This window comes from Diadema antillarum, unplaced genomic scaffold, assembly GCF_040938485.1.
Source record: "Diadema antillarum isolate AM-2024a unplaced genomic scaffold, OU_Dant_1.0 seq00003210_RagTag, whole genome shotgun sequence".
Lineage (NCBI taxonomy): Eukaryota > Metazoa > Echinodermata > Echinoidea > Diadematoida > Diadematidae > Diadema > Diadema antillarum.
Genome location: NW_027273795.1, coordinates 1 through 51253, shown reverse-complemented (window position 1 = coordinate 51253; position 51253 = coordinate 1). Strand labels below are relative to the sequence as shown.

General features: G+C 39.5%; 3 protein-coding genes across 3 annotated transcripts; all 3 read right to left on the bottom strand.

Annotated features, from left to right (window-relative positions):
• Positions 1-1615: 1615 nt before the first annotated feature.
• Positions 1616-10388, bottom strand: LOC139715241 (sushi, von Willebrand factor type A, EGF and pentraxin domain-containing protein 1-like). The gene is made up of 7 exons (XM_071626826.1): positions 10265-10388; positions 9427-9642; positions 6575-6820; positions 6026-6226; positions 4852-5448; positions 4243-4398; positions 1616-3111 (listed from the first exon to the last, which is right to left on the bottom strand). The coding sequence occupies exons 1-7, from the start codon at positions 10386-10388 to the stop codon at positions 2945-2947; spliced, it is 1707 nt and encodes a 568-aa protein (XP_071482927.1). The 3' UTR covers positions 1616-2944.
• A 1411-nt stretch (positions 10389-11799) lies between these two features.
• Positions 11800-13838, bottom strand: LOC139715240 (sushi repeat-containing protein SRPX2-like). The gene is made up of 3 exons (XM_071626825.1): positions 13670-13838; positions 12521-12769; positions 11800-12008 (listed from the first exon to the last, which is right to left on the bottom strand). The coding sequence occupies exons 1-3, from the start codon at positions 13836-13838 to the stop codon at positions 11800-11802; spliced, it is 627 nt and encodes a 208-aa protein (XP_071482926.1).
• Positions 13839-14113: 275 nt separating this feature from the next.
• On the bottom strand, positions 14114-48214 carry LOC139715239 (scavenger receptor cysteine-rich domain-containing protein DMBT1-like). The gene is made up of 24 exons (XM_071626824.1): positions 48048-48214; positions 47069-47142; positions 41319-41654; positions 40170-40490; positions 39473-39790; positions 38216-38530; positions 36936-37271; positions 35769-36104; positions 35072-35257; positions 34140-34271; positions 33006-33320; positions 31377-31496; positions 26290-26344; positions 25272-25402; positions 24056-24238; positions 23016-23198; positions 21602-21787; positions 20492-20668; positions 19690-19866; positions 18557-18739; positions 17179-17430; positions 15269-15457; positions 14440-14691; positions 14114-14133 (listed from the first exon to the last, which is right to left on the bottom strand). Exons 1-24 carry the CDS (start codon positions 48056-48058, stop codon positions 14114-14116), a joined length of 4788 nt encoding a protein of 1595 aa, XP_071482925.1. The 5' UTR covers positions 48059-48214.
• Positions 48215-51253: the final 3039 nt, after the last annotated feature.

Here is a 51253-nt window from a genome sequence, read left to right as displayed (position 1 = left end):
TAATAAGAAAGATCTCGTGTTCATATGTTTTACATGATAATCCGGTTCTAATACCTGTATGTTGACTCTTGAATGTTAGGTATTGCAATATATGAATGTATCCTCCGTTCTCGAGCAGAAATACCGAGGTTCGGCATTTCCTGCAAGAACAAAACTTAAGCTATATATTTTAGCCAGTTTAGTTTATGGCTAAATGTACGGGAACCAAGATAATGCACCATTATTTTTCATTTCAATCGTTGCAATAAAGTTTTTAATCTATTTTTTTATTCTAAGGCAACTTGATTTGTAAGTTAAAAATCACACATTCTTCGATTCGTTCCTCTTTCTTTAATATGGTGCTTAAGTGCACAAGGAAAAAGCTGCAAAAAATGTTGCTTGCAGTAGCCCATATTCATCCCACGACATATGCACGATCGCAATTAAACACAATCATTCTGAATTCAAAATTTGCTGACTTAAATGACTACGTAGCTGAAAATACATCAAGAGACAGTACATATATTTTCAAAAACAATGAGGTTTCTATTGCATAGGAAAGTCACCAAAGCACAGCTGATCACATACATTATAAAATTAGCAATTTGTCGTTGTTGTTTACGGTTCGGTTGATTTTTTTTTTTTCGTGTAAATCTATTTGGTGCATACCATATAGAGACGCAGCCTTCATCTTATATCTAAATGGGGTATATGAATATACAGTTTCTTCTACTACCACTCTCTACCGGCCCCCATCTCGGCTCGCATAATGTGGAGGTAGAGTCTTCAATTGTTTGACACAACGATAATTCATGACACTTGATTTCCTTTACATCTTATATTTAAAAAAATAGATTAAAAATTACATTTAAACGACACTCAACAGACTTTCTACAAGAGGAAGCAGAATTTAAGACGAAGACAGGCAAGACTGCAGCATGTTCCTTGGAGACATTTACGCGTGATTAAGGCAGACTCTAACCGAGTTGCAACAAACATTGACTCTTTCATGCTAAAGACTATGAGGATCTCTGCATTCCTAATTGTCCTCATTTCTGAATATGTTGCATTTCCTCTAGCAATTAATTCATAGTTTAAGTACATGTCCACAACCACTTTGATCTTCTAGATAATGGCCTGCTAAGAAGCCCAAATTACAGGTCCTTCAATTATAGTCAATATATCTCGTAATAGACTTCAGAATGAAAGAACAGGTACTCAGAGCCGCATTCGTATCAATTCTGTAAGTCTGAAGATCAATAGCCAGGTGTGCAATAAGTTATTCTTTTCTTTAATTAATATTAAAACTGATCCAGATAACTCCACATCATGTTATCCAAAATGTTGCCACTGTGGATTTTTTTAACAGAAAATGCACAGAAACCAAACAGCATTTCAGATTTCTAAACATCTTAAGCCATCATTAAGCCATTATTAATGTGTTGAATCTTACAGGCTCTCATGCGCCGAGAGTATCAGTAATGATAGATACGGCCCATTATAAATGTACTTTATTATTATTATTTTTATAATTATGAGTATGATTATGATGATTATGATTATGATTATGATTATGATGATGATGATGATTATTTTTATTATTATCGTTATTATCATTGTTTTTATTATCATCCTTTATCACATTATGGAAATCAAATTAACGTCGAACAGGACCCCAAGAGGTACCCATAAGAAAGTACAGAACTACTCGTTCCTTTCAGTAGCTGTGATCACACAGAGAAAAGATCGCAAAGTTTAAGAAGGCGATCTCAAAGTTTTGCCAGTGTGACCGCGGCTAATGAGTGTAAGCACAACTGGCACCTGCTGATTACCCGATCACACCTTAATTAACTGCATGTCTAAATGAGATCATTTTAGAAGAAGAAAAGCTGAGACAAAGGTATGAGTTTTTGTAAAGAAAACTTTTGTATTTTGATTTGTTTGCATTGTCGTTTTTTCACAGTTTCCCTCTAGTACTGACCAAGTTTGATTCGTACACAGAATGCCCAGTCATTTGCCAGTACATACTCGTTCCTTCTGGTTGCAGCCACTTACATTTACACCCTTCTACATTTAAGAAAAAATTGTCAAAATTGTTGATATTCCATTTCATAACTGATTTTCTTTATTTCACCAAAGCATGGAACATATTAAAAAACAATGCATACATCAATATTCGGATACGACTACGAACATATCATACAGTGAAAAGGGAAAAAAAAAGAAATAGATTGACAATAACACATATATGAATAGGTTTAACAGATATGCTATGGAAGGTAGCAGCCAGAAAGGAAATGTCCCTTATTTTTAGCTGACCTAAAATCATTCATTCATTTTAAAAGGATAAATGTAAGTAAGAATTTTCGGCCTACTGATCTAAAGTCAATTATGACTACTTATCCGTGACAATCAATATTCGGATACGACTACGAACATATCATACAGTGAAAAGGGAAAAAAAACAGAAATAGATTGACAATAACACATATATGAATAGGTTTAACAGATATGCTATGGAAGGTAGCAGCCAGAAAGGAAATGTCCCTTATTTTTAGCTGACCTAAAATCATTCATTCATTTTAAAAGGATAAATGTAAGTAAGAATTTTCGGCCTACTGATCTAAAGTCAATTATGACTACTTATCCGTGACAAAAAGAAAATGGGAATTATAAAGTCTTGTCACAGACTAACTAATTTCGCAGCACATACTCAAATGAAACATAATAGTTTTCACTCTTACAAAAGGCATTCAACTAATCACACACAGGAATCATTAACTGTTAATAAATCATAACTATTTCAGCTTTCTAGAAATATGGCAAGAAAATGAAGCAAACCAGAAATATAATCCTTTACTAAATTGAGCGAGTCGATATGTCACAACAGAGTATGAACATAATCGGTAGATAGATAACTATATAGGAGACAAGCCCAGTGTTCATCCATGCATAGCGGCTGGTGCTACGGCCTACACTCCTTCACAGAAACAGCTCCGTGGCTATTAGTCAAATGGTGGGCGGGACAAGGATCACATGACCTCTGGCCCTCTCGTGATTGGTAGGATAACCGGCTACATGGGAAGCAGGGGACCAATCCAGTTGGGGAGAAGTGGCCAGGGGGGCATTTGTCTGAAGAAAATCCAAAGGAAAGCTCTTATGTTACAGTATCAGATTATACAATATTAAATGCATAAATTATACATTTCAATAAATCATATTCTTTTATCATAACATATGATATGTTTTATTATGATGATGATATATATCTATATATATATATATATATATATATATATATATATATATATCCATATAATGGGACATTGTCATGTGATATGATGTCATACCCGAAAAAAATAATATACACACGTGTATTGACAGGAAAAGATGCATATTCAAGTATCAGACCCTAAAAATATTCGACCAAAAAGGCTGATTTTCTGTCTCTGAATGACTATTGTAACACTTCTTCTATCTAATAGGATTTGTTTTTGATGGTAACACAAAATTGGATTGGCAGTTAAGAGTGGCACTGGCAGAAGATAGTAGTCCCTTAAACCAATTTTCTTCCTCAGTGATGAACAATTTTGTACAGTACCAATTTACAAAGACATTTAATTGGAGCTGAAGCAGATGTCAGTTATCTAATTTTGCAATATTAGTATTATCTGTTCTCTTTAGGAAGTTTTTCTACTTGAATCTCCATGATATTGAAGTCATATGTACAGCTTTTGAATTACTTTTGGCTTGATACATTGTATGATATTATTGGCAAGTAGGAAATTACAGGATAAGCCATTTATATTTTGGTCTTTTAATCTACATTCCTAAAAGAAGTAGATTAACTAAAACAACGCTAAGGAACAATATTTGACACCAGATGCAATGGGCGTTCTGAAAACAAACGAACAACAAACTGCAAAACATTTGTATAGCGGTCTTCCGAACTATTCAGTTGTTTCTCAGCAGTGCTTTACCAGTTTACATCACATCATCGCCTGTAGCTCAAATGGACACATGTTCTGTATGTCAACTTAATTTATCTTCAATTTGTACATACACAAAATGCTAAAACCAGAAACAAATTATCAGATTTAACACATCATTGCAAAAACATATAGACTCCACAAAAGAGACAAAGGACACATGAACCCCTTTCAAAACCAGTACTGCAGTTCGGGGGTTTCACACAAATTGAAGCAAAAACCCTATGATATCAATTATTGATGTCCAATGTTGTAAATCTTCAGCATATCATACCAGTGCAGGAATCCATTGTTTTGCTGCCCGTTCTTGACGTGCTCTGCCCCGGTGGACACGGCTCGCATGATGTCTGGGCAGGCTTGTCTTGGTAGAATCCTTGGGCACAAGGCATGCACTCACTTCCCGCGGAGTAAAAGCCTCTTGGACATGCCACTGAATAAAAACAAACAAACAAAGTGTCAAAAGAAAACCATGTCCTGCGTTTAAGCTAACGAACAAAACCTTAGTTGTGTATAAGTCACTCAGTGTTAATCTATTTATACAGACCAACTACCATGGCTACTGAAGGATTTAACATGCACCATGGCATACAAGGTACAAACGAGAACATTTTGATCACAAGGCAAAGTCCTCGACCTTTAGGATCTTGACCCAAATCTTGTTAGTGCATGCATCTGCACTTTTTGGAGGGATATAGTGAGATTCAGGGTACATGGACAGCGTGACGACTTGGAAACGTGAAATGCCAATATGCCGAAAACTTTTTTCTTTATCAAATCATTTATAATGAAATTTATAAGTCACCGTCACATGTTTCACCTGATCCACGCTGGTGTCCAGGCATGACAGGACGCAATGACAGTTTATTTGATATGGAATACTCACCACATTTCAATGATGATGTCGCCTGGCGGACGAAGCCATCGTCGCATTCGATTTCCACTTCACCAAACTGCACGACGGGTTCGCAGAGCCATTCCATCAACCGTGAGTCGATGTCACGGCTCCCTGTGAGAAGATCTTCCAACGTGCTGGAGAGAACGTCGACAAATCGGGACGCCATGTTCTGGGCAGCGCTGTCCAACTGTTCACGCAGCTCAGAGAGATCGACGTCACCGTTTGCAGCAGCTGACATCCCGTCTTCCAAACCGATGTTGAAGGAAATACGGGTAACGTTCTTCCGCGTCATCTCCCCCCGCTGACTAGGCGGACACATGGATGCGAGCCTTCCGGATGTAAACGCGCTGCGTTTGTTCAGACGCGTCGGGGGAAGTTCCCGAAATGCATCCTGCGAGCCGCATGTGACGGATACATGATTGATGGAGCATTCCGCATCATTCTCCTCACAGATGGACCCGGAGTCGGACGACCTGAAGATGGTCATGAGAGCCAGGGCAATCTGCTCCTGGGTTGACACATCAGCACAATCTCCAGTGTGGTACATCTCTGCTGGAAGGTTGCTCCTTCTACGATTCCGCTCCTCTGGGGAAAAAGCGAGGAAATACAGTAAAATTTAATGGTAGCACGTCGCGGGGTTTATCAGGAATATTGCACCATGGAAAACAACATTGGCATCTTGAATCTTGAATCTCGATTTCAAGATACACTGTACGTCCTATCAAACCTAACATAGCGAACGGAAAAAAGTAATGTCGTTACAAAGTTCACGCTTCCACGTGACTAAGCATCTATATGAAATGGAAATAAAGTCACTGTTAACTACGATCAAATGAGTTTCGATATTTTACCCCCAGCCAGCTGTGTGTTTCGGGATTTTCAATTTTGAAATAAAACACACAAACAAACAAACAAAAATGCCATGCCAGATCGCCTATCCAATCAAGCCAAGATCGTTTTGTCGGTAGGCAGGTTATGATATGCTTCAATTATGAGTGAAGTTTCTCCACAAAAATGACTATTGTCGTAAAATTTTAAGGGCAACTAAATTCTTGCATTTTCGTCATTATCCCTATTATACAAGTACAAATTTGCAATGTTCCACTTTACTCATATTTGGTGGTCTACTTTGAAAGAAGTTTAAGGTCACGTGGTATAATACCTGAGCAGTCTGGGACATTTGAATGTGGTTGCCACTCCTTGGAGTTCATGCACGAATACATGGAAGGCGGAGCTTCCTCCGAAGGCAGCCGCGGCACGTCGTAGCCATCGTCACATGAGAGGCTGCAGAATTCTCCCCTGGGCCATCGGCGACAAGAGAGGGCGCCGTTGTGTGGCGGTTCCAGCGTGGGACAATGCGGCGCTGTGAATAGAACAACATTATGGTTGATGTGTGACGAGTTTGATTGCAAAACTAATTAAGCGTCATTTTTTAACCTTAAATGAAGTCCGCTATCAAATAAAGCAGTATGCAGTTTGACACTTCCTATGATACCTCGCTTGTCACATGAAATGAAATATGCTTGAAGTTATGATTGAAAATATTTCATATTTCTTATCATTTTCTTTCCTCTTTAAAGAGCAGGTTTAATCGTAAATATATACAATTTGCGAGAAAACATTTGAAACCTTAACCGACCCTTAACAAGAACAAAATACATCAGGGAATCAAGCAACTCATAACAATGCCTTCGTGAAGTGAAATACTCACGTTCCAGAGTGATGTTAAAGCTGCACACCGTCTCTTCCCCGCTGTGAGTGTTGACCGCGATGTACTCTATGACGTGAGTGCCAAGCTGTAGCACCTTCCACGTGGTATTGACATTGGCGGACACCACGATGTTTTCGCGATCCTCCCCCTCAAACAGCGGCCTTTCCCAAGACACATTTAGGGTCGACTCCAAGGTCTCAATGACGGTGTCATTAGGACAGAGAAGAATATCCGCTGGCAGTTCATCTTCAATAACAGCAAGAAGAAATATTGCATGGGATTAATTTCTCTTATAGCAGCTAACGACTTCAAAACCAAATCAATAGATCAATAGATCAACACAAGAACAAGAGATAAAACATCGTAAACACAAAACACTTGGCATGAAATTTATTAATATAGCAGATTTATTTATTGATGCAACAGATAACTGATAACTTTCAAATCACACGTCGGAAATACAAATTTGATATTAACGAAGCATCGTGTGAAATTTGGTTGCTATACGCAAGCAAGAAATCGAATCATTCAAAGGCATAAACATATGAGATTAATGTGTGTTTGTAATTCTTATCTTGATAGGATGGATAAAAGTTGATATCTTCACCTAATTGCCAATTCTACAAGTCTACATATATTTCTTTACCATATCGATCTGTTAACATTGATTAGAAAGTATTTTGAGGAAAAGAAAAGAAGAGAATACTTCGGTACCTTGTTCAAATTCAAACCTTCGATATGATTTTAATAGAATCACTGTATCCCTCCCTTCTCCTTCCTATTGGCAAAGGGTTTAGTCTCAAAACACCACATGTAATGCTCACATTTTTGCGAAACACGTCCAAATCGGCACTCTGCGCTGTTTGTTTGGCCCTCATCATAAAAAAGTGAATGAAGAAAACTGCGTGTCCTGGGTAAATGTTTGTTACGGTGTAGCCCACGTCCCGGCGGCGGAGGTTTTACCATTACGCAGGTCGCCTTGGACTGTTTGTCCCCGGGCAATAGTGTTGGGCGGAAAGGGTCACCTCCCACTCCCCCACTTCTCGGTGATTGAGGACGGTGGTGGGACGCTGGGACAAATATTCAATCACCGGTGCAGCCCACAATCTAGGGTTTTGAGAGGGACATCACAAATTCATCATTTTCCGAGGTCTTGTGAGGTCTAATTTACGATTGTCCATTACACTTGTAAAATTTTTCATTACCCACATGAAACATCAATAAAATTGTTTTATTTGTAATAGTAGATATTTGGTGCCCCCATTTACCGAAATGTCCCTTATAAAATCAAATTAAGCATAATATTCCTTGACTTGCTATCTCTGTATTTCGTCGGTTGTCCTTAGGATATATCATTATCATTGTCCAACTTCATCTTCAAAAACATATCACACAAAAATGAAAATTAGCCCCACTTATGAAAAAAAAACTGGCTCCAAAAAATGAATGAATGAAATGGACAGGGACATGATATGTCGGTTTGTCCTTAGGATAATATTCATTATCATTGTCCCAACTTCATCTTCAAAAACATAATCACACAAATGAAAATTAGCCCCACTTATGAACAAAAACTGGCTCCAAAAAATGAATGAAATGAATGACAGGGACATGATATGAATGAAGTTTTAAAATTGCAAACTGAGTTACGTATTCCCCCCATACCAAATATAATCACAAACAGTTTACATTATGCATGTACCGTAGCATAAAGCAGTGCGACTTCAGATTGCTGCAGAGTGGTTTTATAACATCTACGACCCTCTGAAGTGCATTATGCCACTGAAATTCCTGAAATGGTTTGATGATATTATTCTGGTATTGAAAAGCAAGAAAATATGAAAAAATACTCATATACAATTTTTAAAACCGAGAAAACTCAGAAATCAGTAGAAACAAAATACCACCACCACCAAAAAAAATAAAAAAATACAAACGCCCCCTCCGATCTTCATTGTCTTGTATGATAAAGGATTGTCCTTTTTTTTTTATTTTATAGTGGCAGTACTGAAAAACATTTTCACTTTTTTTGTTTTCTCTTATGGAAATGGGACTAATTTTTTATATTTTCAAAAGATGAAAAGAGAATGTAAAATGTTAGATTTTCATTCAGCTTAAATGTCAGCAAACAGAATTTTTGCAACTCCTTACGCTAAACGTTTAAAGGAGATTAAACTCGTTGGAAAACATAGTGGAATGGACCTCCAGTATGGAATACCTAAAACATACTACAATGTAAGCTTGAGATGTTTGCATTTGCACCTCTAGTTTTCATGAAACATATTAAAAACTTTTTAATTTTGTGGGGGACAAAAACGGACAAAGGTTTCCCTTTTTGTTCTATATTTTCGGCAATCAGTAGTTTTTTTGTTTTTCGATTGTTTTGTTTTAGGGATATTTTGGGGTCAAGGGAAATTGTAAGTTTACGTTTCTGACGGTGGACGAAAGATAAGCTACAAAATGTAAAATTCGAGGATAAGGCTCTATGGGGGCGCCCAAAACGTCCGCACAATTGATTTCGCAAACGAAAATTGACCGTGCGGACATTTTGGGCGTCCCATAGAGCTTATCCTAAGTTAGCTTATTCTCAAGGTTGAGTATCGCCCGCCCTGAAACGAAAACTAATGTAGGAAGTTTTTCCAGGCAAGGGCCTGGGATATCAATAGCCCTTTTGTAGCATTGGTGGGATAGTTTTTTACCGTTGTTTTGTTTGTTTGTTGTTTTTTTAAACGTATTTTCATGTATGGTAATGCATTGACAGGGGCCACAGGGAGGTCTAACTTCATTGAAACTTAGCTGAGGAAGAAAAACTCGGTGAAAGATGAAAAAATATGTAGTCCACCATGACAAACTGAAACTCCTCAAGGGACTGTGCTCCCCCACGTGGCCCGTCCCGCCGTGCAGCGAGTCCTCCGTCAGGTCTTCACGCAGAAGGACTAAAAGCCAGACCTCCTGCACTGCACGCCCAACAAACCCGTACCGTACACTGGGCCGCCGTCCACACAAATCATCCGGGAAAAAATGATCAGACCTGCCAGTCTGTTTTGCAGTGGCATACATGGTAGCCCCTGGGCGTTTTGAAAAAAAAAAAAACACAAAAACAAAAAACAGGTTTGGGGGCAAAATTTGATGGAAAAATTTTTCAGTAGGAAAAAAAAAACAACAACAAAACATACCAAGCTCTTAATGGAAACAAACACAAATAAACTGAATATAAACACAGGCACCCCGTGTCTTCTTAAAAAAAAAGTAATGTCACCCAAGTACAGTTATAAAACAAGCTTCCCAATTTACGTGCTCGTTTGCAACCAGTCCAAAATCGGCATTCAAAGCAAAATTGCGGCAAAAAACAAAAGTAAAGGTGGGAAAAAAAATGCAAACTCTCCCCCTCCTCCCCCCCCCCCCCAAAATAAAAAAAAAAAAAATGTATCGAAAATGTGCTGTGGATTGTATAAAAAGCAGATAAGAAAAAATTTTTAAAATTCCCTACGCTCTCGCTTTTGCCCACGATCAAACATTCTATTTACATTACACTTGTCCATACTTAGTGGGGACTAAAAGACTGCGAAAGTATTGCGATTGTTTTCTAGAAGTGTTTGGAAAAACGCTGTGGGGACTAAAAGACTGCGAAGTAACAAACGATGTTTTCTAGAAGTGTTGGAAAAACGCTAAAGCAGGGGGCACTCTCACTCTGACACCGGAAGTCCTGTGCTTGGACCACCCCGTCAGCCCCGGCAACACTTTCCTCGGCTCGCCCCACGCCGAAAGTATCCCTCGAGGCAGGTGAAACTTTGCAGCTGATCCCAAAATTCATGGGGACTCCCACCCTCGCCGGCAGGGCAACTCAACTCATCGTGGGCAAAATGGCGGGGACAATCCAGGGCTGGGACACGTCCTGAAACTGATGGGTCGAAATATTATATAAAAAAAGAATGGAAAAAAATGGATAAAAATATATCAAACAAAAATAATGTTTTGAAGGATTGAATAATGCAAATCCAATGCATTCATTTTGCACAGATTTGTAAATGATTTTACATCATGCATCACATCATTTCCCCACTATGTGCGTTGGACAAACACTTTTTATCAGAATTGAAACTTCATTCTTTGATATTAATATTATTTGATTTTGATTTTGATTTGATTCAATTTATCTTTTACTCCGTTTTTTTTTACAAAAATTATATGATTGTTTTTTGCAATGATCGGAAATTGAGTGAGTAGGTTAGGTGTAGGAAAAACTAGAGAAAGATGATCAGAGCCGTGTGCACATTGACAGATTTTTCTTTCTTTGAAAAGGTTTAGTAGAAAACAAGTGATTTTTAGCCAAAAAAATATGTGACATAAACTTCCATAATTATGAAAACACGACCGCCTTTTTTTGTTTCTGTCAAGTAGATTACAAAATATTGCAATCTCTGCAAGCACTTTTCGAATATCAAAAATGCAAAGAGATAGTGTTTTTGGAAGTCTCCAGGATGTGAAATTGTTCATCCCATTGCCCCTCTCATGTCCACATATACATCAGCACGTTTTTACCAACAGATGATTTTATGACCAGTTTTTGGGACTAAAAGTACTCATTTTTTATCCGCATTACAATCTCGTCCACCATTTGACGTCCAATATATCACACTCAGATGGCTGGACAGTGGGAATGTAAGACAAGGTTACATTAACAGTATTTTTCTTTTTGATCTTCTTATTTACTGACTTAAAGGGGAGTTTTTTTACTTTCATGTTTTCTAGCATTTCTTTGGTGAGATAAACGAGAAAACCTCTTATGTGATATGAAAAGAGCATGTGATTTCCAAAAAGGGAATTCATCGTTTTATTTGATGAAAAATTGGTTTTGAAAAACAGCTGAGATAATCCAAAAATAGAGTGATCCTAATAAAAAGGTGGGGGACCCACTTTTTTTATTACGGTCTCTTTTGTCCCTATTTTTGTTTTTTGGATGTCCTCAGGCCATTCAAAAAAAACCGATGAATGACATGCCTCTGTACTATTTTCATGAGTGATTTTCTTGATGCTTAGCAGAAAGTTTACAAGCCCAATGCTCATCTCCACCAAACACTATAACCATCTCCTTAACCCTGGCAAATTTACTCAGGTTTTCTTCTTTTGCAAACTGACATGATTGACGGACAAAATTTACCCGGTACATTGGCGTATTAAAATAAGAAGGGTTTTTTTCTTTTCGTCGTGATATTACTATAAACTCACTTTGGACAAGATGGGAAGAGAAGCACTCCAACTTCCCCACCTCCGTCCCTCCCCGTCCTGAGAGGACATTCGAGAAACCGAGGATCCCAACCAGGTTTTGAAAAAATAGAGGACAAATCAGCAGAGCAGGAGGAGCCAAGGAGGTTACCATGGCTACAGTCTACCCTGGGATTACCGGTTACTTCCAGTTCGGGGCAGCGGACCACTGTTGTAAATATCAAAGCCAGTGGGTTAATATTTCCACGGACATAAATATAGAATTACTGAATATTAATCACGATGTTTCCTCTTAAAGTGACCCTATTCTTCAAGTAAGTTTGCGATTGTATTTTATTCTATCATCTGTAAGACAAAGAATTCATTGTTATAAACTTTTCATCATATCTTGAAATATTTGTTAAAAATGTTATAAATGTAATAATGATAATGACGATGATGATAAGGATGATGATGGTGATGATGATAACTAGGTGATATTACTACCATAACTTCTATTACTACTATGAATCTTAAAAGATAACAGAATCATATATTATGGATGTATTATTATTATTATAATTATTTTTTTTATTGTTATCATTATTATTATCATTATTACTATTATTGTTGTTACTACCATTATTATCTATAACCCCTCTGTTTTAACTACTAATACTACTAATAGGCCCTACTACTGCTAAGAACAAAAACAGAGCGAAAGCCATCTAAATTCAGTACCTATCACTGTGATATTGAAAGTATGCTTGGCAACGTTCCCTGCGCTGTCTTCTGCATAGTACGATACCCAGTGGACTCCTTCCTCTAAGTCGCTGTTTGGAGCGGGCCCCGCCTCGTGCACCACGGTAATCTCCTCCGTCTCGCCCTCCACCCGAGGGGGCTCCCAGTCAACGGTGACGCTCGTTTGGAGAGGCTCGGCGAAGACTCGTCTTGACGGTGGCAGGGGAGTCAGAATCGGTGGACTGTCATCTGAGAAAGGCAGACAGAGAGTGATGGATTGATACATATTGATAGATAGATAGATAGATAGATAGATAGATAGATAGATAATTCGATAGATAGAAAGATAGATATATAGATAATAGATAGACGGATAATTGGATAGATGGATATAGATACATAGATGGATGGATAGATAGATGGATAAATTAATATAATAAAGGAATAGACAGATGGATGGATGGATAGATAGATAGATAGATAGATAGATAAATAGATAGATGGATGGATAGATGATTGGATAGCATAGATGAATAGATAGATGGATAGATAGATAGATTATATGTAGGTAGGTAGATGCATAGATACATAGATACATGGATAGATGCAAAGATAGATGGTTTGATGGATAGAACAATGAAAGGATTAATATGGATAGATGATTTGATGGATAGGTGGATATATGGATATAAAGGTGGATGGATGGATTCATAGACAAAAAGAGAAATGAAGTGAGGAGAACATAAATAATTGTCTAACCCACCACTATGACAAATTGATAAAGTCACACAAAATTTGAGTAGAATTTTTTTTTTTTCCAAAAACATTGTACCAATTGAGTATAAAGAGGAATATATATTACTTCAAGTTACTGACGGTTTTCTGGATTCCTTTGTGGGAACCGTGGACTACTGTTTTTTGGGGGTTTTTTTGACCTGATAGAAAACAGTTAACCGTCACCATCGATCAAGAACAAAATATCAAAAATGTCTATTTGTGTGTGTGTGTGTGTGTGTGTGTGTGTGTGTGTGTGTGTGTGTGTGTGTATGGGTGTGTTGGGGGGGGGGGAGTGGCATTATGGGGGCGCACTTCTTAATCAGGTTGTATTTGTGTTATGCCGACTGTCATGCCAGTTTCCAGAGGACTTACCAACGCAGTCTGGAAGCTGGTTTGACCACATGCCCATATCTTCGTTCCTGAGACATTCAACGGTCGATGGTCCAGAAAGGAGTCCGTACCTGTCCGGACACACCTTGGTGCACACTGACCCAAGAACTTGACCCGTACACTCTATTGCTCCAACATCAGGCTGAGGCATCACGAACACAACCAAACAAAAGAAAAAAGAATAAATAAATGAATAAAAATTTTCAGCGTTCTCTTGTAGGAAGCAAAGTTTGTTGCTTCCGACCACCAACCGAAGTTTATCGAATCGCGGTCTGATGAATCCGCCTTGTGTTGGTTGACTGTCGAGTCAATTGTTGATTATCGGAAGCGACAAACTTTGCTTTCGACAAGAGACCAATGACAAAACGACAAGTGACCGATGAGGAAAAAAAACAATCTCTGTGGAATAGAAGTATTAGTTTACAGTCACATTCTGAAGAGGAGATCTTCAGTTTTAAAAAGATATGTAATATGATATAGAAACTGGCTTTTCCGAACCTATCAGAATAAATGACAGTAAGATGATATAAGACACGTAGGCTTTGTTGTGTGGGAGAAAGGGAAAATGGAGAGGGTGTTTTCCTTTGTTTTATTTTCTTTTTACATTTTCATTCTCACGTCGTATGCTGCGAAACCGGTCTAAGTTACTCTTGGCTTGTAAGGTGTGAATTAGAATGTGAGCCTTTACCAAGGGGCGGGGAGGGGGTGGGGGTGGGAATCAAACATTATTTTGTTAATGATAAATCGCTTACCTTGCACTGTGATGGTAAAGTTACACCAGGCAAGATTTTCGGAAGCGTCTCTGGCCTTGTACACCACAATGTGCAGTCCTTCGTCAAACTCGCTCTCGGGTCCCTGTCCGATGACGAGGACAGCCGGGATAACGTTAAGGGTGTTGTCCGTTGCTATGGGCGGGGCCCAAGTCACTACGGCTGACTCGCTATTGTTACTGGCTACGACCACCTGTGACATCGGACAATCCCTGAAGACAGGACGCTGAAGACCTGTAAATGTACATAATTTATCATGATGATAAAGGCTCCTTATACTGCATTTAAGTAAAAACAACACAAAGTAAAAATGATTCCTAAGTGTGCTAAAAGTCAAATTAAGTATCTCGTAGCTATGAATGGAAACGATCACACTCCTGTTTGTGACCGACACGTATTCATGGAAACAAGTAATTGTAGTAAAAAAAAAAATATCATGGGCAAGGTTCTGCGTTGAGTTGTACACCCTGTAATGTAGGGAGATGTTGGCTCGAATGGATGTGCAACAAATGTGACGTGCTTCAAAGCGTACGCTCACCGGCGGGTAACGGTCGACTTCAGTCGAAATTCTCCAGCGGTGTGTGTTCCTTACATATAATCATAATAACGATGTTAGAACAATTCATTACGGGGGATTCTTGAATATATCCGAACCGGATCAGCATTCAAACTCTATGATACCCCTGCGTATACCGTGTCTTCCAGATTCAAGAATCATTACGTTCGAATTCAGGGAGAAAAAAAAAATTACAGAGACAAGGTTTGAGGTTCAAACTTCCTGAACCACGTCTACGGTTGGGTGAGTGCTCACCTGTGCAAGAGGGCAGTGGGTTGCTCCATCGAGTATTCTCGTTCTCGTAGACACACTGCACCGACTCTACTCCAACCAGAGAACTTCCGGGTCTCTCGCACGAGAAGGTACAGACAGAATCCAGCAGGTTACCATGGGAACAGCTGATAGACATGCTATCGCTACTCGACAGCTCGGCACATCGGATGACTGGTCATCATTGTTATTGTGTGGTGTTTTTTTTTTTTAAATCAAAGAAAGAAAACATTCTTTATGATTCAATTGCTAGTATTGTTTAATGATTCAAGAAGCAAAGTTGACGATTTCTCTGCATGGAGACCATCTACATTACGATGTGTTCTTGGAGGCCATTTTTTTACCTCTTTCGTTGACTATGTGACTAGCGAAATTTGTGGTAATCAGACAAAAACCAGAGTATGGTATGCACAATATTTTGAAGAACATTTATAATTTTATTCCCCCAAAAGCTGATGAAAACAGCATTCAGAAACTACATATGCGTGCGAGGTCTATATCAAGCTATCACCATTGTCTTTCCTCTTTACGACTGGAACAATTACATTGTACCAGAAAGAATCTGTGACCAGATATCAAGTTGACTCAAACACAAAACGTTGTTAGGCTTGCAGAGTGTGAAAATTAGATACAATCGTTGATTCAGGAAGCAAGGATAGGATGGAACTCTGCCATTGCTTTGTATAAAAAAAAAAATTGTTACGATAATCATTTTTGGTAATCAATTTTGCAGTTTATATAATTCTCACTTTACAAAGTCGTTATAGCTACACTCTCGGCTCTCAAGGAAATCGATAAGAAATATGTTTTCTTGTAATTGATTTTATAAAAAAGAAACAACAATTTAGATGCAGCAGACACATGTGGAGTGATATTATCATTACCTCATTCAATTTGTACATTCCAATATGACCAAAAATGATCGTTTCAAGGCACTGTCTTTTGACTCGAACAATGTTTCCCTGTTCTGCTTGTTTCGCTTTGTTCTGTTCATCGAAGCTGAGTATGAACACAGATCGATGTTGCCACCTAATTCTCGCTATCGCCAATGACGTAAAAAACTCCTGCGCACGCTGAAGAGCTCTGTCACAGGTGCACTGTGGGATTCCTCGGTCCCTTGTTCGCTTCCGGTTGTCTCACGCGAGTCGCAGTACCCATACGATTCAATGGAGTTTTTTTTGTCTGCTTTTCAGTTGCTAGCCCTTTTTTCTTGGCTATAATTCAGCTTAAAGGGATGGTACAGTATTGGTGGAGATGAGAATTGGGCTTTTAACTTTTTGCGAGATACGAAGAAAACACTTATGATATAGTACAGAACATACAATTTTAAGAGGAATTCAAAGTTTATTTGATGAAAATCGGGTTTGGAATGACTGAAACATCCAAAAACAAAGTAAAACAAAGCGATCGTAATAAAGTGTGGGTCCCACACTTTATTAGAATCACTCTTTTTTGGATATCTCAGCCATTTCAAAACCAATTTTCATCAAATGAACGTTGAATTCCTCATAGAATTACATGCTCTTCCATATTTTATAAGAGGTTTCTCATTATCTCACCAAAAATGTTAGAAACCTGAAATAAGGTCTCAACCAAAACTATACAATCCCTTTAAAAGAGTTGAAAGTGTCTAAGCTTTACTGATTTGCGGTCACTAGAGTCATGGCTCACTACTGCAAGGCTTCATTGTGCTGGTCACATGATGGAAAGCGAAGAAATCTTCAACAAAAAATACCTCTTTATAAAGACAGAGCGTGATATAAGTGCATGCGCAGCCAAAACCGGGGCAAGTTTGTCCCATGTGCTATCCCATAATGCATCTAAAACGCTGCTCTGTGCACGGCACCTACGTATTGGTGATACCCTCACTTAAAAAAATGCAATTCCCATCTTACCTCTGACAAATATGGTGAAGTTGCAGAAAGCAGTATTCCCGGAAGAATCTTTGGCCTCGTAGTCCACGACGTGCGAACCGCCAGCAAGGGAGTCACCGGGGAGAGGTCCAGCGACGTGTTCTACCCTGATGGTCTCTCCGGAGTTATCGGTTGCCACAGGATTCTGCCAGAAGGCAACAGCGGTCTCCTGCAGCTTGTCCGAAACGTAGAACAAGGCGACCGGACAGGACGGGAAGACGGGCTTCATGGTATCTACGGGGAGAGTGGTAGGGCACAAACGGACCCGAGAATGGTTTATAACATGGTTAGGGGTGTAAAAAACATTTAGAAAGGATGGGGACGAAGTATTAAAAGAACTATACCATGTAATGCCAAGCATGTTGACATGTGTTTGTTTATGATACCCTCAACATCACGCATGTGGCAAACGAATATACAACTACGTGTCACTTGTTTCATAGTACTTTCTACACTATCTTGTCTGCAAACTACTTTGACACGATCGCAAAAAGGGTTACAAACAAAGATTCTGCACTTGACTTCATCTGTCGATTATTGCTTAATTACTAATAACTTTAACGAAAGACATGCGAATGCACCTTTCCCTATGCTGATATGTTTCCATGTCACTAACATGATTAACAGAATACGTCGCAGGAAAAATGCGAGTTTTGCTCGCCATCTCGTCTTCTCGTCTTCGCGGGTCGGAAAAGCAAGATGGAAGATATTGTCATCTCGCCTTTTTGAGTCCGTAAGAAGATAAGATGAAAGGTATAAAAAAGAGGACACCTCATTATTCGTCTTCTTACCTACTCTGACATAAACAGAGAGCAGACGAGATCTCGTCTTTCGCTTTCTTGGACAAGAAAAAAGTCAAGAAGGCAAGGTAAAATTATCTCATCTTCTTGGTGGCACTTCACAAGCTTCCGTAATCAACCCTCTCAAGATCAGCCAGCTAAAATCATATTTAATTTGAATTATAAACCCGGTTCCGTTTCGTGAAGTTATCACATAAGAGTCTTGCATACATCTCAAAATGGCCAAACTTTCAAAGAGAAGTGAATTCATTTTATGAAGTCTCTAATAAGACTTTCATGAAACGGACCCAAGGTGTAGGTGGTGCCTAGGGGACTGAAGAACTTGATGACGTGTATTCCGAGATGACCCCTGTAATCCTCGTTGTTATCTGCGACACCTGTACTTCATTATGGAGGCATACCGGGAAAGCGGAAGTTACATCCCTCTCAATATACACACATATCTCTTTACCACGTCCTTTTTATTTCTCTGAAGAGAGTAACGTGAAAATAAAGTAGGCTGGTACTTATTTTCGGTAAGCATTGATATTGGGCTGGACGCCTAGACAGCTCCCGCCTACCTCGACACTCTGGCACTTCTCCGGTCCAGCCGTCTGCCAAACACTGACGAAGCGATGCTGCTGGAGGGTGGACGGTAAAGCCACGGTCACAGGTGTACTTACAGAGGCTGCCATACAGCCCGCCCATTGTGCAGGCAAGTTGTCCATTGGTTGGAATCTCTTCCAGCGGTGGACAAGTAATAACTTGAGAACATTCGGGGAGAAATTGTGAGGAGGAAGAGTTGACATTAAGATTCTACACTTTCAAATACTTTATTATTTAAGGTGCCGTATCACTGCTTACTCTGGCAACCGGTCATCTGTGAGTACCAGAGAGTAAAAATATCATACATGGCATCTGGATTGGAATCTCTAGGCTGGGTCAAGCAAAGCAACTTCTTATGTCAAGGAGGAGGAATAGGTGTGACATAATGATCAGCATTCCATTTCATAAAGCGCAGGCTGAGCATGACCCGCGCGCTTCACGTATGGTGACATTTTTAGAATATGACCTTCAGCTCCACCACACTGACTTTTTCATCACATTTTGTTCAATAACTTCTCACTCAACTGCTTTCTCACACTTCACCTAGATCATCAATATACATGTAATTTCTCAATTCTGACTAGGCTGTTGATAGATGGAAACGAAATCAAGACAGGTGGGCAGACAGACAGACAGATTGTTGTATGGCCTGACAGGTGAACAATTGACCTCGAGAACACAATGGATCTACCACTCCTACTGTCAAGGTATCGAAGAACAAAATGAAGTATAGAATGATACAGACATGCTGCCCAATTGATATCTAAGCTGGATAATGATGACACACGGAGAGCTGACCTTCTGGACTGATGTGGATGCATTGCATATTCTTTTTTGTTTTGTCAGGTACATTATGTCTTCACACAAATGATCATGATGATGTCACCATGGCCAAGTCCCGTTTATCGCGTGCATATCTGATTAAGTCTTAAAAAAAAAAAGATTGTGCCCAGCAAGTTTTACGAAATGGAATAATGCTATATTGTAAGAGCTAATGAACGCACATTGTGCCACAGACAGTATACAATGCAGTATTACAAATACGAAACATTTCAAGTTTTGGCAGTTTGTGACATAAAAAGAGACAGTCCTCTCCCCTTGTTCTTACCGGTACAATTGGGCAGGTCATTTGTCCATCTGCCTTCGGCCACACACTCTGTCACGTTGGTTCCGATGAGTCGGTGCCCAAAGCCGCACCTGGAGGTACACACCGAGCCAAGGCCTGCGCCATTCGTACAGGTCATCATCCCGAAGCTGGGTGGGAGTACCGGAGGACAGCGAACAGCTAACGAGGGAAAGCAAAGAACAGAGCAAGTCGTTGCTGTACTGAGTGTCATAAACATAAAACAGCTTATGACTGAGAATAATGCTTCTCTCTAAACTGAAATGGGCTTGCATCATCAGGAGGATGGGAGAGGGGCAGATGATGAATAAAGGCGAAGAGGGTCACCTTCGAAGACGTGTGAAGGGGGAAGGGAAGAAAGGGGAAAGTAGTAGTAGAAATAGTACTAGTAGTCGTAGTAGTAGAAGTAGTAACGTTAGCAGGAGGAGTACTAGTAGTTGTAGTAGTAGTAATAGTAGTCGTCGTCGTCGTAGTAGTAGTAGTAGTAGCAGTAGTAGTAGTAGTAGTAGTCATGGTAGTAGTATAGTAGTAAGTAGTAAGTAAGTAGTAGTAGTAGTAGTAGTAGTAGTAGTTGTTGTTGTTGTTGTTGTTGTAATAGCAGTACAAGTAGTGGTAATAATAATAGAAGAAGAATGAGGTGAAGGAAGTGGTGGTAGTGCTTGTTGTCTGACGAGGAAGACACGTGTAGGGGGCCTAGATAGAGAGAATGATAGTAAAGGGATGGAGAGGGGAGGGGGAGGAGGAGAGGATGAATTAGCCAGAATGTCAAGCCTTATTATAGTCTGACCTTCGCACACTGGCTGGTACTGCGACCAGGAGCCAAACGCATCACACTCCCTGGAAGAAGGTCCATTCAGTTGGAAACCATCGTCACACGCAAAGACGCAAGTGGAACCAAAAACGTTATCTTGGGTGCACTTCATGCTGCCGAGGGGAAGTGGAGGTAGAACGTCACAACGCTCAACTACCAGACAAAAACAAAAGGACAGCTTCAATGAAACACTATCTGATTACCCGAGAACAAAAAAGCGCCGATATACTAAAGTGATGCTAGTAATGTTTGAAAGTGTTTTTTGTTCATCTTTACTGTTTTCTTCTGTCACAAGTTGTTCAGTCGCATCAAGTTTCTTTCAAATTAAGTTTGAACAAAATCTTATTATCTACTTGGAAGACGATGGACTGGATAATAATTTTTCTTTCGTGCCTCCTTTTCTCAACTTCAATCTCTCTCATGACATCAAAAAAGCCCAATAAGGTCACCAAACAGTAATTTCAGCTTTTGTTATTCTAATTTTCCAAGCTTTGCAATGATAAATTGCTGTCTCAATTTCTACACGAGATGTTAGTACAGGACGTGTTTAGAAAACAGACTTGGAGGATATGATACTGTCGATCACGTTACTCTCTCATTAACTTCCGATCAAAACTTCTGATGTGTACCAAAACGACATATGTACACACATATTGCAAAATGTTTCAGACCTCACTATATGAACAGTGGGAAGACAAAAAAATCTTTTGATTTTAATCAAAACTCAATTTTTACTCTAAATCTAAATCATCTTTTCTTCGAGAATTCATAGATCTTGGACATTCCGGTTACGCGTCAAAAGACCACTTAAATGTGACCGTCTCCCAAATTAATTACTCCGATAGCATCACAGACATGTGACTCTTCACTAGTCTTAATCCGATAACGTTGGAGAAAGTCAGACCATCAAAATTCTGGTAATGATAACTTATGACTTTGTTGGAGGAGAGGAGCCCTAATTTTAAAGGAAAACCATAACTTAGCCATTATTAGTACCTCCTGCCTGAATCGTAAAATCTTGATGTTGAGATCAATGATGAACGTAAACATTTTAGAAAAGTTAAGATTCAAACTTTTCAAGCTCACTCTCGCATTCCACCGTGGAGTCCCACTGGCCCGTCTCAAGACAACGGACGGAGTTTCTCTGGCCCTGCCTGGTATAGCCCTCGTCACACACGACAGTACAGACGGCATCGAAAACATTTCTCATGTTTCCCGATGGACACATCAGTTCTCCGTGGGCTGGCTGCTCCAATGGAGGGCACCGGATCCCTACAGGGCGGAAATCGACAGATGCATGTGCATGACCTAAGATGTATTTAATCGTATGCCATCAAATACAGCAGTAAAACCTTGATAATGACAAGGCGATTTGGGTTTTATTGGGGGTGTTTTTTTACGTTAGTTTTCTCACTAAAACAAATCATGTTATTAACCAATTTTACAAATAGGTCCGGAAGAAGACCTTGAATAATTCAAACACTTCTAAGAATTTTATGTTGTTTTTACCCCTTCTTGATGGTTGACTAGATGGTGATTGGATAGGTGCTTGACTCTTGTCCAGACACACGCAACTTTAGAATCAGTACGGAAGCTTATAGGTGCCTCTGAGAAGAATGGATAGTTTCTCGCCTTCCTGACTTTTAAACTCTGAATGCCACCTTCATTACCTAGGTTTGTGTGCAAAATTTGTGCACATTTGACTCATTGGCAAAGAAAGGGTTACGGGTTCGAAAAGTCGAGAGGGTTAGATGTCATAGCCATAGCATCTTGCCTTCTCATCATTTCACCACCGGAAATATTAAAGGGGATGGCTATAGTAATTGATCAGTGGGAATCAGTGGGAATGTTGGGGGATGATTGTTAAAATCCTTGTGAGATTCATTTAGGAGTACTTGTGTGAAAATTATTTGCTTCAGAAAGGTCTCATATTCAAGTAATGTGCAGCTTAATGTTTCCAGGTTATCAGGCCTGCACAGTGACGGGGCATTAAACTGCACATTACTTGAATATGAGACCGTTCTGAAGCAAATAATTTTCACACAACAATAGATATGCTGTATAATCTAATCTTAAGTGAATCCCACAAGAATTGGAACAATCATCCCCCAGCATTCCCACTGATTCCCACTAATCAGTTACTAGCCATCCCCTTTTCTCAGTCCAAAAGACAAAATCTAACATTTCGTTTTATGCTTTCGTTGTCGGCCCCGAAAAGCTCGAGAAGTAGAAAAAAAAAACCTTCTCTGTGGCACTACTGAGCTTCCGCATTAATATGATGATAAGCTGTTGAATATTATTCTCTGAATGCAAAATCAATGTGAAGGCTTAATTTATGGACGACGCAAAGAATGGAGACATGGTATTTGAAAACTTCTATCTCTATAAATCTTGTAAAATGCTTTAGCCTCACATATTGATTTTCTCGAGGTGATAATATGTGATACCACCTTCATTAGAATTTTCATCCACCGCACAGTTGTTAGTGGGCCGCACTTACGATTACAGTGGGGAAGCATCGTGTCCCATTGGCCTGTCTCTAGGCAGAAGATGTTTGACGGTCCCCGGACTCTGTACCCCTGTTCGCACTGTAGTGTGCACACAGACCCGATGACCCTATCCTCCGTGCAAGTCAAATTTCCACGAAGCGGGGCATTCACAGCTGGACACCTCCTAACGAGCTCTTTCCGAGACAAATACGAAAAAAAAAAGAAATGCTGACAGTGTTGTTCTAATGATAGATATAATGATGATGATAATGATGATAATGATAAAAAAGTAATACACTACTGCTACTACTATTACTACTACTACTACTACTACTACTACTACTACTACTACTACCACTACCACTACCACTACTACTACTACTACTACTACTACTACTACTCCTACTCCTCCTACTACTACTATCACTATTACCACTACCACTACGACTACTACTACTACTACTACTACTACTACTACTCCTACTACTACTACTACTACTACTACTACTACTACTACTACTCCTACTACTACTACTATTACTATTACCACTACCACTACGACTACTACTACTACTACTACTACTACTACTACTACTACTACTACTACTATAACAACAATAGGGCCTAATAGTATACGGGATGAATGAACGGTTTACAATTTTTTCAATGATTGCTTTCGTCAGGACCAAGCTGCGAAACGTAAAATCAATATGCCTGCAATACGTGGATACGTGTATGGCTATATATTATGCAGTCGTCACACTGTCCCGAAATCGAGCAAAGAAAGATTGACACACAATAAAAAGAAAGTGTTCGGAATTGGTTCTGATCGTGTAAACATCGGGTCATTCATGAGGGTACTTGATCGTATGACCGTCCGTGGAGTTTCACAAACTCCGGCAACTTTATGCACAGTGGTTAAATAAATTTTGGCAAGCCAAAACCTTGCCCAAAGACCTTGTGAAGGTATGGCCATCTTGTGTCAGCTTCGACACAATGTGACGTCACATCGTATCTCTCATTCGCTACACTCGACAGGGACTGCACTTACGCTCGCACTGTGGGGGCAAAGTGTCCCACTCGCCTGTCTCCAGGCAAGAAATGTCCGATGGTCCCTGGACCCTGTACCCCTCCTCGCACTGAAGTGTGCACACCGAACCGATGACCCTATCCTCCGTGCAGGTCAAGTTCCCATGAGGAGGGGCTACAACAACCGGACATCTTCTTACGAGGTCTTCACGAGAAAAATACGAACAATAAATCAATGATTATTGTCATATCAACAGTACCGAATTTGCAATTGAAAATACATATAAATATATTTTCTGAATTACACACCTGTTTTGATTTTTTTGTATTTTTGTATTATCTTTTATTAAATCTTAATTTTCTGGTAAACTGAGTGCTTTGAAAAATCCTTATTAAGCGCCTAATAAATGTATTGTATTATCATTATTGCTAATAATGATAACAATATTAACAATAACAATAACAGTGATTACGATTATTAGGGTCCTATAACAAAAGCATTATTACTTAGGTGATAGTAACAATGGTAATGACAATAATAGTATGATAATAGTAATAATAAGAAAAATATTGAAATGAGATGATAATAATGATAGAGATTGTTAGGTGATCGGTGTACGGTTTACCAATTTTCAACTCTTTGTTCACTTAATTGCTTTTGTCAAAACTGAAGTCTGTGAAACAATGTCATAGCAGGTGCATAATGCACGGTTTTTACATCATACTCGTGACTCGAAGAAAATAGTGAATGATGTGAATACCCAACTCTGCTTTTAAAATTCGTCATTGCTTTCGGAGGCCTGAATTTTGGGAAAAAGCGATGTCTACCAAAGATTTTCTCATGTAATTATATGCAGGTAGATTACGCATTTCTATACTCCACATCCGAGTCGTTGTCCACGGGCTTCTGCCTGCACAAGCGTATTTTTTTTTTACTAAAGATTCTCTTTGCTCTAAATTGTGAGGTATGGGTTGTTGTTGTGGTTGTTGCTGCTGCTGTCGCTACGGCTACTTGATTGATGTTGTTGATGTTGATATTGGTGTTGATGTTGATGACAATTGCTGTTGTTGCTTCTATTGTTGTTGCTGTTGTTGTTGCTGTTCCTGTTTTTGCTGCTGATTCTGTTGTTGCTGTTGCTGCTGCTGCTGGTGTTATATTTGTTGTTGTTGTTGTTGTTGTTGTTGTTGTTGTTGTTGTTGTTGTTGTTGTTGTTATAAATTATGAGGATTTGTTCTACCTGTGTCACAGAAGAGGCCACCCCAGCCCGGCAGGCAGATACAATCACCAGGGTTCTCACAGGTTCCATGGACACATCCTTCGAACGGCACGCAATCCTCACACGAGGGGCCCTGGTAGCCATCTTCACAGCTGTAGACAGTAAGAGGAGAGAAACATACTACACTGTATTTCGATGCAAATATCGTCTTCAAATTAATTCTTCTTCAACTCACTCTCACATAACGAGAGGAAAGTCTCACATTCATGATATCATCAATCCATGTTCAGAAATGTAGAAATATCCTAGCGTAATCATCTACAGTGAAACCTACCTTAGTCAAACCTTAGTCAAACCTGTCTATAGCGGTCACCTATGCGGCCACTGACCCCCCCCCCCCCCCCCCCTTTAAGAGAAAATCCACGTTAAAGGCCCTGTAGATTTTAACCTGTAGATAGCGGCCGCAGAGCTATACGGATCCGCAGCCGAACGAATAATAGTGCGTTTGCTGCTTTGCAGCCGTGCCGATAATTCATTGCTAACAGTTCAGTGATCGCCACCGCTGCATTCTCCCTCCATTCAGTTATAATGATGCCCGCATCAATGTTAAGCTTCAACTCGATAGTTAAACACCAGCATTGTTCTATGCATGAAACACGTGCTAACATACACATAATGTACATGCAGGGAGGTATATGAACCTCCTTGGTACAATGTAAGTACTCAGATGAATACAATAACAATACATTTAGATGCGAGTATATACTAGTACGCCTACACGCACAAAATGTCGGATAATCATTCTATAGCCACCTGTCTATAACGATCGCTCGTTTCATCTTCGTGGGTGGCCGCTGTAGACAGGTTTGACTGTATTCCGGCATGACGACATTACACAAGGAGTGTAGTTTAATCACTAGCTGAGATAATGTTCGCAATGAAAATTTGCTCACGAAAGGAATAAAATAAACATAACAGTGATTTGTGCGACTGCAGTAGCTTTATATCTTTCCTACAAAAATGATATCAAAAATTTTACCTGCACATATCAGGGCCAACGCACGCACCATGTACACAGCCATTTGTACAGTTACCTATCATGGAGAAATAGAGTAGAAGATTTTGGTAGACAGATAGATAGAAAGATAAATAGACAGACAGACAAATAGTTAGATAGATAGATAGATAGATAGATGGATAGATAGATAAATGAATAAATAAATAAGTAGACAGACAGATAGATGTATAGATGTATACATCGATGGATAGATCGATGTATAGATAGATAGAGATAGACAGATAGATATCAAATACATGAGAAATAGAGAGGAGACAGACAGACAGAGAAAGAGAAACAGATAAAGTAAGAAAAAGATATACAGAGTGAAAGAGGAATAGGGAGGGAGAGGAAGAGATAAATGAATAGCGAGAGAGAAATAAGTAGAGAAATAACATGAGCTAGACTTATATACATCTGACCAGGTTAGCAAGAGAAGTTGTCTCCATTGTGACAAAGTGTACACTGTTAGTAATATGGCAGCTTCACTTGGGTTGGACATAGTACTGATACATCAATGAACACCTGACTTCTCCACAAAGAGGCAATTTTCATGAATGCTAACTACCCCTAACCACAGCTGTGGTATAGTTGATAAACTTTAAAGAGAACGCAAGGCATCCTCGTAGACTCACTGATGACAAGATGCATTGTAATGATCTGTGATTACAAAATCTTATGATACGACGTGACAGCATAGTCAGTGGCAAGCTTTCTCACTAACTTGTAAGTCTGCTGTTCTAAAATTAAGTCAGAAAAAGTGGGTACACCATCTATCAGGGTTTCATGATGACGGGTCACATAATTATATTTCATGTTTATGTATCTATATCATACACTAGCTGTAGCCCATACTCATAATAAAACATGTCTACTTGCTGTCTATGAAAGATCGTTTCACGAACCGTAAAGCAAGAAATGAGAAGTGCACAAAAACTATCCCAAACCCAATTATTTTCCACAGCAAATCAAGGGTAAAGCGTGATCATAAGAGTTACCACATGCTATTCCTGAGAAAAAATGTTTTAGTGTGTGTTATTAACTTAGATATTGGAAGAGATTAGATATACGAGACACTAATCATGCTGCATGTGAGATGAAAAAGATCGATGACAATTCATTGTACCAAAAATAGGAGTACAATAAGGCAGAAACCGAAGAGGACGAGGAGGGAGAATGTTTAATGGTCAAAAGAAAATAACAGAATTGATATAATGTCACACGTGATGATTTCATGACAAAGTACATGTATCTTTTCTTTTGGATTTGAATCCAAAGAAGTGGAGTTCAGTTCAAGGTACCATTGACCACATACGCTAGCAAGAAAAATGGAGAACCGGATCTTCTTAAGAAACAAACATTTGTCACCACTAACTTGGTGGATGGCAAACGACTCCAACATCTTCAAAATGACCACAATCGTGACTGCTGGCTCTTGGGCAACCAACGAGCATCTCCTCAGACCCAGTGCACGCCACCTCATCGAGATGTATGGGACCGGTCCCGGGGCCGAAGCCGCCAGCCAACACGTATCTCGAGGCGGATCCGAGGCCGAGCTGCCTGCAGACTACATTGGCATCGGCCATGTCCCAGTCATCATCACACACTGTGCCCCACTGGTTGTTATGAAAGATCTCGACCCGGCCTTCCAGAGCGGACGATCCTCCAGCCAGACGGATGGGGTAGGGAGGCGGTTCTACGGAACCTAACATACATGATTACCGGCATTATCCACTGATGACTACTCCGTCTCACGAGCAAAGGTTTGTTCAATATTTCCACGAATCTCTAAGCACTAAAACAGAAAGCGTGTTTTGTTTTGTTTTGTTTTGTTTCGTTTTGTTTTGTTTTTTAATCTGGACGCGATCCAAACTGCCTTTTTGCTTCAGATACAAACAAAACAAAAAATAAGGAGAAAAAGAGAGTATACGTCATGCATGCATGGCAGTTAGTCATGATAAATAACATGCGCATCCAGTTAGCAACAAGAGACCGTTAGCCTCTGAATGACGCAGGATGATACAGAATATGCTTCTGATGTCTGTGTGTTGTCAGTGGTTGTAGTGGCATCTGGTTGCGTGTGACACTAACCCGGCTGCCTGCAGGCCACTGCTGCATCTTCATCGTGATGGCAGTCATGATACAGTGCCTGGGGACAAGACACCAGCGACTCTTCATCCCCATGGCATCGCAAGTTATCCAGGTGGATAGGACCGTGCCCGCTGCCATAGGCCGCTGATCCCATGACCTCAAACGGCTGCCCGAATCCCAGTTGGCGACAAGCCACTGTGGCATCGTTCCAGTCCCAGGCATCGTCGCACACCGTGCCCCATGTGGCCTCGACGAGGACCTCGACGCGACCTTCGTACGGTGAAGGTCCTCCAACCAGGCGAATCATCTCTACACTAGCACATACGAACAGGGTGTCAACTTCGTCAGCCTGAGGTTTCCTTATGATTCACACTCACTGTAGCTAGCTAGAAATAACTGGTCCTAATTTTCATTCAAAGATGGAACGTTGACATAAAGTATGGTGCACATCTTTTATGTAACTTTTCTTTGAAGGGCTGAAGTTTACGTCTCCCGCCCCTCCCTTTAGCATCAGCATGCTGAATACTGACAGAAGACGAGTGTTCAGCACATTAATCACTCGATGAATTAATCAACTATCGATCTATCATCTGATTAGCTACACAGTCAGCAGACAGTCAAGGAATCAGCCTGTTAATTCATCAGCTCATCGGTTTGTTGGTTAATTTATTCTGGTAGCCATTAATCTGTCAAAATAATGCTTGCTAACTAATTCATTTTGTGAACTGTCAACTACCTAAAAACGTTAGAAGAGTGCGATGAAATAATGAGATTTGAATAATAAGGTCAAAAATGTAACATACGAGCATGTGTTGACATCTGCTTATAGAAACTGCACGTAAGGACCCATGATATCACAGCGTGGAGAAAAGACGTATGTATCCGGGGTTTGTTAGTGGAGGCAGGGGTTCGAATATTGGTAAAGTTTAGATACGTCATATCCGCTGTTTCTTGTAAATCTATCTGTCGATCATGGCGTACAGTGCGTCGTCACACTTTGAAAAATTTGGATTTGTTAAAGCATTTAGCGCCCCAAAATACATCTAGGAGCCTCGAAGAACCGCAAAAGAATATGCCTTACGTATATAAGACGTGTCATGAACGATTGACAATAATAACATGTCAATATGGTCAACGTATTGTACATCCAAATTTGCCAAAACATCGGGTACACATTAGCTCTCTACGCTGTAGTGTAAAACGCCATTGAAGCAGAGAATCAAGTTAATATGAAATCGATAGATAACAAGAGTCAAATTGTTTTTCAGTGGTAAATAAAAGCTGGACACTAGTGTTATCACTTGTTTTGCATCCTGGCAGGCATTGGATTAGTGCGAGCTTTTTTAAAATGCATGCTGCAGTTATTACAAACTTGCTTTTATGATAATTTTAGCTGCAAATAGCCGCGTTTGAAAATAGTACATGTATAAGAGTTTATGCTTATGAATAACGATGGCTCCCACAAACAAGCTGCATTAGTTTTTGTTTGTTTTTTTTGGTTCTTTTTATAATAAGTGACATACCAAAGAATAAAACATCGGAAAGTAGATCCAATAAAGACATCTTGTGTTATGATTACATAGCAATTTTGAAATACAATGAATATATATATGTATATATGTATATATATATATATATATATATATATATATATATATATATATACTATATGTATATATTTTGTTTTACATTTCCTTTCTGACATGTGTTTCTAGCTCTTCCTTCCTTGAAATTGATTATCATTACACTGACTACTCTACAAGTGGCGTAGAGTTGGGCAAATCATAGAGCCTCTTACAAACTGAAAATAAACCCAATCTTTATCTGGTAAATTTTCACGAAGCACTTTTTCGGACTTGGGTCCTGTTTCATAAAGCTGTTCGTAAAGTTAGGTAAGACTTTCAAAACGACTTATGTATGGCAAGCCAAGTGAGTTTCCTAATCATTGTTAATTTCGACAGCTAAAGTTGAAATTTGCAGATGATAATGATTATTCTTACATGTTAACACACGTTTCTAGATGACAGTGTACTTCTGCCCCAATGTTAGATGGTTGATATTGACATACAGTCGTACTTTGTTAAAACGTTAGGAAAAAATTGGGCTTAACTGGCACTCAATTCATATTCTAGAAGTTTGTAAAGTCATGCGTAACTTTACAAACAGCTTTATGAAACAGGGCCCGGGTAACGTGGGGATTCTTGGGTGGCCCTTTGAGTTGATCTTCATTCGCTTGCCTGGCTGACGCAGTCTTCCACGATATTGAGATATTTTGGAGTACTTTGAGATCAAAGGTGAAACGTTACGTAAAATATGATCGACCGTGCTCTAGCAATCGTATTCTCCAATAAGCTTCATACGATTCACTATAGCACGGGAGATCGATTGATACTGGTGTGGCCCGATTTGTTGATTGTCGATAATCGATTAGACACATAAGTATTATACGTATCATCCAATATCGGGTATGCCCTGAGATTGTAGTAATTTTTAGTATTCTACTTTTGGGGAAATATTTCTCATTTTTGTTTTGTTTGTTTTTTTTTGTTTGTTTTTTATTGTTCCATATTCCACATTTCAACAAATACATAAAACATAAACATCACAATACAAAAGCCTGGATGAATTGTCACGTACAGCTTGTAAGACAATAAAACATGTGAAATATGAGGAATCTACATAGAAGCATTGCTTGTAGGGTATTTTCGTCACTAACCCAATTGGAAATTGTACTATTACCGCTTTAATTCACACAATATTCATTATTCATATGCATACATTTTAGAGCTAAATTCACAGCTCAGCAGGCATATGAGAACTATGTTTTGACTTTACTAGATTTGCATCGCCGACGAAGGAAGATGGCAGCGATAATCACTAATATTACAGCGCCCTCTTGAGCCCCAGGTCCGTGTACCTTTAACGGACTACTTAGTATCTGACTTGCCCTCGATCGGAACCCCTGAGCAACATCTCACCACTATGACAGTTGTCCTCATCCTCCTCTGTCCCACAGTCTTGCTTGCCATCACAGCGCCATGCAGACGGAATACAGCTTCCATCTTGACACCGAAATTGTCCCCTTGAACAGCTCCCGGCTAATGAACGTGGACCACGAATATCGGGAAAGAGATGATATTTATAACAAAAGAGAAGTATTTTAAGTAACCGGAAGGACAACAGAAAGAAGGAAAAAGATGGACTAATACAAAAATTCCTGAGCAAGCCTCCGTGAGCGCATTATAAAGACGAAGCCGACATCGACTCACTAGGCGGGTCACAGTTTTCTTCGTCATCGCCGTCTGGACAGTCCCGGTCACCGTCACAGAGCCAGGCCGAACTGATACAAGTTTGACCTCTACACTGGAACTGACCAATCGGACACGTCGGTGGGGCTGGTCAATGACAACAGGTGCACACGGGGGGGGGGGGGGGGCAGCAGGAAAAAAGAAACTTGACATGGTCAAATGATTATTGCAGCATCTATATACCCAAACAATTTCCTCACCAATTTTCTCAAGACACAATATCGACCCAAATTCACGAAGGTGGTTGAAACCTGGTTTAAATTTATATACAATGGTCTAAAATAAGCGTGAAATAGGCATACCTTCGACATCGGCGTATTAATGGCGTTCGTTACCATGATTACTGGACGTCTTTTGGCGCACGCAATGTGTCAATCGTATTTACGCAGGAGAAATTTGCATAACCCGAATTCGGGCCAGTGTTTTGTTTTGTTCTGTTTTTGTCCATGTCCATGTTACACAAGAATGACATTATCAAAGTGTCATCTCAATCTCTCAATCTCTATCTTTGCAGTTGTGTCATTATTTTGCAGAATGTACAGGTATATCTGTATACATGCCTTTTGTACTGATCATACTGTATATGATGTTATTCCTTGCTTCCTGTCTATTATTCGAAAATAAAAAAGAAATAATACATGTTCAATTGCACACATTACTCTGTCTATTCTGTTGAAAAAAAAAGAATAAAGTTTTCACTTGAGCTCCTTGCTGTCTCAATGACGCCGATATTGCCATGTGTATATTCATGATAATTTTCTCTTAATATTACCTGCACATGTTGACGAACCATATGCACGACTCTCAGTCTCTGTACTGGTACCTGTATTGCTATGTCAAACAAACTTTGGACGTTTGACATTCGCTCGTCTGTAATCGAATCTGTAATCACTTCCCATGATAACTTTCACCTTTACCGATATCAAGGTGATTAAGACTTTAGAACTTGTAATTGGGTTTCTGATAAATGACTATTGTATAAAACTTAAGATGTTGACGATTAATGAAATGAAAAAGGCCAGAAAAATAGATATTAGAACGAGTTCATCCAGTCAACCTAACTTAAGTCGGATAATCGCTTCATTCAATGGTCTTTGCGAGTCCTCTTTTCCTTATACAGTTATAGTTTAGTAATCTCAATCCCCCAAAAGTCGAATTTTCTCTGAGTCGAAGCTTTTCTTTCAGTCCAAATATACGTAGGCAAACATGGCAAGGTTAACTGTTTATTACTCCGCATGGAGGGGCAAAGGGAAAAAGATTGCATCTATACGACCATTACCTGCATAACCCAGCACTAACCTGGTGGATTACAGATCACTCCAGCATCTTCATCGTGAGCACAGTTGTGAGAGGATATGTAAAAACACGATGGAAGGGTCTCCTCCTCGCCCGTGCACCTTACATCATCGAGATGGATCGGGCCAGTACCCGGGCCATACCTGGCTCTGAAACGGACGGCCAGGGCAGGGCCGAATCCAAGCTGGCGGCAGGCGACGTTGGCGTCGACCAGATTCCACTGATCGTCGCACACAGTACCCCACTGATTGTTCAGGAAAACCTCAACACGTCCCTCGTACTGATTCGGCCCCCCGACGAGGCGAATAGCCACTGGTGCTGTTGAGTGAGTTAAGGAGTCAACGGGTGTTGTCACCAATCATAGAAATACTTACCAAAGTATTCACTCAACAATATGGAGAATTTTCTCAAAATACTAATGTGAAATCAGAAAGTAGAGCAATATTCCTGTAAAACACATCAATGGAGTTCGAGGAAAATCGAACAATCTGTTCAATAGTTACGACTTCCTATAAGAGTTTGGTGTCACTATTGCAGCATAAGTAGTCTACAATTTAACTGCTTGCAGTTACATACCAGTTGAACGATATGGAGAAAATATAACAACAATTTCAGACACTTTTCATATATCCGACGCAATGAAAAAGGAATATGTCTAAAGAAGACAATATGAAACATATCTGCCTTAACATACGATAGTAAGTTGAGGAAATGTGTAGGCCCACTAGATATTTTGTTTCATCGTTTCACTTTTCTGACATTCCAAATATTATTGAAGCCTTAAACTCCAATGACAGCAGATGGCTTAATTTTGATTAAAAACGCTGAAACTTCATTACTTTTGGCTTAATTGTCCTAAAATTTCACCGATGTGTTCTTCTACTATGTCTGCATTCACTGAACGGATACGTTTGGGGCATATTCATATTGTAGAGTTAATTTGTTTTTCAGAACGGCATATCTATTAAAGAAGATATTCCATATTTCAGTTAAGATTATGTGTTTAGAATAAGATGCGTAGAAAGTAAGACGGCGTGTTATTTTCGAGCAATCCTTAGTTTGGAGGGCGTCCTCCATCCATGTGAAACGCTTTTGGGTACTTAATCAGTTACCATGGCAACATTACTTGAAACTCACGTGCGTCACAGTGCTCTTCGTCCTCGCCTAACGGGCAGTCCCTATTCCCGTTGCAGCGCCAATCTGCGGGAACACAAAGTCGATGGCTGTTGCAGAGAAAGCCACCGGAGGGACACTCGAGTATCGGCCGAGCTGAGAAGGAGGAGAGCCCATCAGTGCACATGAAAGAAAGAGTGTAAAAAGGGCATGGTGTGTATGTGTGTGGTTTTTTTTTCTTCATCTTTCCAGAAAGGTTTGACAAGATATGATGAAAACACTGTAAAAACTATCAACAAGTTAAGTTGATATCTTTAAACATAACCTGATAAAATCAACTTGTCCAAGGACGTAAACACTGGGCAGGATTCGAACTCGGGTCCTCCGATCGGGAGTCGGGAGTCTTATCCACTATAATTATGCCACGTACAGCATATGCAGGGAGTTGGAAAATACACATACAATGGACAAGGATGTGGAGAAGTCTCATAGCTGCTGACACAAAACAATAGTGGCGCCCCTTCTTTTATCATTAAATACAAACTTGATTTTACACACTCCAAAAGACGACAATACTTCAACTTGATTTATCATCTCAGGACACAGTCATGTTCGACCTCAACTCATGTGGGGGCGCTGTGGCATAATGGATAAGACTCCCGACTCCCGATCGGAGGACTCGAGTTCGAATCCCACCCAGTGCTTACGTCCTTGGACAAGATGTTTTACCCACAATGTCCCTCTCGACCCAGGTGTATAAATGAGTACCTGGCAAAGCCTAGGGAAATCATAATGGCAGGACCCTCTGGTAGAGAAGTAGTAACACTGAAGAAGCTACCATGGATGAATACGACCTTATCATCATTAACAATTCAATTACTCTTTCCGTTACACAACGGGCAAAAACAACCCCTCTATAATGAGGAGCTGCTAACACTAGGTCACAGAGCGCTCACCTTCGCACCGCAAGGGCTCGGCGTCCCAGTTGCCAGATGGGAGACAGGACAGGGAACGGCTTTCTCCGTATCGCTGATAACCTTCATTACACTGTATGAGGCAGACTGGATTCGGCTGGGCATCTCGGAGACAATTCAGTCTGCCATGGAGGGGAACCTCCAGAGTAGGACAGCTGATAGCTACTTCTGGTAGAAGGCAGGAGGAGCAAGAGAACCAAAGTGGAGGAGATAGAAATATGGGGAGAAAAGGGAGAAAATATGAGAAAAAGGAGAGCAACAAGAGGAGGACGAGGGAGAATACGGAAGGATGAAGTGAAACGGAGGAGGAGGAGGAGGAAGAGGAGTGAGACGAAGAAGATTAGAAAGGGTGGTGGCGGTGGAGGAGAAGTAGTGAGGGAGAAGGGGAAGAAGAAGAAGAAGTGGAGGAGGAAGAGAATCAGAGATGACCGACCTCTTTCATTTTTGACCCAAAAAAAATCATAGGTGTTGAGAAGACTTGGTTTATTTTTTGTTTTAACCATGTCAGCATTTACTGACTATTTCACTAGTCTTTCTTCAATTGCTCTACAGGCACGTTTGTGGCAACTTTTACAAGAAGGGACATGTGTGCAATGCTGTTTGCTGCGTCTCACACCTATGAAACTCAACATTCAAAATGATTATGTCCAAGATGACCCTAGTAAGAAAGTGCTATTACCTGCTGGTCTACAAATCACCCCCGCGTCTTCCTCGTGAGCACAGTTGTGGAAAGATGTATGCGGACAAGACGTCAGGGTCTCCTCGTTACCGCTGCACCTCACATCATCGAGATGGATCGGGCCAGTTCCGGCTCCATACCTGGCCCTTAGCTGGGCTGTTTCGGCAGCCCCGTATCCCAGCTGGCGGCAGACGACGTTTGCGTCGGGCAGGTTCCACTCGTCATCACACACCGTTCCCCACTGGTTGTCCATAAAGACTTCCACCCGGCCTTCGAGGGGATGCGACCCTCCGACGAGGCGAATTGTGACTGGTGGAGGTGGGGTAGCAAGTGGAACTGTATAGAGGGAAACAAACATCCACTCCACGCACTTACTTCCATTTTACAAAGATGTACGGGTTTGAAATGAAAGGACACCTTGCACGTCACTAACTTGTCTTGTCATCTCGACTTTAATCTTGCCTTGAACCACTGCAGTACATTGTGTGATAAAAAAAAATCCATTAAGGCGCCTGGATGTTCCTCTTGCTTTTAAAGTTTGTATAGTATATATATTATGCTTTGGTAACGAGTTTTGTTTTATGAGTCTGTCAAAGACCAGTCGACAAATAGATAACATGATCACGTACTCGAACGTTTGGCCAAAATATTTTTTGAGGTGCTAGTATAAGCTCCCATGGACAACATTCTCGTGTATGATAACAAATGGGAATAAAAGAAGGAAAAATGAGGAAGGAAGAGTAAAAAGAGAAGAGAGATGGAGAAGACGGAAGGATGAAGTAGAACGGAGAGGAGGAGGAGGGAGGAGAAGAAGGAGAAGAAAAAAAAGGTGGTGGCGGTGGAGAAGAAGGAGAAAGGGAGGGAGAAGGGGAAATAGAAGAAGAGAAGGAGGAAGAGAAACAGAGATGACCGACCTCTTTCATTTATATATCAAGTCTTACAACGACAAAAAAAGATCATGGCTTTTGAGAAGAATTGTTTTCTTTTTTTTAATACAATGTACAGACTATTTCACTAGTCTTTCTTAACTTGCTCTGCAGACACGTTTGTGGCAACCCTTACAAGAAGGGACATTTGTGCAATGTTGTCTGCTGCGTCTCACACCTATGAAACTCAACATTCAAAATGATTATGTCCAAGATGACCTTAAAAACAAAGTACAATTACCTGCTGGCCTACAAATCACCCCCGCGTCTTCCTCGTGAGCACAGTTGTGGAAAGATGTATGCGGACAAGACGTCAGGGTCTCCTCGTTACCGCTGCACCTCACATCATCGAGATGGATCGGGCCAGTTCCGGCTCCATACCTGGCCCTTAGCTGGGCTGTTTCGGCAGCCCCGTATCCCAGCTGGCGGCAGACGACGTTTGCGTCGGGCAGGTTCCACTCGTCGTCACACACCGTTCCCCACTGGTTGTCCATGAAGACTTCCACCCGGCCTTCGAGGGGATGCGACCCTCCGACGAGGCGAATTGTGACTGGCGGAGGTGGGGTAGCAAGTTGAGCTGTATAGAGGGAAACAGACATCCACTCCATGCACTTACTTCCATTCTACAAAGATTTCCGGGTTTGAAATGAAAGGACACATTGCACGTCACTAACTTGTCATGTTATCCCGACTTAAATCTTGTCTTGAACCACTGCAGTACATTGTGTGATAACAACAAAGAATCCATTTAGGCGCCTGCATGTTCCTCTTCCTTTTTGAAGTTTGCATTGTATGCTATGGCAATGAGTTCTCTTACACGAGTCAGTCAAATACCAGTCGACAAATGGGTAGCATGCATGATCACGTGATACAGTACTCGACCGTTTGTCACCTTTTCACATGGGCACACTTTTTAAAGGGGATTTTTAACGGTTATGCACTCCCATGGACAATATTCTTATGTAAGATAACAAGTTACTTAACCCTAAAGATTCTGTACATAATAGCCTATTGTTCCCTTGAGAGTACAGCGATATTATTCTCATTTCGGCAACTTTCTAAATCATCAAAATAGATCACTGCATGTTTAATTTTGTCTATTTAGAAGTCATGTTTATTTGAAGGCATATCAAGACTTTACAAAGAGAATTGTGTGTCACAAAAAAGTGACATACTTTTGTTGACCTTTCCCCTCTTTCAAATTACTTAATTTTATCTCTACGAAAACAATGAAACTGGTAAAGCATAAAACTATAACAAAGCAGACGGGTGGTTTCGGGTTTTTCACGGAGTAATCTGACGGGCGGTTTCGGGTGCATCAGTTTCTACCTGTACTAATGGTTTTATATTTTTATTGTACGTTATGAAACACAACGATGAATAGTTAGAAGACAAAAAAAGAGAGAGATTTACAGCAGCAAACTACTGACATGTAAATGATGCCACCTGAATAATTTTGGGGCTGATTTGGGAAGGAGATAAATACAATTGTAATGTACTTGACCGGCGCAAGATACAGACCTTGCGGACTGCACACCAAGCCGGCGTCCTCTTGGTGAATGCAGTTATGGCGGGAAATATGTGGGCAGGATGTCAAGAGCGCTTCGCTGCCATCGCACTGAAGGTTGTCGAGATGAATGGGGCCCGACCCAGCGCCGAAGCGTGCCCGGACCGGGGCCGACGTGGGGAGCCCAAGGCCCAGCTGTCTGCAGGCGACCTCGGCGTCGCTCATGTCCCATTCGTCATCACACACAGTGCCCCATTCGTTGTCTACCAAGACCTCCACTCGCCCCTCGTATGGAGTTGACCCGCCAACAAGGCGTATCGTGTTTTCACCTAGATTTTGTTTTTCGATTTGATGCAAATAAGATGACAACCAAAGATTATTACTCAAGCTTAGAATCTTGTCTTTCATGAGAAAATGTTTGCATGAACTTGTTTCCATGAAAAGAAATATTTACGAACTTACGACAGACTGATTTGATTTTAATTTGAGAAAGCCGATATGATGTAATTAGAATAAAAACGTCGAAACATAAACCACGAAATCCACATCCCGAAGTCGAAACTTACGCTTTGCCTGGTGATGATTTTTTTTTTTTTCCTGCGTGACCTCCTTGAATGTTCCTTTTGACTTTCCAGGGAGCGACCACCATGCAGTTTTGATATCTAGAAATATTTTCAACTTAGTTTGTTTGTTCGTTTAAACCTTTTTTTTTCGGGGATAATTCATATACTATAAGAGCCTATTGCCTTGCATCTGAACTGAATTGCTGATCATGCATTTGAATGAAATCAATTTTGTTATGGAACTATCGGGCAAAAGTGTTAGGAAGATACGATGGCAATGAAACTAAGAAATGAGATACTGATATACAATGAGTAGATGGGGGAATTTACGCGACTAAAACGTTTTGCAATTGAAAACTGAAATTTGAGAATTTCCCATTTAACATCTCTCCTCAAAGTGTAACATCATATCAGAAGAATTTTGAAGATGCCTTAGAAGTTACTGCTACAGGACAAAACACAACGAATCCACTTTTTCACATCCTACAGAAATAAGGCGCGAGTAGGAAAGCGCAGCACAATGTTCTCCTAAAAGAAATGAAATTATTTGTGTTCAGATTATTATAGGTATATAGAAAGATAGATGGATGGATAGATGGATGAATAGATATATGAATAGATAGATAGATAGATAGATAGGTAAATAGATAGATAAATAGACAGATAGGTAGGTGGTTAGGTAGATAGATAGAAATAAGAGAAACGTACCACTTTCCCGGCACACTATCCCGGCATCCTCGTAGTGAGCACAGTTGTGGTTAGGGTTGTGTTCACACAGTGTGAGCAGTGGTTCATCACCGTCACACCTCAAGTCATCCAGATGTATGGGGCCGGTTCCCGGACCGAAGGAACGAAGCGGATCAGCGGCAGGACCGAATCCGAGTTGCCTGCAGGCGACATCGGCATCCGCGTCGTCCCACTCATCGTTACACACAGTACCCCATCGGTTGTCGACGAGGACTTCTATGCGTCCCTCAAATTGGGATGAGCCATCAACCAGACGGATTCCGGCAGACCGATCAACACCTAGATGAGTGAGGATATATATTTGACAGAATTAAGGGTTTGTTAATGACCCAAATATTTCTGTAGCTGTCTGACTCATTTGAGTGTACTATTACACAGAAGAGACTTCCTACCGACGACGTGCCGTCAACCTCGCCTAGGTCTAATCCAAAGGAATGGTAGAAAAATTATTCAACTTATATGATTTTGACTTTAACAATAGCATTTAAACATGTTTATATCCATCTGAGTCAATTTTTCGAATGGTAGGAGGTCGACTTAAGGTTAATTGCTCTGTGTTAACACACCATCTACACCTATTATACAATTACACATTTACATCGTGCATTGTGATGTGTTTATAGTATAGTGATACCACGTATGTATAGAAGATACAGACCTGCGCACACAACTCCAGCATCTTCACTGTGAACGCAGTTGTGGATATTCAAGCCACCATGACTACAAGATAAGAGCGAGCTCTCGGTGCCGTCACACACCAGGTTGTCCAGGAGAATGAGTCCGCTTCCCGGCTCGAAGGGTCGAACTTCCACGGGCTCGCCCAGACCGAGCTGGCGGCAGGCAACTCGCGCGTCGCTCATATCCCAAAGGTCGTCGCAGATCGTGCCCCACTCTCCGTCGACGAGGATCTCAACGCGTCCCTGTAGGTGTGTGTCTCCTACCAGACGAATATCTGGACGAGACTCTGTGGGAGTTACTCCTGCAAAGATGAACAGTGTTGGAGGCGTTTAATGTTAAAACATACTGATATAATTAAAGTCTTGACATTGCATGATATGATTACTGCAAAATATTGACTGCAGATTTGAAACTATACGTTAGACGATAAAAAACTCAAAGGCTCCAGGCCTATATCTATTTGTAAATACCTCACACAAGTGTGTATTCCCTTGCAGTTTCAGATGTTGTAATTTTGTCTCCAACATTAAGCACATTTGTAACGTTATGTCTTACAAGAAAATTCAACCCACTTCTTCTTTGGTTTCGTATTTTGCCTCATTCGGAGAGTGTTAGCAGCACACTTTGATCGTGCTAAACTAACAGTTGGAAAGATGTTGTTGAGTTTGAGGGGGGTCCTTCTCCTTCCGCAAGACACATCCTGGGTATATAAGTTTATTTTATGTACACATTGACAATATGACAAAATTTACATTTTCATTCCATCTAATTTATTATCTTACCAAAATGAAATCACAGTCGTAGTGATTGTCACTTTCTGTAATTAAGCAGTATTAAATTGTTCTATCTGGAGAACTTAACGTGGATAAACAAAAATAACAAAAATTGTGGCGAAAATTGTCAGGGGGTTACTAACACCCCCCCCCCCCCCCCATCTGATTCCGTCGTCAGTGTAACAGTAACTATTGCATTGGATTACAGAGTTAAGTTCAAGTTTAAGCTTATCTCTATTGTTCTCCATCTCAGCGTAATTAATAACATAATGTAAGCTACATGAAAGTAAAGAATTATCAAGATGCCATCTCTAGTGACATGTGAGTGATGAATCGGGCAAGGCAAATGAACCTACCTGCCGCCTGGCATCTCACTGCAGCATCTTCAGTGTGTCCACAGTTGTGGTTGTCGACACCGTGATGTGAGCAAGAGACGAGCGAAGCCTCGTCCCCGTCACAATCCAGATCATCGAGGAAGATGCTGCCGGTCCCGCGGCCGAAGTCCATCAACGTAGCCGTTCCCGCCTCGATGGCCGGCCCGAGACCGAGCTGACCGCAGGCAACGTGCGCGTCGTCCAGATCCCACAGGTCATCACATACCGTTCCCCATACCTCATTGATGAGGATCTCCACCCGCCCCTCTCGATTGTTACTTCCACCAACGAGCCGGATGTCTTGTCTTTGGCCATAGGCTGCATGGCAGCAGAGACAAGACAAATGGAGTGTAAGATCAGATCAAAACACGACACAAGTTACACTTCATTAAATCTCGATTGATTCCAACCTACATAAAATACTATTTTACTTTTGATCTGTTTACGTACAAACATAGGTATATAAACATAGCTATCATGATAGATTCCATTTCAGTAATGACAACATTGATATCATTCAATAATATCACATTTTATAAATTTAAAAGGTTGATGAGATTACTAACCCACTGCTTTCAATATCTTGTGCAGGAGTTCGAAAACACTCAATTCATCTAAATACATTATTTTTTCATGTATTTCGAAATCGTCTTCCGACATTCAGAAACATCATATCGACACATAAAATGCGTGATTTATATCCTGGGTATAAAGGCATTCCAGACGATTTATATAATTTCAAAGTGGTAATGTTAGTTCACAAATTGGTAAATCCATGTATATATTTGTGGAATTTATTGAGGTTCTTGAGCAGAAAAACCCAAAGCATCATCAACTGAACAAGGCTGACGAGTCTCATATATTTCAGAAATATAACAATGTAATTCCATCACACTACCACATATGTAGAACTTATGCATGCTTCTTCTTTTGTTTTGCTTCCCTGATCACCCAACACCCAATACAATACAATTCAATTCAGTTCAATCAGTTCAAATTAACTCGGTTCAATTATTTTCATAAAAAAATAAAAGTAATACTACAAGGAATTCACTTGTCAAGTCATGTTATTGGGCAATGAAAAAGAAATGAAAATCGTGAAATATGATACAAAATATATATGCGGATTATATATCATGAAAACAATGTATACACTTTGCAATGGAAACCAAGAGTAATTGATTTGTTATGAATTTTGAAAGCATTCTTATCCTCATTCCAATCACAAATTCTGCACCCACTATTAACCAATCCATAATTGCTTAAGCGAAAAAGTCTGAAGATACAAGATTTCATTTTAACAGGTGTGTTTTTTTTATTCATTCTTTTTTAGATTTTCATTTCCAATTTATCATCGCATCCTTTCAGCGAAATTAGAATACTATGGCATAAGAGGCATTGTGTTGCAGTGGTTCCAAACTTACCTCTCAAACCGATCGCAGGTATTGTGCTACAAGGATAAGATATCCAGTAGTGGAACGATCTCATTTGGAGTACCACAAGGATCAGTGCTGGGACCCACACTGTTCCTATTATACATCAATGACTTACCTAGCTCATCTAACTATTTTCAGTTCAGACTATTCGCTGATGACTCAAACATTTTTCATACATTTCCCAAAGGTACAAAAGAAATTGATATGAATGACGTAAAAGAAAAATTGAATGAGGTGCAGAAATGGTGTATTGTGAATAAATTAACTATTAACTTGAAGAAAACAAATTATATGATTTTCAAAGGACTAAGACAACCAATTGCAATTAAAGGTGTGTTAACGGTCTCCGAAACGGTTATAGAAAGAGTACATGTAGCATCTTTTGTAGGAATCCAAATTGATGAGACCTTGATGTGGAAGGATCAGGGGGCGTTTCATCAACGAGTTCGTCGGAGGTTTTCACCGACAAATTTGCTATTAGCCAATCAGACGCAAGGATTTCAGTAGCTTTTAACAGTTGTCAGTGTAAATCACTGACAAAAAGTTTCATGAAACGGTCCCCAGATTCAATGTATCAACAAATGCATTAGGCGCAAAATTGGCTTAATCTTCAAGTTAAGATACTTTGTTCCAAGGTATGTCCTCATGCTTTTATATAAATTCTTTATACAATCACATATACTTTATGGAATTGAAGTATGGGGAAGTACCTACAGGAGCCACTTAAATTGTACATTTTTAGCACAACAAAAATGGCGGTGAGAGCAATTACATTTTCTCCCTTAAGAACAAGTTCTAGGCCATTATTCACCAGTCTAGGAGTGTTAGATGTTCTTGACCTGCATAAGCTTGCAGTGTCAACCTTTGTATATGATCTACACAAGGGACATTTACCACATTCTGTCACGCAATATTATGAGCCAATGAATCATGCATACAAGACTAGAGGCAAATATCATTCCATGCTAAACTCTCGAAATGTAAAACAACACGTGGTATATTTTCTATATCTTTTGTCGGGTCAAAGTTCTGGAATAGTTTGCCCAAAAATATTCAAGAGGAAAGAACAAGATCTTCATTTCGAAGAAACCTAAAAAAAAAAATCACTTGTTAAATGAAGTTTAGTGATGAAAAGAATATTCAGATGTTTCGTTTAATGTACTCTTATAGTACAGTTTAGAAGGGTAGACCTTGCAATAAGCATCTTAAATATACATGTAGCTATAATGGGAGAACCATTCTCGACTACCACTTGTGCTAACTTTTGGTTCCCCCTTTAACAACATTATCTTCTGTTTTCTATTTTCTATTTTTTTTCAAAACCTTTGTCTATGCATATATGTCTATATTACATACTTATTCATTCTCTTTGCCTTTTCAGTGATGAATGTGTCACAATGAAACTAAATCAATTACACGTATGTATACCACATGTATTCTTATAAGATAAATATAAGTATGTAAAACATATGCTTGCATACCTGTAAGAACCTTGTATATCATTGTGTTCTCATAAAAGATTTTCATGTTATTAAAAAATACATATACATAGATAACAAGACGTCAAACAATAGTACATTCTTAAAAAAATATACTCCTATTACATCTTCAGTATAAGGAAAACATCTTGTTTTGAAAATCATACCTTATGATTATTGACATTTCACTGAACTATATTCAAATCCAATATCATTGCCAGTATTGAACAAGACTAAGGGGAGAAGATTCACTTCCGCTTTATTTCACAATCTACACACTGACATATAGGGTGTCTTTGCAAAGTCCTTCGTAAAGAACTAGTATTCACATTAAAAATGAAAAATCAACCTCCAGGATGCAAAGCAAAAATCAACTTCCTGAAGTATTCACCAGATGTTTTCATTGGATTTTATCGTGGTTAGGAACCGGAAGGAAAAAAAAAAAACAAATAACGTAAGGTATAAGGTCCAATGGCCTCGCCAAATAATCGTCATATAGTTTACCATCTGCTGTTAATCATTTATAATTATTGGCACACTATCGTTATAACACTCGCGTTGAGTCGCGTAAATTATATTTCAGTTTCCAAAACTTTCCTCAGGCGCCTCAGTTTTCATTTCGGAAGTAAGATCATCGAAGGAAATAGAATGGATCAAAGTTTTCCTAACCTGTAAATGAAATCACAGATCTAATTTCAAACTCTTTGCAGTATCCTTCTCTTAATATCATAGACAAAATATGTGTTTATGTAAGTGTAAATTATTGATCTGGATGAAGGATTGAAATTCCATAACTTTCACCCCGTCATGAATCTTAAAATGGATGGCAATCTTTAAACTGTTAAAAGGAACTATATAATGGAAATGCGTGTTGACTTGTTCTGATTCATAATACCCTCAACTTTACTTCTGTGGCCAAATGAACATCTAAATATCATGTATTTAGAATGTTTCTACTTTTTCTTTTCAAATGAATGTGAAGAGATATAGTAGAAATGTTATTATAAATATTATATCGTCGGCACAATAGGCATACTGCTAAGTGACGATCAGGTTATTATGAATCAACAAGTCAACCCGATCATAAATCATAAAATTACTTATAAGGGACATCTTGGTAACTCTCCTGAATGTAAGACCCAACAATAATCTTGATAATAGCCAGGTTGCAAAAAATACCTTATAGTAAAATGGACTGGTCTAATGTCAATATACTGAGGGTAAGAGCGCAGTTAGGAAAGGATCTACTGATAAGACATTTTATACATTAAAGTTGTTCTTGTGGTTAGAAAATATCCAACAAAATATCAAAGGTCCACAAGAATCTTATGAGTGCCTAAGGCTTCACGGCGATCAATAAATCGAAGGAATAATCTTTAATGTCGAGCATTTAAGGTACTCAGGAATAATACTTTAAAGGACAAGTCCATCTTCATATACATGTGGATTGAGTGAATGCAACAATAGTGGAACACATCAGAGAAAGTTTGGGGAAAATCTGACAACCCGTTAAAAGTTATGTTTTAAGAGTTTTAAGAGTGTGGAATTCTCTTGAAAACAGTCTCAAGAAACTTTAACAGTTTTAGCACTTTTACCTCTAAGTTACACATTTTTTTTTAGGTATTCCTATAGCAGAATGAGTTATGTGATTTATTTATGTGATTTTTATTGTAAGTTATTTTTTTATATTATCGTAATTATTAAATCTTTTTATCTCATATACCTCGATGAGCCTATGCATCTCGTGCCTCGCCTCTAGTTGGTTTTGTCCCTACCAACTTCTCTTCCTCTGTCCCTCTTTTTCCTGTCCCTTTTAGTCTATTTCTGTTATTAACTTCCACGCTAATCCCTTTTCTCTCTCTTTTTGCCACATGAGAGCTGCCATGTTTAGTGTGGTGTGTGTATGTGTGTGCATTTCTTGTTTGTTTGTTTATTTGCTTCATTTCCATCTGAGACGATGGCCCGATAGAACATATTCGTGCATAAGATGTGACTCTCTCACAAACAAGACCACCATTCGAAGAGTTTTATTGCAAAATGTGTTAAGCACCATTTTTTAACTTTTTAAAGTAAGTACATCATATCAGAGAGAGCAAAATATTTGTAACATAACAAGGAATATTCTACTAGTTATGAGTAAACATTTTTGTGTTTTCTCATTGTTTTGTTTGTTTTCCTTTAGCAGCTTTAATTACAAATATCTCAACCTAACAAGAGTGGATTTAGCTCATTTTCCGATAAAGCTCTTCATTTCATTTCCAAGGGACTGAGTATTTTGCCTCTCACTATAGAGGGGACAAAAAAAAACAACAACAACAACAACATCGCTCAAGGGACTCGGGAATCGAACTCGGTCCTTTGGATTGTTATTTATAGGAAGACGCGCTACCAACTAAGCTAACTCCGCCCTGTTGTCTTAGGTTTTTTCTTTCTTTCTAGGGGGATTTTCTCTAGTTTTGTTAGTTTAGAAATTCATTATTACTTATTGTTTATGAGGAGATTGCAAAGAACAAGCTCGGCTTTTTAGCATTCCGTCCCTTTTTCGATCAATTTTCATTTTGTATTGTCAGGAAATATAGCACTTCTTGCATCTCAATTCTTAGTGTTTTCCTTGATTACAATTTTGTTTTGATTTTGTGTACGTATATGTATATTCAAATATCTATTTGTGATTGCATTGGAAATGAAATTGATTAAATGAAATGAATAAATGAACATGCTTTTACGTCGCATAATAATCTTGCTTTAACATTGCCAGATGTTATGTAATCATGTACTGATATTTAGTCACGAACAATTTAAAAGAATGTTTCCTCACCTCTTGTTGACAATAAAGCAAGCAGAATGAATAGCTGCTGGAACATTGTCAACTCACAACACCGCCTACCCTCTCTGTGTAGGGAAACAAGGAAATGAAGAGGTGACGTCACTTCCGGCACTTTTACGAAGTGGAGGCTGGCACAGCCATGAGGTACAATACGTACAATGGTGTTCGTAATATCCGGGTTCAATCATTATGTATATCCAACATGGTGACTTGTTGGGCAGGGATAATGTCTTAGAAAATTTTTTCGTCGATTATGTTATGAAGGTTTTTTTCTCACTTTCTTACTCTTTGTCTGTTTCTATCTCTCCCTCTCTCTCTCTCTCTCTCTCTCTCTCTACCTATGTCTTTCTTTCTTTCTTTCTCTCTCTCTCTCACGGAGTAGTCTTTTATACATTTGAAGATATCAAAATTATAGAAAATGCCTTTAATTCACTAAACAAATCAATTCATCTTCCAGCAAATTGAATTCACTATAGGTCATTCAAACGATTAACCTTCGTTTTAGATGAATTCACAAGAACAAATAGACCAACGAAGCAGCAACAATGTATAACTATTTTGAAATACAAATTGCAATATAAAAGTAAGAATTTACAACAGAAGTTTCACATACGGCTGCTTGGCGAATTTCAGATGTTTAGGAGTGTCATATGATTCACATATTGGAAATGTTGAGGTTTACGTCTATTGCAAATGACATGGATGGCATGTACAATAAAATGGCGATTCGCACGTAAGTTGATTTTATATTATCATTGTACCAACTGTGCTTTGATTCGTCTGCAAACGTTTATTGCTTCACACTAACTATAGCCATTTTAGATTTCTCAGATTTACTTGAACTGCCAAGAAATTTTGTGGTGTGCCGTGGGCCGATAGTTTCCCTCAAGTGTTCAACATAAAAACAGGAATAACATTCAGTTCAGAACAAGTGCACATACATTACAACGACAATGATAATTATTCATACCTTTCCTTCATAACGAGGACAGCTGATCGACTCAAAAACACTTTAGAATCCTTGGTTGTGCACGATGTGTGTTATGCCCCGCTCCACCAACGAAGGGAAATTCGTTAGATAGACCAGGAAGTCATTCCTGTACACTGGCTTATGAAAACAGTATACAGCTTGGTAGGTTGAAGAGACAAGACTTAATGCCAACTCACATTGAGAAGGAACGTATTTTTGTGCTCTCTCGCGACTAAAGTGCACATGGGACTTTCGTTTTAATTCTTCTATGTAAGGTCTACAACTGGTATACCCGGCAATGCACGGGGGGGGGGGGGGGGGGTGGGCGGGGGTAGGAGAGAACGTAAAAGTAAGTGATTTGCCATACCAGCGGTATTCCTGGAAATTAAGTTATAATGTTACAAGTTAAAAGGACTGTACGTTACTGGTTGAGGTGAGGATTCAGGTATATAACATTTTTGGTGAGATAATGAAAAACCTCTTATGAAAGAGAATGTAATTCTAGGAAGGATTCAACGTTTATTTGATGATAATTGGCCTTGAAATGGCTGAGAAATAAAAAGCGATCCTTATAAAGTTGACTGGCCATGCCTTTTATTAGGATCTCTTTGTTTTACCTTGTCTTATATCTCAGTCATTTCAAAACCGATTTCCATCAAAAAAACCTTTGATTCCCCTTAAACTTGTATGCTCTTTACCATTTCAAAGAGTGATTTCTAAATATCTCACAAAACATATTGCAAAATGTAACAAGAGGAATCCTCACCTCAATCAGTACTGTCCCTACAGTCCCTTTGCAAGACACAGCTATAAAGAACGGATCTGTGAAAACTTGATCAATTCATGGGACAACAGAATGTGACAAATAAGTCATTGTCATTTTGTACAGTTGAATGCCAGTAATTTGAGGCACTGTAATTTGATAAAAGGTGCTGAATACGGAATTGAAAGTCAGGTGACAGTGACGACCACGGAAACAGAATTGATGAATACTTGAATATCAATATCAGTTAACGAATTGATTAATCAATAGACTCAAGGGGATGGCTAGTAACTGATCAGTGGGAATCAGTGGGAATGCTGGGGGATGATTGTTCCAATTCTTGTGGGATCCATTTAAGAGTACATTATATATATATTGTTGTGTGAACATTATTTGCTTCAGAACCAGGGAGGTGGAAGAAAGATTCTCATATTCAAGTAATGTGCAGTTTAATGCCCCGTCACTGTACAGGCATGCTAACCTGGAAACAAATAGAAACTGCATGTCCTGAGCATATACATACATTTACAAAGGAAGAGAGAAAGAAACGTAAAGAATACGATCATCTTTCTTGAATTCTTGATTTGATCACAGATGAAAAGCAGTAGAGGGATGAATTCTGAGCAATTCAACATGATTGTAGTACCATCCCCCTGATCTATTAGTGAACTTCACCCTTTGGCCTGTAAACGTATTCGACTTTTAGCCCCCCCCCCCCCCCCCCCCCCCCCCTTCAATTAACGGTTCCAGATTACTTCTTAGAATTTGTTGTTATTCCCAATAGCTGATGAGAAAATCAGGTTATCATTATTATGCATTCTCCATGGATACAGATTCCGGTTTATCCATTCTACGGACGCGATCCGATGGCGTTTTGCCTTGGCAGATAAGGGGAAGTCCCTTCTTTCCTCCAGAACCTGAAAACATCGCTGCAAACACCAAACAACTGCACACAAAATACACCGGGATTCGTGACTGGTCGCTGAGGGGCACCTTCCTGTCGAGCTCGACCAATCACAAACTTCGTCACTGTCACCTATGGTTGACAGCGCGCGGATTTCTAATAGAGTAACAACATCGAGCAAGTTGCACGATCCGTCGTGCGTCATGCGTCGTGTCTGTCGTATGGCAAGCCTTTTTTACATTTAAAGTTAATTTCTGATATCACAAATTCCATTTTGTGATATCAAAAAATCAAATTTTTGATATCAAGAATTCAATTTGTGATATCAAGAATTAAATTTGTGATATCACAAATTCCCGTAAGTGTAGCTCATGAACTTAATTTGTGATATCAAGAAATCGAATTTGTGATATCACAAAATCCATTCTTGATATCACAAATTCAATTTGTGATATCAGAAATTCGAATTTGTGATATCTAAAATTCAATTTGAGATATCACTAAATGAATTTGTGATATCAGAAATTCGAATTCTTGATATCAAAAATAGGTTTCACGTGAAAAACCAATGGTAATTCGTGATATCACAAAATGATTTTTTGATGTCACAAATTCAAATTTGTGATATCACGAAATAAATTTGTGATAACACTAATTTGAATTTGTGATATCAAGAATTCTTATTTGTGATATCACAAATGCGAATTTCTGATATCACAAATTCCATTTTGTGATATCACGAATTGAATTATTGATATCACAAAATCGAATTTGTGATATCAGTAATTCACAGGGAATTCGAGAGTTAGTTTTGCGCTGAAATTCAACTGTGAATTCGAGCGTTAGTTGAGCGCAGAAATACACAGGGAATTCGAGCGTTAGTTCAGTGCAGTAAATCCCTGTGAATTCGAGCGTTAGTTGAGCGCAGGAATACAAAGTGAATTCGAGCGTTAGTTTTGCGCTGAAATTCAACTGTGAATTCGAGCGTTAGTTGAGCGCAGAAATACACAGGGAATTCGAGCATTAGTTCAGTGCAGTAAATCCCTGTGAATTCGAGCGTTAGTTGAGCGCAGAAATACAAAGTGAATTCGAGCATTAGTTTTGCGCTGAAATTCAACTGTGAATTCGAGCGTTAGTTGAGCGCAGAAATACAAAGTGAATTCGAGCATTAGTTTTGCGCTGAAATTCAACTGTGAATTCGAGCGTTAGTTGAGCGCAGAAATACACAGGGATTTCGAGCGGTAGTTCAGTGCAGAGAATCGCTGTGAATTCGAGCATTAGTTTAGCGCAGAAATACAAAGTGAATTCGAGGGTTAGTTGAGCGCTGAAATACACAGGGAGTTCGAGCGTCAGTTTAGTGCAGAAAATCGCTGTGAATTCGAGCATTAGTTTAGCGCAGTAATACAAAGGGAATTCGAGCGTTAGTTTTGCCCTGGAATTTAACTGTGAATTCGAGCGGTTTTGTTTTGTTGTTGTTGTTGTTTTTTTAGCGCAGAAATACACAGGGAATTGGAACATTACTTTTGAGCTGATATTCAG

Bases quoted from the DNA above. Each gene is read 5' to 3' on its own strand.
- LOC139715241 (XM_071626826.1), bottom strand. From the start codon at position 10,388: ATGAATTTTGGGATCAGCTGCAAAGTTTCACCTGCCTCGAGGGATACT. The intron at 6,227-6,574 runs GTGAGTATTTCA...TTCTATTCACAG, and splicing joins CTTTAACATCACTCTGGAAC to CGCCGCATTGTCCCACGCTG. The intron at 5,449-6,025 runs GTATTATACCAC...CTTTTTCCCCAG, and splicing joins AAATGTCCCAGACTGCTCAG to AGGAGCGGAATCGTAGAAGG.
- LOC139715240 (XM_071626825.1), bottom strand. From the start codon at position 13,838: ATGCCTCAGCCTGATGTTGGAGCAATAGAGTGTACGGGTCAAGTTCTT. The intron at 12,770-13,669 runs GTAAGTCCTCTG...TGCCTTTCTCAG, and splicing joins CCAGCTTCCAGACTGCGTTG to ATGACAGTCCACCGATTCTG. The intron at 12,009-12,520 runs GTACTGAATTTA...TATTTACAACAG, and splicing joins TTTCAATATCACAGTGATAG to TGGTCCGCTGCCCCGAACTG.
- LOC139715239 (XM_071626824.1), bottom strand. The intron at 36,105-36,935 runs GTAATTGTACTT...CCCTCTATACAG, and splicing joins GGTGATTTGTAGGCCAGCAG to TTCCACTTGCTACCCCACCT. The intron at 33,321-34,139 runs GTGAGTTTCAAG...CTCACTCAACAG, and splicing joins CGAAGAGCACTGTGACGCAC to CACCAGTGGCTATTCGCCTC.